Genomic DNA, 72,089 nt, shown 5'->3' on the forward strand with positions numbered 1-72,089 from the left:
TGATATTCTTGCATATCAATGGTGATAATTACTACTTAGGTTTATTCTTGTGTAAATATGTAATACAGCCTACTGGAAACTACTGGAAAAAGTTATGAAACAAGACTTATGTAAGAAGGCCTTATTTTGTTCTACAAAGAGGGTAGGGCACAGCCGGTATAGAATGATAATATTAACATTATTATCTTAATATTAACATTACCGACCCGTAATCAAGATGTCCAGGTTTTACTTTCAGTCGCTGCATATTTCAATTTCAAATAAGTACACTACCATTTGTGTTAAACTTTTTATTTGTTTTATTCTTTGGCAGATTGGAAAACGATATTATGAAGGTTCCTGTTTGGTTGTTCGCTTGTTTTGCTCGATGGAATATTGTTATAATAGCTTTTCACAATAATTAATTATCATTGTGGGGGGGGGATGCCCTCGGCTAAATCCGTAAATGACCTCCTCATTGGTAACATCATGAACACGTCATTATATTTTACACATTTCGATATATTTTCTAAAAGATCTGCTAATTGGAGTTACAACCTCCATTACCCTTGTATGCACGAAACTCTGTCTTCTATAATGTGTGCAATAAAATACGGTCTGGGGCCCGGATGCCGATGACCTTAAAAATATGAAAAATTATCTATAAAATGACCTAAAAATATCAATAAAATAACCTAGAAAAGTGACTTACAAATTTTGTTTTCATTTCAACGTATGACAGTTAGTATGGCAACGTTTTTACTTCTGTAACGTTAGAACTGAAATTGCATGGTGTATGTGAATTTGAGGTATAAAAGTCTGTAAAAATCTTACCTTATTGGGAATTATTGCAGTACGTAATGGCGAGCGGCATGTAGCTTTGTTCCTACAATCGCGTGGCGATAGGATTCTTGTTTTCATTGTTACAGACATCAAAGCGATCAATGTCAGTTCTTGGTTAAAAATTAGTGAGTAAAACGTAATGCAATTACATTACGTTTTTCTGCAATTACGCAAAAATGACCAGGAAAAGAGTTAAAACTGAAAATATGACGAAGAATTTCAAAATAAGATTTAAATTTTTGTTTGTATTCAGAATTTTAATACTTAAGAGCAATGCATACTACATAAGGAAAAGGAGATGATATGTCCTCAAAATCCGGCCCCTGGATGCATATTATGCAGTTGTATTTTCTTGTTAACTTACGGTGATATATGGGGTGTTTATGTTTCCCTATTTTTGGTTCCATTAATAACAGGTTGATACGGAGGGTGATATCCCCAGCAGTAAGATACAATTGCAAAAACTGGGGGAATTCTGGCATAAGCTTCAGTTGGTTTATTTTCCTATTAGCAAAAGTTGAACTTCAAAAAATATTTTTTATAAACTCCAAAACTCAATGGCGCAGTAGGCATCTGAGGGCCAGGGCCTGTCAGAGCGGCTATTTTATTGGGTGATGCGTGGTCAGTGCATCGAGTCCCATCGCCGCTCTTATCTGGTTTTCGAAACCTGAGCCCGCTACTTCGTTTCCAGTAGCTCCCCAATTGTCCTCACGACACTGGGTCAACGCCGAAATTTCATTGGCTCTAACCAGAAATCCAACCCATGACCGCTCGTACCAAAGGCAAGAGCGCTAACCATTTGGTTACGCTGAGTACCCATATGATATTTTGTTACTAACGACGTAAATTATCCATAACTCATGGATGGTCGATATCGATGGAACTAAAGAATGCATTCTGGGTAAGGAATAATCTACTAACAAGTGCTGTTGTAGGGCAATGTACTTACATGTCGATTTGTAAATTCACATATCCGTGGCTGAGGTCCTGCAGGAAACAACTCAACAACAACCAGCAACAACAACGACGACCTCTGATGATACTGGCTGCTTAACTTTTCAGTAATAGGTCCTAGGGTACAAAAATGAAACACTAGAATGTAACTACAAACCATGAAAACGAACCATTTGATATTCATAACTGAGAATATATATGATAAATTTACAAAATAAATCATCAAATATCCTACAAAACACTAGAAAAGGACGGCTAAATTAGAAAAAGTGAATGTTGTCTCATGGAACAATAGTTTTACCAAAAAATGTGTAAAACTGTTCTTTTGATGGAATTGACTCACATGGCAATACTATCCATAGTGATTTTTCCGAAAGGAAGATAGGAGGGGGGAGATTCATATGATTTTGTTACAGACAAACACTCAAATATATAAATTCGCACTGTTTTGAAGTCAGTATGAGACGTTGGACATCCTCAGTCAAAATTCTTCTTCTCTTTTCAAATTCCTATTTTGCCTTAGGACTTTCATGTATGCTAACGTTTGGTAGATTCTGATTTCAATGTAAACTAGGAGTACAATATTTTCAGAAATGAAAAGCAGGACATTATGCACTGAAGCCCCAGTCTCCATGTTTTAAAGAAAATTGTTTTCTGGTCCCCCGTTCCAAATACAAGTATACATACTTGTACATAAAAGCAAGATTGTCCATTCCTTTAAAAGACTACTCAAAGTGGAGAAAGTGCTGGGAGGCATGTATGCAAACCTTCACTTAATGTATTGGCTCCATGTTGAATCAAACAAACATACCCCCAACCTGTGAACTTCCACTTCCAGCTCTGTTTAAAGTAACATGTGAAATTTTTCCCACTTTCTCAAAAAAGTAATGAATTCTGTTCCACACTAATTCATGATATTAAGCATGACATGGTTAAAATAACTTTGATTTAAATCGGCCAGCCGTGCATAACATAAATATGAAAATATGAAAAAAAAAAAATGATAATTTGGCAACTATCAATAAAATCGTACTTTTCTACACACTTATGAACACCTGTAAAGGAAAGAAAGGCTTCCTATTGACAAATCAAATGAGTCATGTTTATTTGTCTAAGAAACAAACAATGAACTAATAATGCAATACACAAGTTCTATCCCACTTCTAAACTTTTTGAAACATGCATACTTTGCGCGAGAATGAAGTGCTTGCAACCAATTAGGCCTACGGTTTTTCAGAATCGACTCAGGAAATTCGGAACATGTTGAAGTTAGGTTACATCATTTAGTAATTAACTACTTTCTTATTGTTTCAACTTTAAGTTTCGACTTGTCAGCTGTTCATATATTGTTCATATTGAAATAGGAAACTTTCTGTTGGTGCATTTATGTCTGGTTAACATAAACTAAATTTAGCAATTTTGCGCACATTATCCAAAAGAACACTTCCTTGGAACGTCCACCAGTCTCATGCCTAACCTTGTTTCGCTCTAAAAAAACTTCGAATATTGTATTTCTACATATTCACAGAATTCGCATACAGTAGTTTCACGAACAATGTGTATATGAAAATATGAATAAATGCACACCACACTTTCAATAAAACTTACAAATACACTTCCTATTGAATTGAAGGTATTTTTTAAACTGCAAACCGATGATTCATGTTATGCAAGACATTTCGCACCACATTTTTGAAAGAAAGGCGCCATATTTAACTTTTTGGAGTAGGGTCGCGAACTGCAGGACAAGAATCTAAAAGAGACGATTGTTCTGTGAAAATCAGGACCATATACCTGCGCAAAAAGTTGATTTTGAACAATGTTTTTTAGGCTACGGCCAGACGAGCGATATTTACTGCCAGAATTCTGCCGTAAATGTCGCAACTACAATTATCGCAAGTGGGTGGTCACACGGTAGCTGTAAATGTCGCTCTACTCTGCGTTAAATATAGCAACAAAATTTCTGCCCCGGCCAGACGAGCGACATTTACTACGAAAAGCATTGTGTTCAAAAAGTGTCTTGAGTTTGCTGAAAGAAATTGCTCCATTCATAGTGGCATGTAACAATGAATTGCCAGTCGAAAGCAGCTCTGTGCTTGCTTCTGATTCGTCGTCGTCGGCAAAAGCGTAAGAGACAGTGGTGGATTCATCCTATTATTAGTGAAAGATCGTACAAAGGAAAGTTTGTGCTTCTTCATAGGAAACTGAAAGACTATCCAGATAAGTTTTTTGAATATTATAGAATGTCTACAAGCTCCTTTGAACTGCTACTTGTAACTGTGAGTGGTAGCCTGAAAAGAGAAGGTACAGTTATGAGGGACTGCATAAGTGTGGAAGAGAAACTCGCAGTTACATTACGGTAAGTTTAGTTTAATATTACTGAAAGTAAAAAGATAATACATACTACACAGACATTGATAAAACTAGAACATAACAAGATAAAATGTTCTCTACAAATCAAAGAAAGATAACACTGACTCTGATTCAACATCTGATTCAACGGTAGTTCTGGATGATGATGATGTGCATGAAGTTTGGGGAAGCAAATTTGTAGGGGAAACTGCTTGAAATGAACCCCTGCGTTCAGCAGCATCATCGTAAGACTTGAGCAACTGCATGACCTTTATCTGAAATTCTAATTTATCTGAAGGATGTAGTGTTTTCACAGTTGGTAGCAATGATAATAGAAACATTTTGTCAGGATCATTTTCATGTGGGTCGGGCCAGTTTTTTCCAAGAACGTCCAACAATTCCCTCTCAAATGAATCTCCAGATCTCCTCTTTCGTTTGGCAGGTACAGCTTTAAAGTGTTCCGTCGAAGAGGTGGCATTGCTGGTATTGGTCTGCGAGAGTTCTTCCTCTGTTCTGTGGTCAATTTGGTCATCAGTTTGATCCATGTTTCCGGACGTCCTGCAGAACAATATTGAAAAGAAAAACATTCATGTTACAAAAGCATAATACAGAGGAACAGATCAAGAGACAGGCGGGGCATAAGTGTCCAGTCATCAATTTCATCATATCATCACTCATTCCCATCATCGATAATGCAGTGTAATGCAAGGAGTGAAAATATAAACCCAGTCCATCAGGTTCGTTCCCAAACAACATTAAATAAAGGAACGTAACGTGGACCGAGTATTATTCCATGTCGTGAACACGAGACATTACTTCCGACAATCTTCATCTCGTATTTTTCTTTAGCATCACTGCTCAATTTACAGAGATGTATACTCGTGACTGGCATACAAGCCGAAAAATTGCAATGTTGGTTGGGTTGTCTAGTCACACGGCGCATGATGGTCAGACATGGAGGGCTTGCTTCAGTGCTTCTTCAATAGGATCGTTACAACCCAGCAGTGTCCGTGACTGTACATACATACAACTTTGTTAGGTCCAGAACCTCCACCCCATCCCCCCGCTCTCCAACAAGTTTCAGATCAGCTGCGTCTCTGATTTTCACATATGAAATATAGCAACCCTAATCATACCAAAAGTTAACTCCCCCCCTTACGTGAACTATATATACGCCCATGCTTCAAGGAAACAAACGCAAACTACTGATTTGAAATTTATATATTAATGTACTGGAATGTGAAACAAAATCTATGTCCAACAACAGTTTAGTGTAGTAATTAAATAAGGTAGTACTTACTGCCTAGATTGCAAAGTCGGAAGAAGAAAACACATTTGTTTGTGGTAAACGTAAGGTTTCCTTGTAGTCGCACCACTGCCACTACGTCCATCTTGTGATTTCACAGATCTTGTAACTGCATCTTTCAAGCTTTTCCAACGTTTTTGAACCTCCTTACCTAAATTAATCATAACATTCATGAGGAAAATTCGAACTCTGTTCACACAATTGTTACAAGCAAAATGCTATGTCACAAATGTAACTTTAAAGGTACAAACATTTCAAAACTAGTGGCGTCTCCTGTGTACGTAACTAAATAAACAATTAAACCTGTAAATGATCAGTCATGTCATGTCATGTCACGCTTCTCAAATCACTAGTTTCTACAGTTGGCATGTGGCGAAAGTACAATAACAAAGCTATTTGGATTTTAGTTTGAACATGTATTTTATATTGCGTTAACCTAATAAAATCGCCACTAGCTTTGAGATGGTTATAGCTACAATATACCACATGACAGTGTCTGAAAACAATTTATGCATAATTGTAACTGAAAGCAACTCTGTAAACACAACGAACATACTCATCTCAGTTTAAATCACAGGACATCAACTAGATGGTACTTACACATTTGTTTTTACAATTAAATTATTCTATATTTAAGATCACTTCCTGCTTTTTTTCAGATACCTGGGTTCTGGATGCTCTTTCCGGACATTGCATTTCGATTTTCTAATTGGTCGTGCCACAATTGCTGACATTGTCAGAGAAACCTGTGTGGCCATATGGCATGGTCTTCATGCTGAATACATGAAACAACCGTCTGTGGAGGACTGGCTTCAGATTAGCCACAAGTTCGAAAGCAGAGCTAATTTTCCGCATTGTGTTGGCGCTATTGACGGCAAACACATCAGGGTTATTAAACCCTGGAACAGTGGGAGCGAGTTCTTCAATTACAAGAAGTTTTTCTCCATAGTACTAATGGCAGTAGCTGATTCTGAGTATTGCTTCACGCACATAAATGTTGGAGCTTATGGAAAAGAAAGTGATTCAAATGTATTAAAGGCTACAGATTTGGGGGGAACAAATCTATTCTAACACATTATCTTTACCAGAGCCCAAGACATTTTCAAGTGAACATGCAGGTGATCCAATTCCATATGTGTTTGTAGCTGATGAGGCCTTCGCACTCTGCTCAAGTTTGCTGAGGCCATATCCTAACAAAAACCTAACACCTGAAAAGAAGATATTCAATTATCGACTTACCAGAGCAAGAAGATTTGTTGAATGTGCATTTGGCATATTAGCAAATAAATGGCGGCTGTTCCATCGCCCCATTGATGTTAGTCCGGAGTTTGCCGATTGTATTATCAAAGCATGCTGTGTACTACACAATTTTGTTAGGAAGAGAGATGGGTACAACTTTGAGGATACACTTTCATGTCCACTAGAGAGTATACCTGCTCAGGGAACAAGAGGAAATAAAAGTGGTGTTCGGATGAGAGATGCTTTCACTACCTATTTTTGTCCTGATCGAGGATCACTTCCCTGGCAAAACGATTGCTTGTAAAGCTGTTCTCAAAATGTTCAAAACTTTTTCTATACTATGCTCCCCCACCCCTGCATGGAACACACCATTGGCATTGGCTGTAATTATTTACTTTCGTTTAACCCACTTATGAGCATAGTAATACATTATACTATGTTTTCATTTACTATCAATATCATGTCATTTCGTCTTGTTCATTGCAATGTTTGTAGTAAACAAAAATCCTAACCTGCTAATTGACGTAATAGTGTAAAAAATAATAACTATGTACTTTGTATTTTCAATACATTTTGATTCGTTTCAAGTACTTACCTATGTCGTTTCTTTCTTCAGAGGTCATATCTCCCCAACCACATCCATTGTCACTTTCATCCACGCATCCATCTTCATGTTTCTGTTCTTGTAGTCTTCACAATTCGTGTCAAACAAACAGGGATTCTTTTGGATTTCAATTATTACATGTTCACTGTCAATATAATCCATAGTTGTACAGTTCGACAGTTAAATTACCGCAGTAAATGTGGCAGCTACAAATATCGCTACGCGTGGCCACGCTCACGCGGCAAATACTGCGGAAAAAATGGGTCCAGGCGCATTCCTTCGCGACACGACCTTGAAGACGCGCCAAACTGGCTACAATTACTGCTGCTTCTGGCCACTCCCATTTACGACCTAAGGGTGCATTTCTTCAGCTACATTTACGGCAGAATTCTGGCAGTAAATATCGCTCGTCTGGCCGTAGCCTTAAGGCTAACTTCACCGTAAGTCAATGTAATGCAAATAGTTTACAGAATGAATAGGAGTAGCGCGTAAGTAATTTACACTCTTACCTCTTATTATCATAATAATTCCTATGTGCTGTCATCGGTCTGCGAGTTCCGAAGTTGCAGCTTAAACACATATTTCGATATTATTGTAACTTAATGTTTTCCATTTCAGGAGGTTTTTCGTCATCCTCATATATGATTTGTATAACTATGGTGATATGAATACATGGTTATTGTTCGAAGAGTCACTTATTAACTGTTCATTGTTGCTAACAATAATTGCCTCACAAGCTGGTGCAACGTATTATCGCCAGAAAAGTGTTCATGTGTGCATATCCTCACGGAAGAAAGTGTTGCCTACATTCTGTCCCTTTATCTCGAACGAAAACTGTCTCTGCACAAGTAGTAACGCGAGACGAGCCCATGAACACGCGAGAGCATGGTTCTAAGACTAGTAGGTTGGCTCATCCGGCGGGCGACTTTCGTCCCTTCCAGCGCATTACGTCATCTGGTGAGCAAATGTCGCAGCCAGCGGGTAGAAAACACATAGCAGGGGTTCTTTTTCATTGAATGAAGTTTTCCGGGGAAGGTTTAAAACCTTATTTACTGCTTAAAAGGACTGGTATTTCTTTGTGCACAAAGTGAGTTAAAGTAGGAATGAATAGAGCGTAGAGGAGGAGCATACGGAAGAAAACCTGTAGCTAATTTAGTCGCTTTTTCCTCTGTACCTCAAATTAACACATGTTGCATTGATCCTTGTAAGTGTTTGGACAATGTGATAATATTTTCGCATTTTCACCATGGCTGTTGCTTTTTTCTTCTATATTTCGCAAAGGCAAGTAACAGAAATGCTTTACCTGGTATTCGAACTTTTGTAACTTACTACACACTACTTGCGTTTACTAAATGATATATTGTCTGATGATACGTAAATTTAAAATGAAGCCTACGTATTTAAATTCCTAAAATGTAACGTGTTAAAACACATTCTAAGATCCTTCAGTGTCATTGTACTAATTTCAGTTAGTTTAATATACCATATCAGTGTTTGTGAAAAGTAGTAAAGTTCACTTTTTGATATAAAGGAGGAATTAACATGTGACCATAAAACACACATATGTATCTGCATTTCATACGACTACACCAGAAAATAAACCTACCTTTTTAAACCGACTCTTCATAATGTCCACCAACCATTGAAAAAATTATTTCGAGCGTAAGGTTTTCCTCTAACTTTGCTTACTCTGAGATGTGAAGGATTTCGGTTTAGCATATGCAATGATAGTACTTTCAGCGTTTGAAGAACAACATAAGGTACAGTTAATTACATTACAAATAATTACTATGTCAAATGTTTTACAAATACGTCAAAGTTAGATCTGTTGCGAGTTGATCGGGAATCATCTCGATTCAGTATTTTTTTTAAAAAAAGGCAAGACAACGCTATAGCTGTCAACAAGCGTTCGAAATTTGCTGTTAACATACGTCAAAGTTTTCGTATTTGATAGAAAAGTACATGTAAAACACCTTCTAGAAGTCTGAGAAAATACCGAATACATGGCTTCTAAAGGGCACTGCATACGGTACATATCTGTCAAAAATTTCGAAAGTAACCCCTCTCTCGCCGCGGCCTTTGTGTGCGACTTTTACATTTTTGCACTTATTTCAGAAAAAACATATCTCTGAGACTATTTGAGCAATCTACTTCGGATAACTTTTGTTTGAAAGCAAAAACACGCGACCATGTACACTTCAGAAAGCTCAAGTGAGAAAAACGGGGTTGGGAGGGGCCAAGTCCCGAAATTTCAATGAAAAAAATCTGGCGTTCGCCCCCTCTTCTCCCGTTATTTTGGAAAAAGGGCGCAAACTTTTGCATTGCTTTCAAGGAATAGACCTTTTGCAACAAAGTGAAACTTGTTTCAAGTGCCTAGTCCTCATAGAGGCTGAAATATGACGCAATATGTACAATCCTGCATTTTGGCAAAAAAATAACTAATTTGCATATTAGAGAAAGGGAGGGAGGGGGTGGGCTTTCTTCCACATGACATTTCAAAGTCTTATCTCAGCATCTGTCAGCGTTTATAACCTCACATACAAGTATGAAGGTCCTAAAAGCACGTGAATGTTGTAATCGGCACCATGGGTCATATATGACCCATTGGCTGTTTTCGCCTATACTTTCCATGGGTCATATATGACCCATTGGCTGTTTAAAGGTTAATGATATTTTATATATAGCTATGGGGTTCTAAAAGTACGATATATTTAAAATTATGATTTTCATATTCAGTTGGTGGTAAATGATTATTCCGGATTTGGAATGAATCAAGTTAGAGGAAGGGGAATGCTCCTCACCCCTTTTACTATATAGCAACCTGCATTAAAATAAATACATGTAACTTTGCTCGCAATTTTCATATTACAAACTCCTGATTTTCCATTCCATTAAATTCAAAATGAGCTCAAAATAAGCTCCAGAACTTTATATGTTTTGGAATTGTTATCTGGTCTTGAAACCTGTTTTGAAATAGTCATGAATTGTAAAAGCTAAATAATAATAAATAAAAATTATTTAGGCAAATTTTGCATTAAGAACTATATATTCGCGTCTAAAATGGAATTCCCCATGCTCGACATTTTACTTAGGTATACATAGATGTGTGAAGTACACACGCTTCTACAAAGCCAAATCCACTGTTTTAGTACATTTTCATCTCTCGGAAATCTAAAATACCTAACAGCTCCTTCTTTAGTCTTACGGTTGTAGTTATTACATCCGAACACAGCACAAGCCATTTTGAAGAAAACTCGCAGTAAAGAAAGACACGTCTATTTGTTAGCGAGAGACAAAGATTCACTGCCAGATGTAGCGGGCGAAATCTCGAGTTGCTCACCAGTTGACGTCACAGCGGTCCCGGGGAACCCCCGGCGATGCGCATGAGCCTACCATGTCTCTTAGTATCATGACGCGAGAGGAAAGGCATTTCGCGCGAGCGTGCGTGCGTGCGCGCGCGCGCGTGTGTGTGTGTGTAAATATATCTACATAACAGCAAGCTCCATGGCGGAGTTGACACCTTTAAGCGCTGCGAAGCCAGATGTCCCAACTTCAAACTATAGTCAAGGCATGGATGCATCATCGTTTTAGCCGACTCATCCTTTCATCGTCATCGCCGAGATTAAACCATGAGGTAGAAAAGGGACGTAAAAGTAAACAAAACAGAACATAAATGCATAGAAATATTTGGATAAACAATAGGATACTTTCGATGTCAAAAAACAAATATAAGTTTCATGGTGTGATATTTTCTGATACAGTCCTACCACTTTTAAAGCTTTTTTTTAGTATGTGTAGGAAGTTGATTATTGACGTTCTTCTAGTTGCGGGAATTTCTGATGCTCCTTTACAATAGCATATGTAATCAAAACTTTCACATCTCCGATTTTTTACCTCCCAGGTACCTATTTATTTTAGTCTGGGTGAACTCCAGAGCCGCTTTATGCAAAGACAAGATCGGACAAAATTCCGAGCTTAGTCCAGCCACCCTCGGAATCAAACCAAATCAAATCTCGCGTGGCAGTCAGACGCCCTTCAGAATAGAGCACCACAGCTCCAAAATATAGATAATTTTGCAGTATATTGTGGAGAAACCGGAAAAATATTTGAGATGCTAAAGAGGGACCAAGATGGGTCTGCCCCACAGAAGAACTGGCTTCCAGTTTTCAGGGGGGAAAAAATTCTCAATATATAATGACATAACTGAAACTGAACACTTCGCACTTTCCCCATATTTCAAATGACTTCGATACATCATAGTGTCATACGCACAGTAGTTTCCACAAATCTCACCAGATGGCATGTGGGATAATTTGAATCGCAAATTGCTTTTGTCAAATTTTATAAAAGTGGTAACAGTGAGCATACAATTCCTTACCTTTTTTAGTTTTACACACCGCTGTGTGCGATTTATTGTTTTTTGGGCAAGTAGTGAAGTAGAAAAAAAATGATATTAATTGGACTCAGTACTTAATACACCTTGAGAGTTCTACTGTTTCGCTGCAAATGTTTAACCTGCGTCGGCAAGCCTGTACAAGGCCCGACAAAGAAAACCAAATTTCTCTATCCTATAGCTTGTGTTTTCCAGACCTAGTATTCAATTTCAATAAACCAAAGTAACACGTTGCATGAACCAGAAATGCCGTTAAGAACTAACACAATCGTTTTAAAGATATAGTAGCATAGATATAATAATTTATTTTGCAATATATTATAAAATGCAAACAATAGTACAAATTAATAAATATGTTTATTGTAAAAGTTTGATAGTACAAGAAAAATACAAATCGAAATAGGTTTATTCTGATGGAAAATGTAGTTTACAACTTTCACTCAAATAAATAACGAAGATGACATCTTGGAGTGGTGAATATTTATTTAATGACCATGTTCACTTCAGACATTGTTCCTGAAAAGATAAGGAAATATTATCAAAATTAAATGTAAATGTGGTGTGAAAGAGGATCATAAATTAAGAATATTTCAAAATAAAATCCTTAGGAAAATATTTGGACCTAAAAGGGATGAGGTGAGTGGAGAAGGTTACATAATGTAGAATTACACATTTTTAAAATTTCTGTACAGATATTATTAGAATAGAAAAATCAAGAAGACTTAGATGGGCAGGCCATGTGGCACGAATGGGAGAGGAAAGAAGAGTTTGCAGGATTCTTGTTGGGAAACCTGATGGTAAGAGACCTGTAGGAACGCCTAGGCTAAAAGAAATCGGTAAGGATAGAAATGATTGGATTGATCTTTCCCAGGGATAGGGACAGATGAAAGGCTTGTGTTGCTGCAACCATAAACTTTCGGGTTTAAGAAAGCTAGAGAGTTAGATAGTGTGTTATACTATGGTTTTATAAATATACTAAGCTTGTAGGCTTCTTTTTATAATTCAATAACGCTAATTTTTCGTGGTTACATGCATATGGTTTGTTAGCTTTGAATTTTTGAGAAAACATGGTATTATAATAGACCAATATACTGTAACGAATGTTGTTGGGGTATTTGTGGGCCTGTCCCCCTTCGCCTCATTTCTGCGATAATGCACCTTTTTCTCTTAGCAACTCTCTTCCCTCAGGTGTTGAAAATAACTGGTGTAAAAGATACCCGAACTACGTTACGCCCAATGCACGTCATGACAATTTGTTCTGCGAGGAAGGTCAATTTCCAATGGAATAACTACCATGTGCAACTTACGACCTGGCTGTGGTTACTACTGTAACGTAACGACATTATAGCTCTTCGCACTATCCTGTAATATCCTTAATAAAGCAGCCACAGGCTGAACTTCGCCCATGAATAAAGAATTTCTAAATTTAGTAACAGAATGGCATGGGGTAATTTTTATCCATAAATGTGTTCAGGTTTAAGGACGTATTTGTAATGCATCTGGTGTTCTGTGAACTCCATGATTTATATTTTGCATACAAATGAGTAACAGCAATGCAAATTAAGATTAAAAATAACTTCAACGTTGCTTTCCAGTGGTTAAATTGACAATACCACTTCCTAATTTTCGAAAAGGAAATGAGCATAGCTTGTAAAGGCGAAATAAATATATTGATGCATAACTAGAGTCAGATGCGATTCTTGGGAGGGGCAACTCGGGCACATAATATGATTTATTCATTGAGGATAATGGGATGGCGGAAGGGCCCCCTAGCCAGAAAAATAAATTGTTTTCGTGCGGTCTATTATGAGTATAGAGGACGCTGGTGCTTCCAGTTAAGCAAATAATCTAATAGTTTTTTCTAACTTTGTGTATTGTTTTGACACAAAATTAATGAATTCACATTCTTAACAAAGTTCCATATAAAAATCGTGTTCAAATATGTTCATCAATAACGTTAATGTACAACATTTGTTTAGAATGAAATCGTGAAGTGAAAATATAATTTTACATGAAACAATGTAAATTCCTTCACTATTGTGTCAAAATTCAATGAAAAGTAAACAAAAGGGAATTATGATTGAAAACGTTATTGGACATTAAAATTTCTACTTTCCTAGACATTGAACATGCCTAGTTTTGCAACTAATATAAATATATTGAACGTCACACCAGTGGCACATCGGATGTGAAAAGGAACAGCAATTTAGAAACTTCTATCAGCTTCCCATAATTTTTAGTTTTAGCCTTCAACGTGTTCTGCTTATTGCTATTAGGTAATAATACGAAATATATAAAATAATTGTTTTAATTATAATAATGTGATTATGTAGGACATCTATACTTGAGACTAAGGAACAAAAATCTGTTTTTTTTTATAGGCCCATTTAAGGAGGGAAATATGTGTACGCAATTTTGTACTACTAATTGAAAGTAAGACCTGAATATTTAAGTTATTTATTTCTACCAATAGAACCGACATAATTGCAGTGTTATGTATACGGTACGTCACAATTAGGGGTGGTATCGAGACGAGACGAGACTTGGTAGAATCGCGTATTGCATTTTTCGTGACGAGATCTCGCTCGTTCTCGGTCTTGTCTGTAGTAAGAGCCCGTCTCATCTTCGATATCGTCTCGATTTATAAAAACTCGTCTCATTCTGAACAGCAAGTAACGTCATCGTCTGAAGTCTCGAAATATACATTACGAGAAACAAGGTGACAGAAAGAATGAGCGAGCGTCGTGGAGAAGGAAAGGAAGAAAGATATATGGTAGAAGAAATATCACAGAAGGACACGCAACCTTTCTCGATCGCGGACACAAAAATACTACTATTACTGTATGCAGACGACCTGGTGGTAAGTTCTAGTACAATAAAAGGGCTACAGGAAGGGTTAGACGGGCTGCATATGTACTGCAAGAAATGGGCTCTCCGAGTTAATATTACGAAAACGAAAGTCATGGTGTTTAAGACTGGGTACGTACTCTGTAGATACGGCCAATGGGAATATGGGGATGGGGACAACTATACGACGCACGCTTTTAGAAGCGATATCGGGCGGGGCCACGCAGATGGTGTGCGTGGCGATCAGCCAATGGCAGGAGTGCAACGTTGTACGGTTAGGAGACTGCGGCGCGGAAGTTAAAAGTCGTGTTCTGTATTTTTATTCCGCGCAAGAAGTTTTCAAAAACTCGCCACTTTAAGGTTCATCATAAGATGGGGAAAGACATTTTGAACCTGACTGTCCAAGTCCCATGAATTTCCGTCGCCTACAGCCGGAGTAATCGTTCCTTGAAGAAACAAGGGAAACATCACCTTTCATTTTCTTCCGCCTGTTTTCTTTGTTGCCACCGTGTTGACGCAGCTGAGTTGTTGTGTCGAGGGAAAACTGTGGGTGTTAAGGCTCCTTCATACCGCGACGAAAACGCGCAGTGCAGACGTTCCGTTGTGGGCAGATTTTTCAGTTACGAGCAAAGATAGGATCTCGGGGTTTGTTTTCTATCCTTCAGAAAATATGGCTGCGTAATTCCTACAAAGCAGAAATTTAAAAAAAGACCCTACTTAATAAGTAAATTGGGCATAAAAATGGGGAAAACCGTAATTTTCACATGCAATTATCTCGTTAACCACACAAGCTTATGGAAAACTGTTTTGTTGGGGAAATGCAATGTTCATTGTACTTCACATTAACATCATCACTGTAAAAGTCAATTTTCCTATTTTAAGACTGTCTGAGGAAAACGAAACCCTTGCAATACGTAAAAGTGTCCCTGCACTGTAGCGACACCTCGTGCAGATAGTGAGAAGCGTTCTAAACCCCGCCCACAGTAGAACGCGGAGGGATACAACAAAATAGCTCGTGAAGACAAAACACGATCGCAAGTGACAGGGAAGTGTGCATGCGTCAACTGGACGTGTTCAATTGCAAAATATGGGTGACGGCAACAAGCAAAGAGGTTTGGTGCAAGAAGTGGGTTCCGAGAAAATCGTCTTGTGGAAGGTTCACGTATTGTGGAAGGTTTCAGAATGAAATATAAATAATACCTATCCGTTTACTACATCATCAAATGGGGAAGTATTTATAGCTTTCCATTAGACGTTTACATTGTACGTACGTAAGCCAGTAACGTTATTTTGAGTAATTGAATTAAACCGGTCTCCTTGGCAAATATTACGCTATAATACGTAGAACACGTTTGCTGGGGGTCCGTACTACCCCGAAGGATTATTAAGTACTAAAATTAAATAATGTAAATATACTCCTTTAGCAATTTTTGCATCTTAGATGGATAATTTCCTCTGAACGCGTATTGGAAGGAAGGATTATAGCTATAAATATAGGGTAAAGACCCCGAATATGAGGATAGGCACCTAAAATGAGACCCCCATGTATCTCGTAAACAAAGAGCTGCACCATAGCGGAAAGAAGCTGAAACACAAGGAGGAATCGCGTCATAGCACTGAAAGTCACTTGAGCTCTTTATGTGTAAAGTTGGTGACGCTGCGAATGTGAAAAAGAAAACGTGCTCGTGAAAATTTTGCTGCCGTTTGGAAACCAGCTGCTGAAAATGGTTAAGGTAAGTTGTTACTGATCCCCTTTTTACTGTATTTCGTAGTGGTGAGTGTGTGTGTTGTACCATGTAATTAGTTGCTAGTTTTCGTCCACTTGTAAGAGAGACAGCGTTGTTCATTTGTTTACCCTGCGAAGGTCCTATTATGAGACCTGGAAGAGGTTCAATATATGAGACCGGTCTCATAATAGGACTACCATAATAATGAAGGGTCTCATATTAGTAGTCACAAAATATATCTAATATTTTACGTTGATTTTCATCATTGCTTTTCCTAATTTGGGAGTTAAGTTGCAATTATGTTACAAATGAAATGGTTATTAATCTTTACCTTTTGTTATATGTAATGAATAGAATATTCTTGTAGTTTTTACACAAAATAACGAACTACATCGGACGATATTTTTGGGAAGGAAACTTGAAGGCAAAGTATTGCAATTTTTAATAAATTCAATGACGTATTTTTTTCTAACGAAAGAAAACACAAAACCATAAAGTACTTCAATTGTTGGATGAATGTTTTGGACCCACTCATTTTTAAATTTAACCCAATTTACTCATAATTAGATTAATAAAATGTGAACAAGTATTTTAGAAATGTGTAGGCCTATAGCCCTATAGCCTAGGATTTATTATGAAAATGTTCATTTCTTTGTTTCAGGGAGCGGCCTCATCCCAAAGGAAGAAGTGGAGCCCAGAAAGCATGATAAGGGCTGTAGATTATGTTCGAAGTGGCGAATTGAGTTATAAGAAAGCTGCACGTTATTTCTGAGTCCCCAAAGGAACACTAGAACGTTACGTGAAAGACAAAGGGAAGACACCTGAGACATTAGTGAGTGTTCGCTTAGGGCAAGAAATGGCTGCGAGGTTTTCTGAAGCGTTACCCCGAACTGTCTATGCGGAGTCCAGAACCAACGGCATTTGCCCATATTAAAGGATTCAATCCCGATAGTGTGAGTGCCTTCTTTGATATTTTTGAAGGGGAACTGGAGAAGATTCAAAACAAACCACACAGACTTTTTAATGTGGACGACTCAGGAATATCAGTGTTACAGTGATATGTTTCCCTTCAAAACATTTTAGCCGCAAGAAGTTGAAACATGGTTGCGTCAGAATAGAGGAAAACCACTAAAAATAACTAAAATTGCCAGAATATTGTCAGGTGCATACAACAGAGCTGCTACTATGGAAACATCCGTTAATGCATTTCGAAAGACTGTTTTTTTTCCCTTGCAATTGATGCATTTTTTGTGATGAAGATTTTGCAATACACTCTGTCAGCTCTAAAAAAGGAAAGCGGAATGTGACAGGTCAGTCAGTTGAACTACCCAAAAGTGAAGTGGAACCCCAACCAAGCTGCAGCAGGTTAGGCCAACTTGAACAGGAACAGGAGCCTGAATGCAGTCCTATTCAGGTTACGCAGTCTTCAAACAGTACCACCTCTGATGACGATGCCATTGTAATTCCAGAAGACATTGAGCCACTACCCACACTAGACAGCCCATCTCAAACCAACTCCGGGAAATCTCGCGTAGTGATTCAACCAGTAGTTATAACAACAACACCATACAAAAGAAGACTTGCAGACAATTCGATGAAATGTAAGAAGGAAGTGAAGAAGAACCTGTTTGGTAGGGGTGTTACAGGCACTCACAGTAGGAAGCCTACTGAGGTCCAGAAAAAGCAGCAATCAGATTACTCGCGTTCTACTTCACGTAAGAAGAGGAAGGTTGTATAAAGAAATATGAAGAATCCACAGATGAGTCGGAAGAATATTTCTCATTATCAGAATCGCCTGACAGTTTAGAATTAGATGAAGATGAATATGATACAGAATGTGTATTTTGTAGTTCATCGTATTCCAAAGATCAATGTGGTTAAGAGTGGGTAAAGTGCACACGTTGTTACAAGTGGGCTCATGCTGATTGTGGTGCAGATGACACATTTGTGTGTCCGATGTGCAAAAATCGAAAGTAAACACATGATGAACTTCGTTTCTACCAGGTAGCTACTTCATGTGTAACACAATGTAGGTCTTTTCACAGTTTCATTTGAAGTGAACCAATTTTGGTGACAACAGGACAGCTACTAGGATAGCATACAAGGAACATTTTGTTTTGTATTTTTAACATGGTAAAAATAGTCAGTTTCTTCTTTACAAAAGTTTAATCTTTTTAAACATGGTGTAAAAATTATTTTGTTTCAATTATAGTTGGGTAAGAAAATAATTTAGTTCATTTAGTTCAAGAATAATTTAGTTCAAAGATTCAAATGATTTATATAACCCAAACAAGGTCGGGGTCTCTTATTCGGTACCCCCTATAAAAATAGCTCAGTAGCACTTGTGTTCACTTTTTTGTTTATAATTTATGATTGTTACTTTTTTATATATTCCAATACATTGTATCATAAAATAGACTCCCTACAAAATATATTTTTAAAAAAGCATTAATCGTTTATGCTTTAATTAACAAGTAAATCGAATTCTACCAAAAGGGTCTCATATTCGGGGTCTTTACCCTAATACGGCTTTGAAGTATAGCACCCGAAATACTTATCAAGTACTACTATTTTTACTCTGAATATTTTGGAAGGCAATGATTAGGATTGAGATCATAAGGCTTTGAAAGACATAAAGGAATTATTTAGGGCGTCTGGACACCCTCCCCCAAACGAAAAGATTACCAAGTAATAAAATAATAACAATACTCGTTTAGCATTTGTTGTATATGATGGTTGTTAGCTTTATCTGAAGAGACTGAACTTATTGGAAGGCAGGGATTATATTGGGATAGCACGGCTTTGAATGATATTACAAAGAAGGTTTATGGATACTACAACTCATAAATATGTATACAATATCTATCAGAAACTTCACTGTATCTAACATTTATTTCGTTATGCAATTATCGAAATTAAGTGTCCCTTTTCTGTCAAACATGTAACACCTGCACATGCCGTCAAGACGAAGAAAGTAACTTTCTGGAAATTTGACGAAGAGCTTAACGCCAAGATCGTGAACACCACACATAATTACTATTACCACGTGTAGGGTAATAGTAATTATTACACGGAGAAGGTACTGTATCTTTGGTCTGTGGACACAGAAAGGTGTTAAAATAGAATACATCCAGAGATATGATCAATTCTGGAAGAAGAATATGGAAACGCAGCTACAACAATTCTATGTTGAGTGTCTACTACGAAAACTTGTCTATCCACGGCACACATGTTCAATGCAGATCCGAAATCCCACGAGAATAATCCAAGCCCAAAATAGAAGGGAAGAAAAAAAACACCGGCAAACTGATCAAGAAGGAGAATCTTTCTAAACGAGGTAACCTTTGTAGGTAACGTATGCACTGTTTGTGGCATAATTGGAAGTAGTTATTTCTGGGAGGCCTACACATAACATACAGCAACAGATTTTACTATAGTAAGTATTTAGAGGCTAATTTCTTCATGAATTTGATCTTATTTATGTATTGCAGTGCACAGGAGGCGTTTTGTATAGCAACAGCGAATATGTTTACCTTTGAGACTGATTTTGTCATATAAATTGTTCGCAAAGTATTAATAGCTTATGTAACGTAATGTACAGAAACACAGGGCGCTTTCCAATTATTGTGAGAATTTCGTTGTCATGTATGTATTTGTTCTTATTGTATTACATAGTGTATCTACGTGCACTGCTGTTCATGAATATTTAAGAAGCTCATTGTTTGTGTCCGTGTATGATTTTTCTATTTTTTGTAGCCCAGTAATTTTTTACCTGTTTGTCAGAATTTTTTTCTTTCCTTGTTATTTGTACTTCAAATAAGCAAAAATTGGAATAGTATACAGGGTGGGCCAGATTCAATTGGGCAGTTTTCGAACATTAGTAACCAATAAATCCAACAGCATACGGAAAAATTGGAAAGTACATTTTGTTGTCGATAGATGGCTGCATCATACGGTATGCTGTGAACGAGGTTGATCGCTGGATTGGCCATCGAGGGCCTGTGGACTGGCCAGCCCGATCACCCGACATCAACCCACCAGACTTTTTCCATTGGGGTTACCTCAAACACAAGGTGTACGCTAATCCCATTGACAGTGAGCAACATATGCGTGAGGTAATTGTTCAGGAGTTCAAGAATGTTCGGGTTAACATGTGTAGGAAGGCGTGTGAAAATGTTGCTTTGCGTCTACAAGCCTGTGTTGACTTAGATGGTGCCCAGGTCGACCACTATCTTAAAAATCAATTACTTATATGTGTGTGATTCCATTTTTGTAACAATTTTGTAGCCGTTGGAATTGTTAACATTTGTCAATAAAAATAAAATGAAGAAAAATAAAAATAACATCTAATCAAAAGCTGCCTAATTGAGTCTGGCCCACCCGGTATATCTACATAAGAAACTGTTACTTAAGCAAGAAAAATAAATGTACCTCGAGAAAAACCAGTCTACTCCGTTCCCTGCGATGTAGATGGCAATGTCTGTTCTCATCATCCCATTCATTACTCTTCACCACGAAATAAACTTTATCTGCAGAAAATAATACAGAAAGACTACTAATTTAGTAACGCACAACTTTGCTCTTCCAGTGTGAGCGTTGTTCGTTGTAAAAACAAAGTTGTAAAACTACAATTTTAGCACACGTGTAGTTAATTGTACATGATCAGAACGATATGTGTATATCTTATGGAACACTGTCCATTCAATGAACCTGTTGTGATCACTGACTGGGCAAACTGAAGAAATGTTTAATTCGTGCTCTGTTTTAAACTAACTAGTGTCACACGAAAATATAAACAGTTCATATTATTAGATTACTATTGTTAATAAATGTTATAATAAAAAGAATGTATTGCCGGCTCCCGTGGCGGAGTGATTAGCACATCGCGGTACGACGTCAGGGGTCCCGGGTTCGAATCCTAGCCTGGGCATCGTTGTATATGAGCAGTGGCGCAGGAACGTTTTGCATTTGGGGGGTACAAAATTCACCCTCCCCCATATATATATATATATATATATATATATACACACACACACACACAGATACTACTTCAAACCAAGTGTCACAACAATAATTACTATTATTATATTTAATTAAATTAAAATATTAATTAAATATGTAAATTAATAAATAATGAATTATTATTATTACATGAATAGGTAAAATATAGTAAAATAATATAGATATAACAGCACGTATTCATTATCTAGCTTACGTGTAGTTAAGATCGCCAAGATTTGTATAAAAACAACTGCCCTGGCAAGGAATTTAATGTCAAATAGAAAAATAATTGAATATTTATTAAATAACAAAAAGGAGTTGGATCCAATTAATGAAAAGTAAAGTTCCTGATTAATATTTTATGGATGATATTAGTAGTGTCCATAAATATTTGGAACCCTTCAAAGCTGTATGCGTCAAATTCCTTGCGTTCCAATAAGTTCAGCGGAAATAATCATCGAACAAAAGCTAAACAATATTTTGATTATTTACTTTTACTACTTGGTAAGTCTTTCGGGGAGGGGGATCAGGAAGCCCCCCTTAAATACGTCCTTGATATCTAAGTAGAATGTGAAATTAGTGTTGCCCACGGGACGAGACGGGACAGGCTTTTAAAAATTCGAGACGAGACGAGATTGATCATGTGTCATAAGACAAACGAATATTTTCGAGACGAGACAGCATTTCCACGAGACTCCACGAGACGAGACAGGCCAAAGTCTCGTCTCGTGGGCAACACTATGTGAAATATTATATTTTAGAACAACACACACGAATGTCCTGTTATTTAATGCATATTTTGCATAAATATTTTTTTCTTGTTTTGTTTTTTTTAATTCTAAGAAAAACAAACAGATTTTAAAACCAGATAAAAATTCTGAAACATATAAAGCTCTGGACCTCGTTCGGGGTTTGTTTTAATTTAACGGAACGGAAAATCAGGAGTTTTAAATGTGAAAATTGCGAACAAAGATACATCTATTCATTTTAATGCAGGTTGAGATTAAAGGGGATGAGGAGGATCTTGAGCCACCCCAACCAGGAATAATCATCTCCCACCCAATGGATATAGAAATTACATTATTAAATATATAATACTTATGGAGTTCCACTTCAGTTCTTTTCATTCTAATTTTAAAGTGCCATAGCTACGCATAAAAATATCTTAAACAGTTTATGGCAGATGTGTACCACATCCAATGCCTTTGAGAAGCCATGTATTTGGTATTTTCTCAGACACCTACAGGGCGTTGTATTAAAAAAGAAAATAAAACTCGAGTTGAGATGGTTCCCGATCAACTCGTAAGAAGTCTAAGTTTGAAATATTTGTGAAACATTTGACAAAGCATTTATTTCTTATATAATTACAATTAGCTGTACCTAATGACACTCTACAAGCACTTTATCATTACATATACAAAACCGAAATCCTTCAGATCTCGGAGGAAACAAGGAAAGTTATATGCTCAAGACTTTTTTTCTTCTTTTCAATCGTTGGTGGACAATATGAAGAGCCGGCCAAGGTTTATTTTCATATGTAATGGTATTAAATGCAGGTGCATGCGTGTGTTTTTGGGTGACATGTCAATTTCTCGTTTATGTGAAAAGGTAAACTTTAATGTAAGCAAAAGCATGTGCGCGTCACAGTTAAAGATTTTCGCATCTGCAGAGAAAATCCAAAACGCATTCCCAGCTCGCCGGCCTCCGTGACGATGGGGGTTAGCATAGCGCGATATGACGTCAGAGGACCTAGGTTTGAATCCCGGCCTGGGCATGGGTGTTATTTGTGAGTGTATATCAATTTCATCATATCATCACTCATCCTCATCTTCGCGATTAGCCAAAAGTGGCAGATATGCGAAGTAAAATAAATAAAATAAATGAATCAAACACCTTGTGAATCCACCCAATCCAAAATATACCAATAGAACCTGCAGTGAATCTCAATTATGTCGTTCATTCATCTGACTAATGTAATGTACAGTTTGACTTCAGGGTTTAACTTAAAATGGCGTTGTGTTTGTGTTGCATTCGATATCACAATTAGATTATAAGCAATTAATATCCAATTATAAGTATACCCTAATACATAGGTAAAAATAAGTCCCCCTGATAAAGTCGCAAATTGAATCCTGTTTAAATGTCTAGGAAAAAAATATCGCTATGCGATGAGTCGAGAATTGTCACAGCCTCATCTCATCTCATCTCCTGTGTGGCGAGGTCCTTCTCGTTCTTGTTTGTGCTTATTTTTGTTTCGGTTTACACTCTGAAGTTATTAAAACTTATTCTAGATTCACTTCATGCTCAAATTGGCTAATCGGAACTCTATTTCCAAAAAAATATCTTAAAATATACGTTTAAGTATAGTTTTCCGTACACCATCTTACAAAGTTATGAAAAATATGGGTGAGGTACAGGAGTACATTGTACCCCCAAGTTGGTCTGTCGTGTCTCGTCTCGTTTGTGTAAATATTTCGTTTCGAAAAATTACATTTTAAACATTCAAAAGAAAATGGAGTCAGTCATATACTCTTCTGATGAAGATTTGTATCTTATCTTCGAATCGACGAGACCACTTCTTTAGCATTCGTCTGCAGCATGATTTTCTGAGAGCAAATATGGTTCCATCGTTCCACACAAATTTTAAACAATTTTCATCTCCTTAAGGAGGTTACCAAGAACACAGGTCAATGAACTAACTAGTAGCAAGCACAATGTAGTAGAATAAGTTTGCAATGGATTGAATTTCTGTGGTAAGAAAGATAATGCTCATAAATTATAAACAATATAGGATACACTTTTTTTATTGGGAGAATTGAAAATAGGTTCTTTTAACAGTAGCACCTTCCGTCTGCTGTAAAATCACCAAAGGGGGTTACAACTCGATTTACGGGGGTACAGTACCCCCTTTAAAAATTTGGGGGTATAATGTACCCCTGTACCCCCCCCCCCCGTTCCTGCGCCACTGTATGTGAGTGTTCATTCATCATATCATCACCATCTTCGCAAATTAGCCGAAAGTGGCACAAAAGGCGAAGTAAAATAAAGCAAATCAATCAATCAATCAAAAAACAATGTATTGTTATTATTACTATAAATACTAAAACTAAACAAACTTGAAACACCTCGCGACAAAATTCTGCGCAAGCCAATTATAGTTACAAAAATTGTAATTTCTATTTAGGAACTGTAGGTACAAAACAGGAACAGTTTTCGATTTTTCTTTCATTGCTCTTTATGGAAGATTAAAGAGAGAGAGAGAGAGAGAGAAAGTACCTTTTCCCCTTCCTGCCTCTCCCACATAATGATATATCCAAGATTCAAGACATGAAAGCGCGGCTGTGTTTACTATCTTCCATTTCATGAATGTTTGAGAATCTTTTGTCATCAAATTACGGATTTACTATCCATGAAAAATTCGTTACGTGTTAAAAGAACGATAATTCATGTTTGCTTTCTTTGCTCGCCTGCGCGCCAGATGGTCGGTCAACTGCTTCACAACAAACAAATTTTCGTCCTCCTCCCTTGCAAGCGATTGTGTTTCTTTCTCCTCAGGTACTCCCCCACCCCAACTGCCCTCCCGTCAGCCGTGAACAGTAAACAGCAAATGCCTACCTTCAACGATCTCATATGAAGATCTGTTTCCATGTGTAGGTAATATTTTATACTTTTTTAAAATCATTTCGCTGTTTCTCTAACATAACTTGTGTAGGTTCGTTAGGGACTATTTACTGTGTCGGAGCTCTACGAGGAAGTAGAAGCTGAGACCCAAGCAAACTGTGAAGACTGCCAATCTCGTGACGTACTCGGTTACGTCCGAGATACGTTACAGAGTAAGCCACGCAAAAACCAACCCACATGACCCTCCTTTTTTCTTCTTCTTTCTCAGATTCGACTTTCGTCAAATGTATGAAGGAGCCTTAAATTCGTCTCGATATAAACAATAACCCTTCATTGTTCTGGGCGTTCTCGAACATTGAAAGTCTGGGTCACTTTGAGTTCAGCGTTTTCGTAGCAAGGCCGGTGTAAAATTATTCGCTTATCGTTCACTCGTGCGCCACAAAGAACAGTTTGTGAAAAGATTAAATACAGCTCTTTCGTGCAATAGTGTGTGTTCCGTGTTTTTTTTAAATTTTTTTATTTTATTTTAAATAATGTCACTCTCGAAACCTGGCACCAGGAGTACAGGAACCAAGAGTACAGGCACCAAGAGTACAGTCACGGACAGTGCTGGGTTGTAATGATTCCATTAAAAGTCAATGTATTCATTACAATCCAGAACTGTCCGTGACTGTACAATAATACATTCACAAGTGAGACATATTATTTTTAAAGTGTATTCGTACTTCAAGGAATTGGCGTCGGAAGAAGTGCGTGCTGAAACAGTGTTTTCACATAGTAGAGAACTTAACGGCTAAAGCGTATGGTGTAAGTGTTCATACTGTGTCGCGTATTGTAAAACAGGGTAGGGTAAAACATCTACAACAGAAATCGGTGAACCCCTATTTAAATCTCCTGGGAAACATGTCAGAAAACAGAAAAGTGTTACTAGCTTAGATGACTTCGAAAAAGATGTACTCCGTCGTACAATATTTGAAATGTATTACAACGGCGAATATCCCTCTATCAATAAACTTGTGCGTCATGAGGGAAAGAATTAATTACACTGGTTCCTCTACTTCTATGGGGTTAATACTAAAACGCTTGGGCTTCAAATATAAGAAAATACAACGATGGGCGTAAATTTCTGTTAGAAAGGGTTGATATAGTTGCCGCGAGAATTAATTTTTTGAGAACAATGCACAACCTTAGAGCGGCTGGTGATAAATCTTCGCACGTCGAAAAGCTTCAGGAAGAGGATTTTCACAATGAAGTGGCCCGAGACAGCATAGTGTAAAATCTAATCATTAACTTCTAGGAGAGTGACTCGGAAAGGAGTGAAATCAGTGACACGGAGACCGAGGAAGACGACGAGAGCTTCTTTCAGGTATGGGTTTCTCGTATATGCTACAGTGATATGATATTATAATCCTGTGTAGAAATATTCACTATATTATTTCACTGTACTCATAGTCATATATAGTGTGCATGCATTATCAAAATAATGGACACATCGCGAATTTTCTGTCCTACCATTGCGCTAGCAGTTAGTTTGGCAACAGCGCAGTAGCACTGGCTGGGTATTGGCCGAACTCATGTTCCTTCTAAAAGCGTACGCCGTATAGAGAGGGTAAAACAGTACGATTACTTGGGTATGGTCATGACAATGTCGGGTAAATGGACAAGACAGGCACAAAGAAGCAAAGCACAAGCTATATACGCGCTGGGTAAAACTAAAAAATTAAAGTACAAAGTTCCTAATACACCAACCAGAACACTCGAGGGAGTATACGAGGCTACAATCAAGGCCACATTATTCTATTGTGTCGAACTGTGGGTCTGGGGAGCAACAGAAATTGTAAACTGCGTACAAGCAAACATTCTAAAACAAGTTCTGGGGATGAGAAGGGGTACGGCAACGTGCGGGGTTCTTGGGGAAATGGGAAAGTATAGGGAGGAAGTAGATGCAAAAATGAGAGGCTTCAAATATTGGTCAAGACTGCTAAATATGGGGGATAGAAATCTAAAAAAAAAACTCGCGATAGAAGCGCAGAACAATGACCCAAAGGAACGCCAATGGGTAACAATGATAAAGAAGGAACTGTACACCATAAGCTGGGGTGGTTTTGGGAAGAAGGAGTTGAGGGGAGGGCGGGCATGCAGGAAATGGGGATCATACGGGACAGATTGGAAAACATCAGCAAACAAAACATTTTGGCAGAATGTGGGGGTAAAGTATCTTTAACTACGGCACAAATCGTGGATGGGGATAATCAATGGGAAGGCGAAAATACGTAGACGTCTGTGGAGCGAGTGACAGGACGGGTTTGGCATGGTTCAGGCTAGGGGGGTGAGCACAATTCAAGCGCATGAGAGAGGACGGGAGTGCAGAATGTCCAATGTGTGGGGAAGACGAGATGAGATTCCACATTCTCCTCCAGTGCAAAGAAACAGCAGAGGCTAGACGGAAATACATAAGGGATATGAACGAATCTAAAATGGAAGGGTTAATGAGGGCCATTACGGGGAGGAAATGGCTGGAAGGGACGAAACTCAAATAAGGGACCTGGGAACCTTCCTACATTACGTCTGGACAAAGAGAGCGAATAAGTTGAGGGACGGGAGGGAAAGTGCCTGAGAGCGGTGTGCAGAAAGCTTATTTTTTGACAATATAATAACTAGTGCTATAAGTGTAAAATTATGAGAAAAATAAAACAGGTTGATATTTTGTAGTGACAGAAGAACCCACAATTAGTAGGAAAGGTAAAGTTTAACATGTGAGGGCATAAGGAGAGAGGTTATGGGTGGAAAAAAGAAGAAGGGAATAAACAACTTAATCGATGTATAGAAATGTGTGTACAGCCGCAAAGGTTCATATTGAAATAAACCTATATTATATTTTATTCTATTCTATTCTACAAAACACTACGTAATAGGCATAACACAATACTATTAGCCATGCTGGTTTCAGTATAGGATTTTGCTTCTCTATTGTAGAGATATGGAGACCATTAGACCGAGAAAACCTCGTCATGTTAATATTCACGCTTGTTCATTTCCTGCGCTTGTCCGACCAGCGAGCGATCTCAAGAATGCGCTAACTTGTAACTTTCGTAAACCAAGGAACTGGAAGGCAAACGCGTGGATCTAAACAAGATCTATCGTGTTCGAAAGGTTTAACAACCTTTCGACGCCTGAGATTATAAAAGCAAGCTCCGTCCCGGAGCTAGCTCTCTTTTGATTCTGACACTCATCGACGCTACATGGATAACTAGTCCGATTACAACACGTTACACTCTAACTACGACGATGGAACACGGAGTTACCGCTGCCTAGCATGCTACAAGGCGCAAGGGATCGCTTGGCTTGGTGAACTGAGGGTCGCTGGATAGAACCTTGGAACTGTCACGATTCGGTCTGCGAGAAGCATTAGGACAAGACATCACACACATCTACCAGGTATGAACAAGCGTGAATAACCTTTTACTCCAACTTTCCATATCTCTACCCTCCTACGGAGCAGGTTCAGCCATCAGACATTATTAAGCTCTACCTAAATGTTTAAATGAAACTTCCCTGTGACCTCTCTAACCCCAGGAAACGGGGTTACAACATGGTGGAGTTGCTTCAGGCCCTTTTTGCAATTGCGTACCCTCCTGTGCGAATTGCTTTACATTAAATTATTCTCTCCCCCCCCCCTCCCTCCCACTTTGGGAGCATTTTTAAAGTAAATTTTTAGTAATTCCAACTCATACTCTCACAGTACGCTTAAGATGCGTCAGACCCAGTGACAATTTTGTGTATTACCCTATGGAAAAACCCCTCTTTTTCTTTTATGCCGAGCCCCCCCCCCCTTTTTCAACAAAAATCTAGTTCTTCTGCATAACATGTATTCAAGCATCATTCACACAGGAATGAGAACATTTGCTTATACTTCTTTGACCAGCGATATATTAATGACATAAATAACTGTATACCCATACTTTCATTTGTTCTTTGGTCAGCACGACGAACCTTCGTTTATGAATACGTCACAGATAGCGTTGCACGAACACCTAGATTCCTCCCTCGACCAAATCATAGAGTTAGCAACTGCAATCACGGCAAATCCAATAAATTCACGTCCTTTATCCCCAATTCCCTCCCCTCCACTAACACGGTTAAGGTCTGCTAATAGAAATTACCCTCAATTTGTCCTTGGACTAGCAACACCCGACAGAAACCGACCCCAACCCTTAGCGAGTACCCCGGCTCCCGTTTCAACTTCCTCTAACACTGTTAATAATTCTGGTAACGTAGCTGTAGAAATTCCCACGACTAACATGGCCACCCAAATTCCAACTGCATTATACCCGGCACCATTTAGCGGAAATGACCCTAAGGACATTGACTCATTTTTCCTTAAGTTTCAAAATGTAGCACACGCCGCAGGATGGACGGAAGCTAAGCGTAAAGAGATGTTACCTTTATTTTTGACGGACACCGCTTTAACTTATTTTCATGACATACAGAAACGACCCAATTTTGTAGACTTGACATACACCCATATCAAAGACGAACTAAGTACGCTATTTAGGGGAACATACTTGTCAGCAGATCCTGTACAGATAATTCTCCAGAGAAAACAGGTGGTAAGCGAACCCATTCACACCTACGTTATTGCTAAAAAGGCATTCGTCCAGCAATACTTCCCGAACGCCACTGAAGAACAAACTCTCTCTTACATCATCACGGGACTGCGAGCCAAATACATTGGCTGTTTAACCAACAAGCATTTTGCTAGAACAGAAGAATTAATTGCCCACCTACAGAATTTCGAACGCCAGCAGTCATTAATTAATTCCCGTATGTTGGAAGAGAAAATGGAAATTGATCAGGCTATCGCTCAGGCGAGCTTGCCCCAGACATTCACCCCGTCACCACTTCACAGCTGTCCGCATGCACAGGTCTATTCCCCCCTCCCCAGTAGTGCACACAACCGAGCTCAGCACTTTGTACCATACAACCAGTGTCCATCTTTTTCTCTCCCACCATTGACACCACAAGTCCAAAGTCTACAGTCCAATCCGGCTCTCGTAAATAATAGTTCCCACACAGTGTATCAAGGAATGCATCATATACCGAGTTCTGATAGTGCCCGCTGCGCGGCGACACTAGCCGTACCCAGAGTAGAACACGCTCCAAGTGCTACCTCTGGTGACGAAATAAACAAACTTTCGTCACAAATGTCGACGTTAACTCTGCACTCGAACGAAGAGATCAACGCCAGTTCTCTCTTCAACCTTTGCTCAAATGTGCTGGAATTTGCGAAAACGGCTAATCAAAACGCACATAACAGAGGTTTCAACAAGGGGAATAATAACTCTTCCTACAGAAATAATAATAATTCTAGAGCTAATCACAGAGGTAACTTTCGATCGAACTCAAGAGGCCAGTTCAGAAGCAATGGTAACAAGAGGTTTCAACGTCGAGATCAGGCTAATCGCGACGATGCAAATACCTCAGCTTGCAAGTTTTGTGGTCGTTATAATCACGAAAGCGACAACTGCTTTTACAAGCCACAACGAGACAGTGTTTTAAACTAAAATCGTCTTCGACTTGCAGGAACGAAATCGAAGATAATACCAGATTAGATAAAGTTCCTATAATTGAGAGAAATGGCCTATACTTTATTAATAGTAGCATACAAGGAAAACAGGTAGATTTACTTATTGACGTGGGTTCCCAAATCTCAATTTATCCCTCCCATCTTCTCCCTTCTGAAAGAAAAACGTACAAAGTACAATCCACAATCCAAGGTGTGTCCGGATCGAAACTGAGTGTGTCTGAAATTGTAGTTCTTCCTATCATAATTGGAAAACGTAAATATTCGCACCCATTTAGAATAGTAGATTCAGTTAACGTCCCTCCCCTTTTAGGAAATGACTTTTTACGAACGCAAAGGTGCGAAATGTCATTAAAAGACAATACAATAACTCTTTGTCATTTAGGACGTACTCCTAATTATAGTATTTTAAGATCAAAGTACAAGACTCACCAGCTGTCGCATGACATATTTACCCAAATTGAAAATGCAAATGTGTATGAGGGAAAAGCTACCCTTTCAAACACAGTTCAGTTAAGTCCACGATCCAAGACTTATATCAATTTGAACATTACCACTACGACACCTAATACCCATAAGCCTGTACTTTTTACACCATCTGCTTCCTTTATGAGCCAACATCCAGTAGTCCTTCCCAATGCTGCAGTAAACCCGCAGTCACCTGTCATTCACATACATAACCCTACGGAAACCACAATCACTTTGGAAAGTGACACAATAGTAGGCGAAATATCGACATGTGAAATTTTAACTGATGTTACTTCCGTTTGGGAACATAAAAGTGAAGATGTTGCATTTTCATACTCTTGTAATGAAAATACTACAGTAAAGCAACAACTTAGTGAAAGTCAAAAGAAATTTGACCCCTCCCTCCTCACAGTTAACCCTGATATTCCCCGAGAAGAAAGAGAAAAAATCCTAAAGCTCGCATACACGTATGCAGATATTTTTCTCTGGCCAGGGGATAAATTGACGAAAACTAATGTTTTGGAATACGATATCAAACTGACAGATGACAACCCAGTGTATGCCAAAACCTACCCTATTCCTTTTCATTACCGAGAACCCATGAAACAGGAAGTTCAGAAGTTACTAGACCAAGGTGTTATAGAACGCTGTGAAGGGAGTCCCTATCGACACCCAGTCCTATTAGTTAAGAAACCCAATGGGACTTACCGTTTTATTTCTGATATGAGAGCGCTTAATGACATAATAGCTCCGATTTCCTTACAATCCCCAGACATAAAAACCATCATGACAGAGATGGCTGGAAAGAAATATTACTCAATTTTGGATATGTCCAGTGCATTTTTTCAGGTTGGATTAACAGAACGTTCTAAAGACATTACCGCCTTTTCTATCAACAATCTTGGTAGTTTTAGATATGCTAGGTTATGCCAGGGATTGAAAACATCCCCCGGTGTAATGAACCGAGTAAGCGAACTTGCCCTTAGTGGAATAGACAGTTCAGAACTTTCTGTTTACACTGATGATATTATTATTTACAGTTCAAATCTCCCACACATGCTTAACATACTGGACAGAGTGTTTCAAAAGTTACGAACAGCATCCCTTAAATTATCACCCTCAAAGTGTAGGCTAGCTTTTACCGAAGTTAAAGTCCTTGGTAATTTGGTATCTCAAAAGGGAGTTAAGATTTCAGAACACATTCTTAAAGCTATTTTGGAATATCCCACCCCTACCACCAAACGCAAGCTTCGAAGTTTTCTAGGACTTGTCAATTTCATTCGACGATTTGTGCAAGGTTTTGCAGGACCCACAGAATGTTTATTTAAGCTTCTTAAGAAGAATGTTAAGTTTCAATGGACTGATGAACACCAGAAAAGCTTCGAAACACTGAAAGAAATGATCACGTCCGCCCCTATCCTCCGCCCTTATGACCCTAAACGCCCCTCATATGTATACATTGACGCGAGCGGAATTGGGATTGGAGGAGCCTTGTTACAGCCTGATGAAGAAGGAAATTTACATCCATGTGCCTATTGTTCACGAGCCTTAACAGAAACAGAGAAAAGAGCTGACACATTTTCACTCGAAATTGCAGGTGCATATTACGTACTGAAAACTTTCAAATTTTTTCTTATGAATCAACATTTTGTGGTTCTCACAGACAACAAAGCCTTATCTTATCTTCGTTCAACTAAACATCATAGTTCTATTTTAGGAAGAAGAGCCCTTTATTTTCAGAATTTTGATTTCGAAATAAGGCATGTCAGCGCTAGTAAAAATGAACTTGCGGATGCACTCTCCCGTGCAAGTTTACCGCTTGACAAGACTAATCATGACAAGAAAGATGATGATGATGATGATGACTTATTTTTTCATCAAGTATTTCATGCACAAGCAGCAGATTTTGATATTAGTTCAGAACAACGTAAAGACCCCTATTTCAGAGACATTATTGATGTATTAGAAAACAAAGATAAAGCTAGTGACCCTAAACTAGAAAAGCTTTCGTATTCTTATGTACTCAAAAATGGAGTCTTATACAGGACTAATAAAATCAAAACTGGTAATAGGGATAGACTTTGTATTCCTCATGCATTAAGAAATCAAGTTTTCGATCTTATTCATGCACACAAAATGAATGGAAGTCACCAAGGTGCACAAAAGACATATAATTTAATGCTTATGCGTTACTTTTTCCCCAATATGAAGAAATTTGTGTACGATAAGGTTAGACATTGCATCCCTTGTCAGATTTCAAAGAAACCACAAGGTTCTAAACCGCATACGCTGCAAACATTTCAACCAGCCCAAATTCCGTTCCAACGAATTCATATTGACGTATGTGGTCCTTTAGTCTCTTCAAAAACGCACAAATACAAATATTTCCTATCAGTAGTTGATAGTTGTACAAGGTATGTAATTACAGCTCCTTTGGCTAATCACGATGCACAAAACATAGCAACAGCCCTAGTTGAGAAAGTCTTTTTAGTCCATGGCATCCCAGAGACGATCTATTTAGATCGTTCAACGCCCAATTCAAGTTTACTCTTACGAGAGTTAGCCAATATTACAGGTGTACAACTAAAATATGTCGATACTTGTGCCCATTTCACGAATGGATTAGTTGAGAGTTCATTTAGTTACTTAAAGAAAGCTATGAGAGTCTTTGTGTTAGAAAAGAAAGCTTCGTGGTGTGATTATTTAGCTAGCTCAGCGTTCAGCCACAACGTTACAATCCATTCTGGATCCCTCCAGAGCCCGTATTTTACTTTATTTGGTTACAACCCAAGGATCTTAGCTGACGCTGTCCTTCCTTCGAACCCCGACAATGTTTCCCAGACGAACGCACAGAGACTTGAACTCCTGACCTCCATACGTAAGACCGCACATGACAACTTGAACAAGCGTTACGAACAGCAGAAAAGGTACGTAGACAGCAATTCTAGGAAAATACAGTACTCACCAGGACAACATGTATGGATTCTAGATGCCACTCCAACTCCAGGCGTGTCAAAAGCCTTTGCGTCCTCTTATAAGTACAAAGGAACTATTCTTCGTAAAGTTAACGAGAATTCCTACGAGGTAACTTACATCGACGGGAGAAGTAAACAAAAGACTGACACTATTACTATTTCTAGACTTAAAGCCCGCTACGACTAGTGCCATGATAACCCCACTAACATTCATTAACACGCCATTCCGTTGTCACTCGCTTTAGCCTCCTCGCTCCTCGTTGCGAACATTGTACATGCATGATCCAGCATTTTCTCACGCTCATCCACCGTCCCCCCCCCCCTTCTTCCACTCCTCGTGCACGCACTGCATTTCTGCGTTAAAACGAATTCATTTTTATTTTTAATACAACATGGTCATTTTTATTTTAACAAGATCAGGATTACATAATGCTATCTCAATCGTCGGAACATTTATAATACATTTCTTGCCTAATAATAATTTTTTTTTTACAGATATTTTAATGTTATTTTATAATTTGCGTTTAAACGCATAGTAATAGTCAGAACATATCACTTAGCTGATTTGACTAATAAGTACTTAGTGTGTTTATGATTCTAACTAGCAAATATTTTTTTTTCCCCATTTGCTGGTACATATACGCTCAAATGAAGAAAAAAGTACAAAGAAATAAAGAACAAATGAACTGCGTAGAACTTACTTGAACTTTTGGCTTTTTGGCCATAGCAATTTTTTTTATTTACGCTCAGGTGTACCGCGAACTGCTTCTTTGAAAGCTGCAATGTACTAAATATGTTAATAAAGCATATAATAAATTTAGGCAAATGTTCCCAATCTCTCCTTTAATTTTATAGTTCAAATATTGATAGCATACAACATGGTATAGCTCATTTCCCATGAAATTAAAACCTACTCTATTTTTCAATGAACTATTACACAAATCTATTACTTACTCTTTTCACTTCTTTTTCAATTTTTTTTTTATTAGCAGCGAATCGAAGGCGCTTAAACCTTTGTCCACAATACACGTAAAATTCTTGCAATTGTTTTTATAAACGACATTTACACATATTACAGAAGGAAATGTCTCGTAATCACTTAGTTCGTTCTATTATCGCTGAATTCTCCCTTTCTTTTCTCATTTCAGACCCCTACAACAAGATGTCTCCGGTTCATTATGCTATTATCGCATCCATCGTAATAGCTCTTCTTGGCATACTTATTTTATTGGCATTATTAATTATATCTTGCTGTCGTTCCCCCAAATCACCTGTCACCACACCACAACTACGATTAAAGAAACTTTCCATCAGTGCCCCGATTGCTTTACCATCACTTTCACATGCCCCGGAGACACCAGTCATTCCCACACCACCCCCTCTTCCCCCGGCCCCTTTCACTAATGGTACGAAACAGATAATTACTCCCACTCAATGTACCACCATTCTTTCGAAAGGACGCCGACTTCCGGCACCTCAAGTCAAGCCACCGCCGCCCCCGGCCCCTATCCCGGCTAAGCCGACTATTCCACCTATTCCCCCCCCATTCCCCCCCGGCGAACTTCCCACAGGTAAACCTGTTAATCATAAACAGGCCCCCTTAAAAACTCTACATCATATAAGTAATAACGCCCCTAACGCCCCTTCGCCGTCATTCAAATTAGATATTACCTCCCCTCCCCCCCAAAATAATTCACCAGTTTTAACTGAAAGTCCCTTTTCAGTCGATTTCATAACCCGTCATCATTTATTGTAACTCTCCTCCACTACCTTTTGCTTTTTCCTAATTTTTCCTTTTACGCTTGTTTCATTATCTCATCGCCACGGATGCTCCTGGACCCATGACACCACTGCACTTGTCCGACCATCGAGCGACAGACCTAGGCCCATCGCAGAGACCAACAACGATTTTGTGGAGTTCCAGCACCAACAAGGACCCGTTCCCGTCTGGACCCCATGGCTGATTTTTCCATCTTCCACGCCGCGACCCAGATGTGGAGCGCTTTACCCAGGACGTTTCTTGCCCCGAAGCGCCATCGCAAATTTGACTTCCAGACTCAACTTCGCTGACGTCACGGCGATCTACATCGACAAGCCCCGCCCACTCCGTGCGTAATGCCCGTGTTTACTGACGACACATGATCCTTATTGTCATTTGTCATCGGCTACAAGTGTTCCGGTGCTCAGCTACTTCAAGTACCGTAAGGCACACGCTATTAGTACAAACATATGTCATTTACAGTGCCAAAGTTTGTGCCCATGAATGCTACCCATATTGGATTAGAGATACGTCTCTTTCTTTTGTGTTTTTTTTTTATCGTCAGCTGCACAGCACGTCCCGCCTATGGCGGCATGCAGTTTACAGAGTTGCCATAGGTAACATCCTCAAGGCTCCGCCCAGCATTGTGTATCTTCCGCCGAGTGTACTTTGAGCCCAGCACACAGTAAATACAACCGCTTGCGGTTCCCGGCGTTTTCTCACACTGTGCTGACATGTGTTGTTTTTTTTTATTATTATTGTGCTGTCATCACTCAACCAAAACTAGTTTAGTGTTACACTTATGTAATTATTTTTATCCATGCCTCAAGACTTAGTTATTGTGCTCGTACTTTTTGAGTTCATAAGAGGCTATGACCTACAATTTTATTATTTTTTTTCTCTACGTGGTTTTATATATTTTTTCTCAACGGTGTTTGGTGCCATGATATGATATGACTCTTCTGGTGATTTCAATTTTTTTTTTACGGTGATGTGATTCTTCTAGTGATTGGTTTACTGTATAGGTCTTCTACACGTTTGATTTGTTAATAAATCCTAATTTTTTTTAAATATAATCTACTCCGGACGAAATAGTCGACCATCACAGAGTGGCTCGATTATTTCAACAAGGGGAATGTAGAGATATGGAGACCATTAGACCGAGAAAACCTCGTCATGTTAATATTCACGCTTGTTCATTTCCTGCACTTGTCCGACCAGCGAGCGATCTCAAGAATGCGCTAACTTGTAACTTTCGTAAACCAAGGAACTGGAAGGCAAACGCGTGGATCTAAACAAGATCTATCGTGTTCGAAAGGTTTAACAACCTTTCGACGCCTGAGATTATAAAAGCAAGCTCCGTCCCGGAGCTAGCTCTCTTTTGATTCTGACACTCATCGACGCTACATGGATAACTAGTCCGATTACAACACGTTACACTCTAACTACGACGATGGAACACGGAGTTACCGCTGCCTAGCATGCTACAAGGCGCAAGGGATCGCTTGGCTTGGTGAACTGAGGGTCGCTGGATAGAACCTTGGAACTGTCACGATTCGGTCTGCGAGAAGCATTAGGACAAGACATCACACACATCTACCAGGTATGAACAAGCGTGAATAACCTTTTACTCCAACTTTCCATATCTCTACCCTCCTACGGAGCAGGTTCAGCCATCAGACATTATTAAGCTCTACCTAAATGTTTAAATGAAACTTCCCTGTGACCTCTCTAACCCCAGGAAACGGGGTTACAACACTATATTTGCACTTTTCAAATATAAAGGTCTCGCGAATATACGGGTGTCCGAGAAGTCTTTGTATGAAAACAAAAATTAACTGTATCCGCTATGTGCAACATAGACATGAAAAAATGGTACCAAAATGTTCGGAAACTATTCAAGTTTTTTTTGTTTCAGGTTTCTGTAACGTTGCAGTAGTGTAGCAGTGCCAGTGTCCAGCAAACCGGAAATGTACACAAATCAGGAAAAAGCTGAGTGTGTCCTGTGGTTTCACGAGAGCAGGTCACAAAAAACAGTGCAGAGACAGTTTCAAACATCGTACGGAAAGGTAACGCCCGATGGTAGGAGCATTAAGTCGTGGTATGACAAATTCAAGACCACAGGATCTGTTGCTGACGGACCGAGAAGTGGCCGACCATCAACCTCAGACGAAAGGGTGGAAGATGTCAGAGTGGCTTTGTGCGCAGTCCGAAGAAATCCGTGCGTATGGCCTCACATGAATTACAGATGCCAAAAAGTTCTGTTACAATCTCTATTCCTGTTGCAACTCTGCGATAACCCAAGTCATCACATCAATCCCTCCTGTGATGTTGGCGAGAAGTTGAATTTCGACTAGATGTACTCCGTGCTACCAAGGGTGCTCACGTGGAGATTTATTGATTTCTTTCCTATTGCCAATAAAACTTGAATAATTTCTGAACATTTTGGTACCATTTTTTCATGTCTATGTTGCATATAGCGGTTACAGTTAATTTTTGTTTTCATACAAAGACTTCTCGGACACCCGGTAGATCGCACAGGACCTCGCTTTTCCTAATATCATCCCTGAGTACAGGCACAGACACACTCCTTATGCATAGTTTAAATTTTTGCTGCTTAGGCGTTACAGTCAGAGAAAGAGAGTACAAGCCGTACTCTTTTAGAGATGAAATATTACATTGTTGTGGCTTGTCCAGTAACACTGAAAAGGGCTTATTTTGGCTTAGAATTTGTTTAAAAGGAGGTTGGGTACCGGAGGATATATAGGGTTTCATAAAGTCCCGGTACCATTACAAAAAACATAGCTCGGGAACTACATGCAATAGAACAATGCTGTTGATTGCAAAATGAGCTACAACTCTCCACGTTTATATGCTATACAACTCAATGTGCCCCCTCTAGTTGCTCTCACAACATCAAGGCGGTAATCCAATTCTGCCCATACACGCCCCAGCATATCATCAGTAACAGTTAGGATACTCTCCGTTATTCTTCTTCGAAGAGTAGCAACATCTGGAACAGGAGTGCGGTAAACACAATTTGACATAATCCCAGAAGAAGAAATCTGAGGGTGTGATATCAGGGGAGCGCGGTGGCCAGGGAATAGGTCCATTACGGCCTATCCACCTGCCAGAGAAATGCCTATCCAGAAGACTTTGGACATCCTTGAACCTATGAGAGGGTGCCCCATCTTGTTGAAAAATTATGATCGGCTGGAATTCTTCCAACTGAGAAGAAGGTACTGTTCAAGCATGTCGTGGTAAAGATTTTTTGTAATGGTACCGGAACTTTATGAACACCCTGTATTACATGGAAATATTATAAAATATAGCACATAACTTTAAAAAAAGCATACTCCTCAAAATGCACTACAACATAAATAAGTTAAAGCACCTCAAAGAAATATAATTTTGATAATGACCGTAACGTTTCCAACTCTTTCCTTGTTGGCTGTACAAAAAGCAGTTAATGTAGCTAATTATTGGCTTAAGAAAAAGAAAGAGCAAAACGTTCAAAACATTATGACATTACAAGAAACGTCTACCAGAGCTAATATGAAACTACATACAACTAATCTCCCAATAGAAGGATGTGTAGAAAAACGCAGGGAAACATTTTCAATGTCTTCCAAAATATCCAGGAACACCTAAGAATTAAATACTTCCTCACGAGCAGAGGACTTATACATTTCCTGACAGGGTACAGGTCATACGGCACACAACTCGTCAGGACGAACCAAGGAGAAGAAATCCAATGTATGAGCTACCTGAGGAGCCAGGTACATCCATCCAACAACAAATCATACAGTCTAGAGCTGAGAAGACAGTTGATTCATCATAACACCTTTGAAATCTTAAGAACATCTGATTGGATCATATTAGATAAATTGGCAAACGTCACATCGTTAGAAGAAATACCGTAAAAGTAATTAAAACCAAATGCAGCTTTGATTCTTGTTGATTGATTTCCACCAACCTGCTGACGTCTTCAGGAGCCTGCTCCTTGTATGCCATTTCGTGAGCGTCTGAAGAACTATCGTCTTCTAAGCCTCTTCCCCCGTACCCTCCGAAGCCACCGCTGTTTTGGTTTTGCTGTTCCATTATGGTCTTCAGTCCCTGGATGCCTGAGAGGACGAGGGAGATGGCGCCTATCAGGAGGGCCTTGAAGGCCAGGGCTTTAAGGGCCACGAGGGCAAGGGACAACAGAGTGGCCTTCATCATTCCGCCGATGACGAATATCCCCTGGCCCTTGTTGTGGCCTCTTCCTGAAAAGAATGGTGACCATATATTATTACATATCACCTATAGTTAGGAAGTTACTCGAAACGTAAGTAAGGTCTTGTACAAATTAGACATCCAAGAAATCTCAACTGAACTAAGCTAGCCCTTCTTACATAAGCACATATGTGTATTGTGTATTTCCTAGTGTCACGAGCCGGCATTAAATGCTAAATCAGCAAACACCAGCCAAGTGACGAGAGGCCGCCGGGACAGTAAGAAGTTAGTAGCCGAGAGAGCCGGAAGTTAGTAGCCTAAGTGGTGCGACTCGTGGAGTGTGTCCGTGCAAAGGTTGGGCAGTGCCCAAAGTACACACCGTCAACGGGCCACACGGCGCCGACGCTAACAGGCCGACGGACCAGATCAGGTACAGTGATGACACTAGTAATTTAAGTATCAGTGTTTAGTTGTTCAAACCTGGCTCAGGCGTGTTCACCCCCCTCCCTACCTGTTTGGCCTGTGCATAATAAATAGGTGAAGGACAAAGGAGCATTAATTATTAACCCCTTCTCACGTAGCAAAGCAGTTTAAGCCGGCGAACGACCTAAACGTAACACTAGGGATGAGTCGATACTACAGGGTGATCCGTTTGGGATGTCAGAAAAGTAAACTTCTCATACGTACTTTTCTGACATCTCAAACAGATCACCCTGTACATTGAACCGATACCCATACGATACCTTAGCGATTTTCTGTATTTTAAGTACTTTTGTTATGCGTGTGTTCATGCTGTACGTGCATTTTTTGCATTTCTTACAGCATATATGTGTATTTTTTGTATTTTGTCTTTTTGTGTTTTCTTCTTCTTTGAGTTTTTTCTTCTTTCTTTTTTGTGTTTTTTTATCTCTTTTTGTGTTTTTTTATTTTCTTTGGTATTTTGATCTTTTATATTTCGAAAACTGTTAGATATCTCAACTAAATTTGTCAAATGTGAAGTAGAGATGGTTAAGTGGAAGAAAAGGCTTGTGCCTTAACATCGCCATCCAAAAGAAGAAGTAAATAAATATAAATAAATAAATTTACATCGATGCCGATGCTGAAAAACTGTAACAAAAGTTACATTAGTAGATGAGTATTCCACACTCATTCTAAGCACCAATTTACAGAAGTATTGCTTTAAAATATTAAAAAATTACATCAGAATATAAAAATACCTGTTATGGAATCACAAAATATACTTTTTGCACATAATATTGGTACAAAATCCACGGAAACTTTATATTCTGCATAACTTCCAGGATAATTAGACTCAGCGAAAATATCACGTGACATTTTTGAGGACCCCGCAAATGATCGAAACGCCGGTTAAATAAAATCCAACCTATTTCCCATACATATACCACTGGTATCGGCCAATACAGGCTGCATGGTTCAAACACCATTCTTCATTTGTAACAAACCGGGGCTTTAAAGGTATTTCCCACTGATTTATTCAACCCCCAAAAACGGGCCTCCCCCATGGCGCAGTGGTAGCGTCATTGCCTTGTAATCAAGGGGTCCCGGGTTCGATACCCGGTGGAGGCACAAGTGGTTCGGATCCCACTTTAAACTGTAGGTCCAGTCCCGATTAGCCTTACTGTGCATAAAGTGGACTTAAAATTCAAACTCAACCCCCAAAAGCAATCTTCTCCACAAATTTTCCGAATACTCTCTAAATATACTGCCGGCTCGGCGACCGAGTGCGTTAAGTGGACAACTATCGATCTCACCTCTGAAGATCTGGGTTCGAATCCCAGCTTGGGCATGGGTGTTCTTTATAAGTGTCGTTTCATTAATTTGATATAATCATCACTAATCCTCGGCGTTGCAATTAGCCAAAAGTGGCAGAAATGCAAGGCTAGATAACAAACATTTTCAAATAGGCCTACTCTTTAAATGTACAAGAAATCAAGTTTCGTTGTAGAGAATAAATTGACCACTTCTGATTTCTACAAGGTAACCAAAATAGCTATCGTTAGTCTTCAAAAGTAAAATGTTAAAAATGTTACCACGTACAGATACTGATATAGTTTCGGTAACGTGAAAGTAATATTAACCAAAAAATTAACGCTTTATGTTATGCCCCAACTTGGATATCAGCTATTGTTACAAATCCTTTTATAAGGTATATGTAACGGAAATTCAGTCACATTAACAGGTGAGGTTTTAAGACAACCTAAGCTATCAACTTCTGTAATAATCATAAATATTCCTACAATTTGAAGTGGTTTTTCTTTCGAAAAGAGAGAGGGGCGAGTGATTGCATTTTTATAAAATCTTATCACAACTACTCGTATAAAACTGTGAAGTTGAACTGCAACTACTTTCGTTGAGAAGAAGAAGGTGATATTTAAAAGTTCCAGAAAACAATAATATAATTTCCAAGACAAAAATTGTGGTTTCTAATAAGTCTCCTTCTCACAATATCGCGATGTGGCCAACAAATTCTGGAATCGGTTCCCAACTTGGGAACATTTCAGTAGCCTCAATCCTAATTTGAACTGTAGACCCAGTCGTGAGAACTGTAAATTTTACCAAAGTTTTGACGAATGCACATAAGCTGAAATGTATTATGACCATAACTTTCAAAGATTGCATATAATTGTGCACAGTAAGTTTAATATCTAGGAAACCGGTCAAATAGACATATTATATGTAAATTTGTGAAGTAATTTTAATGAAATTATATATTTTGTTTAGATAAAGTAAGAAAGTAAAGTACTCCCCTGTGCTTTAAACCACGCCATGAAGGCGTATGTTTTGTATAGATAAATAATTATACTTGCTGTTTATATTGCATATAATTTTCAAATTAAGAGTAATCAGCGTCGTAGCGCGATGTGATAACCACTCTGCCACTGGAGCCGGCATCTATTTTCGAAGCTTGGGTAATATTTAAGAGCTTATTGTGTTCGTTCATTTTTTCTGGTCACTCCAACATTCGTCCTTATCGTTGAAAGTAAACAATAGGGATATAATATGGTCGTAAATATAGCAAAGTTACCACATGCCTGTTATCATGGGCGTCCGGAAGGGGGGGGCAAGGGGGGCCGTGGCCCCTCCCTGGAAACCGAATAACAACCAAAAATTACATATTTCACATATAATTTAATTTCAGCCACAATAATGTGTGCTAATTATTGCACGAACATGATAAATTCAAATTTAAGCAATGTTTTTTGAGGGATGAACACTATTATTGGGGAAAATATGCCATGTTGCCCCCCGCTGGAAAAAAAATACCTTCCTTGCCCCTCCCTGGAAAAAATCCTGTGGACGTCCATGTTTCCAGGTAATGTTTATAAGGGAAAGCATGTGTGTGTGTGTGTGTGTGCGTGTGTTTCATTATACACTATTCTTACCTTCAACCACAAGCTCTGGATCGCTGGTTTCCAGGTCGATGTTCAAGAAACTGTTGCTCTTAGAACCTCTGGACAAACTAAGGATTAAACCAGGAGCGGCATCTATCTTCACTACCCTTCCTCTGAACAGTTGAGCCAAACCGTTGAACAAGATCTGATCGATTTGATCATCCCTTTCCCCCAATGTTTTGGGAGTTTCGACATCAATCCCATCCAACAAACGCCCTTGCTCACCACTGTTCTCATCTTTCGTCATAGTGATTCCGTCGTACAGCTGAATTGATTTCATTTGAAGCATTTTGTCCAAGTTGGAGGATACTTTCACCTTGACGCACGTAATATCGAACTCTTCCAAACATCCCATCAGGCTTTTGCCTCTGTAATCATGTTGCAAACCGATGAACCAATCAGTTTTGGAATCTTCCGCTGCTAGCGTTGCGATCGCCGCTGCAAGGAACACGACGACTCGAAACATGATTTTTTGAACGCGCACTATCAATTCCACACGAGGCACTGTGGAGTGCTCTGGTACCACTGCGAAATATGAAGCGTTACTCTGAAGTTGTGCATTGCTATATATACTTTATGAAAATAGCTAGAGATTTATTAAGAACAATTAGCGCGTATCACATTAATGAACCCAACAAAGTAAGTAGATTGTGTCAACAATAAACATGAATGTGCTTTCTTGATACTCGTTAAAGCTGGGATGTTATGCTAATGAATCCATAATGCATAAAAATCTCTTTATTATCCAGTGCTTCGTACGGACTGGAACGAAATAAAAAATACATACTTTCTCGTGCATACTGTCACTGTTCTCTTGAACACTATATGAATATAGTTGAACCAACTCTTTATTGATTCAGCTCTTTCTTTGTTTTCTTATTCATGTCTGTTGTTTAATTACTGAATTGTTCATTACTGTACAAGTCATTTCCCTCGAGTCAAGAGTTCCATAACTTGATATTGTATGCAACGAATCACGATTTTGGAATTTAATCGCAAGAAAGTGAGATTGGAGCAAATAGCAGTATTAGTGAAAATTTAATACACCTGGTTGACATCCCTGATTCAGTTTTTCACGAACATGTTTTTAAATTATGAATATAGTAGCGGCCTAGGAATATATTGTAAGTGAACGGTTTGATTCCTTCTTTCAATATGCAACTATATTTTAACCATATTTCTATGCATTCAGAACTGTGTAACTCTGAATTAATAGACAATTCGTCCATTTAGTATGCTATCTCGATATTGTAAACAAATCGAGATATTTTGGCTGTGGTCTACTCAGGATGCAATTGTTTCATATCTTGTTTCGTCTGATGCCTACATACAACCAATATTGAAACCAGTTTCCTTGCACCTGCGGCAAAAAGCCGAACAAGGTATTTTTCAGAATTCATTTGTCTGTGCATGAAAGAAAGCCCCACCAGTCGGCGCGACTATCTATGCTAAATCCTAAATTTCTCATTAAAAAATTAGTTTAAGTCTCTATTAATCAATAATAATCAATTGGACGTGATTTTGTATTTTATTCCTCGCCTTTCGCTTCTTAAACATGTATAAGAAAAATTGTATTTTGTAGTCACTGTTTATTTATACATGACGTCGCATAACATCGTTGCATCATGGACGTCGCATACGAATGTGATGTCGATTGATAAATCGACGAACTTGAAATAGAAAGCTTCAAGAATTACTCGAAATAGAAAGTACAACTAAAATGTGCTATACTGTGCGTAGTTCTAATCCCAGAAGGGGAATCCAGAGCTGATCTTTATAAAGGAAATCTTAATAGGTTAGTTAGTTATGAATTGTGCTCACTCTTATGTGGGACCTGTGTATTTACAGTGTAAAAATGATTTTGTTTCTTGGGAAAAGTTGTCAAAGAGAATAATTCCGTTTTAGTATTGTTTCATTTAATTAGGACGACATATGGGATCATATCATATGTTGATTAATATATGTGAACGGGTAATGATGCAGATTGTGTAATGTAATGATATTTACAAGTTTCACAGGAGAAGGAAGGCACCGTGAATACTGGAAATCACCATTGAAATAATGGTAACAGTAGTATAAGCCGGAGACGGATTTCTTAAAATTTACAGGAGAAAAGACGAGAAAGTACTTACGGAATTGCGTTCTTGAGGACTTTCTGAAGCCGGGGAAATTGTTTTTACGAATCGTGCAACGTATTTTGCCTGTAAATAAGGTATTTTTCATCAATCATGCATCTCCGTTGTACGATAGCTCGTGCCGCCATTACCGTCGACTACGTGAATCAAATGTTCCGTGCGTTCGGTTATGTAACCACGTCACAGTGTAGCAACCACGCGGAAGTTTGACAAGATGACGTGTGAGCGGTTTTTTTTTTTTTTTCAATGTAAGGTAAGACTCTAGTTTACGTCCTTTTCCTAAGAAATACGTGTCATATATCGTTACAAAGCTTATTTTATAAGGAATTCAACAACGTAAATCCCAAAGCTAGCAAAAAATTCCTGAAGGAGTAAATCTAGAAAAACCGATGTCCGGATATGCGCAATTGAACGTACTCAGGAATTTTTTAGATGATGAAGCACATATTTAGGGGTGAAATGAGTGCTAATGGAACCTAACCTAACAGGCCTAACCTAACCTCGTAGGCATCCTCGACCCCGTGAATAGATAGTGGGGCTATCGTGAACAGAAAGTGTAAAAAGAAAAAGGTACTTACCCGAAGAGATGCCGGGTGCCGCACCACGATCGCGAACCGCGAACGCAAAGAAGCAATCGCCATGCAAATAAGGACGTAAAGTAGAGTCTAGCCTCAATTTTCGCTAAAAACCTTTTGTGAATAGTTTGTGCGGCATTTATCGGTTCATAAGTTTGGAAACACTGCACATCAGCTGACGATACTGCATATCGGCTGACGATAGACAACGTGAGTCAAAATTTGCCCGCCGAATTAGCAACGACCAATAAATGATTACAATGTTAAAAATAACGCTTTTTTTTCATGGAAAAAAGTGATCCCCAGCTTGAAAAATCTTCCGCTATGCGTATGAGGTAAGTAGCAATGATTTTTATTTGAAAACAAACAAGTTTAATGTGTCTCCGGCTTATACTACTGTTACCGAAATAATTTCAAATTTCAGAAAAACAATTTGTCCGTGTTAAAGATGCAGAAAATTGTAATGTGTGAGTACTAATGATGTATTGAAACTATGTCGTGCGATTACTCCTAGTCCTATTCGCTGCTTTCGATATTTTGTTTCCACCTTGAAAACCTTATAAACTTTTACAGATCATGGAAAGTTTGTAAATACTTAGGCGATGGAACCTACCAATATTTAGACACTTAAAACGTACGGATTGTTACAACATAATCACATAGGAGCATAATTATAATGCTAAAATCCCTCAAACCCACACCTAACACAAACATATGCATTAGAGTGATTAAAATACAGTTACCTACATAAAATTTCATCAATGTGTACTTACGTATATACCTAGATGAATAGAATTCGATTTAGCTTTAATCCAAACGTACAGTTCCCTTATTTCCTTAAGATTTATGTTGCATCTTACTATATTTAACTCTTTGGTGTAGAACCAAAGTTACGTTAGCCCCGTCTAGTTTGCTGCACTTGTTGACACTCATTGTAGTGCAGGTTTACCCCGGTGTCAGGTTTGTGCAAGGAAATGCTCTTCGACCAACTAGACATAGTGGTGTTCAAGTTTAGAAAATTCAACAAATGCCTGTCTGCTGCTTGAAACGTTCATTTGATTAGTTAGGACGCGCCACGTGATTATACACCACATGCTACACCACTCCAGAACATAATGCAAATGCTGCAGACACCAAATGTACTACTTGACACCAAATCTGTGTTGAAACCTTACGACACTTTCATCAACCGACCACAAGCGCCATCTGAGCATGATAATAACCACCCAATCTAACCTCAGTCACTTGTGGGAGATACTTAACAATGGTAGTGGGCTCCGGTTCTTACTTTTGTTGTTAACAGACAAGAATTTAGAATAATAGTGGATTCAAAGTACTTGATTGATTTCCCAAAATATTAATTATTTATATAACTTTGCTACCAAATGATAAATTTATAATGAAATTGTTTCATCTCCATGTCATTTCCAGAATGCAGTGCTCGTATATATGGTAGATAGAACATTGGCACTCTCAAATCAAAACGAGTGTTGCGTGCAATTGTTCTATCTGAAATTTCCATAATTAATCACAGCATAAATACCTACTTCTTCTTAGAGATTCTTCAATATACCAGCCTTTGCAATGATACAAACTTTCAGCGCAATTGTGTCAAAGATTCAATAAATATATCATGTCTAACTTTACAGGGCTCTCCTGAAGAAATGAAAAATTGGACATAGTACATTTATATTCTCAGTGGAAGAATTATATCACTCCTTCCAGGCCCCAAACGTAACTTCTTATCTATTCTTATGATTATAAACTTGGTTTTCAGATGTGAAGGCCTATAAAATAGCAGAAACTAGAATTTAAATAGGTTAGGAAGGTTATGCTTTGTTTATTTAAGCTATTATATCCATACGTGAATAGGTTAGGCAGGTCATATTTGGTGCTGTTAGCATGTATTTTCAAGTTCCTAAGGTAAGAATTATTTCACTTTTGTAAAGCATGTATGGTATTTAGCATTATACTAGAGCTAAGTGTGACTAACTGGGGGAACATTCCCACTCTTCCCTTTTCTTTCTTCACTTATTTTGTTATTTCTTGGATCTTTATTGGAAATCACCAGCAGAGGCAGGTGAAGGGGCGGACGGAAGGAAAAATGTGTGTGTTTGGGGGGGAGGGGGGCAGTCATTTCTTTATGAGTTTAGAATTTTGGATAAGATCACATGTAAAATGTGTACAATTGGGTCGAAGATGATTAACTGCAAAATTAATATCCTTATACTGGAGCGATACCGGGAAGAGTCTGCGTCCTGCCCTCCTCTGGCGTCATCACTATTGTATTCCCTACTTTCCAACACAATTTATAGAGATGAAGGCTTGGGCGACCGTATGGAGTATGTAATATGTCAACTTGTTTAATTAATATTATTTTCTTGATATATTTGGATTCCTTTCCATCTTAATGCTTTTCTGTCTTTCTTTCTCTAAATTTTCGCATTTCTTCTGAATTCTTAGATATTTCTTCTTGCTTACTTTCTCTCTTGTTGGTTATTTCCTTTACTGTTTCTTCTCTTCAATTTTCTGCCTCGTTTTCTTTTCTTTTCCAGTCTCTCTCTCTCCCTCTCTCTCCCTCTCTCTCTCTCTCTCTCTCTCTCTCTCTTTCTCTCTATCTAGGCTATTTAATTTCTCCTTCACAGTTATTTTTCTGTTCTCTAGTCCTTTCTCTCTTTCATTCGCTCGTGTATTTCTGATTCTTTTTGTTCTCCGTTTCATCCTCTTCCTCTCTCTCTCTCTCCTGGCCCGAACCACAATGTGCCTCCACCGAGTCTCGAACGCTGTATCCCTTAATTACCAGACGACGACAATACCACTACGACATCAGGAGCTCCATATATGTGGGGGGAGGGGCTCCCCGATGGCGTAGTGGTAACGTCGTCGCCTTGTAATAAAGGAGTCCCGAGTTTGATACCGGGTGGAGGCACATTACACAGTGGTTCGGTTCCCACTTTGAAACCGTAGGCTCAGTCCCGATTAGGCTTTCTGTGCATAAAGAGGATTTAAAACAACAATTCATTTCATATATGTGAATATGTATGTGCGGGCGCGTGTGTGTATGCGTGTACCTTAAAACATGTCCAAGTAGTTATACCACAATTCAAATCACATTTTTTTATGCGTCTCACATCGCACTCAACTCAAAAGCATTATTGATCAAGCGCCGTATTTCGTCTTTTGACGTCAGGCTAAATACTTTCGTAGTTAGGGTTAATGTAGTGTATTTGTGCTAAGAGATTTAAACCTAACACGCCTGACCTAACCACGAAAACATTCCCCACTTATGTTAGAGACAAAAAACGGCGCTTGATTAAGAAGCCCTTTGAGCTGAGTGCAATGAGTGATACCCGTTCTTTATTTGATCTTCCCTCTCCTCTCCACTGTTTAGAAAATTTTCTGAAGGGCCATTGTTTGAAAAAGTCATGGTCATGGCCCAACATGGTTACTATGTGGAAATGACAATTTTTTTTAGAACTTTCCGTTGCGCTCGATTCACAGTGGAGACAATTTTCAGTGGCCAATCCCGATTTTCCCATCTGCAGTGAGCTTAAAAAACTGGAAAACTCTTTTACTAATATTTACTTGGTAATTTTGAGCCAAATACATTTATTACATAGAGAGAGGGTGACAATTAATTGAGTTCGTGTTTTCAGTCCACTTTATGCACAGTAAGGTTAATTGGAACTGGACCTACAGTTTGAAGTGAGATCACAACCACTATGTGCCTCCATCGGGTATCGAACCCGGAAACCATTGATTGCAAGGCAATGGCGGTACCACTGCGCCATTGGGGAGGCTCGATAAATGTTTCTAGATTAGTGATAAATTCTCATCTTCATTGATTTTGTTTACACAATGTGAGATTCGCTAATTGAAACAAAACGAGAACGCAGTTTGCAACCTCTGCATCTAGGGATTGTAACGAGACTTAGCAGCAGTTATGTCTCCACACACCCTCAACCCCCCTCCTCACACACACACACTCCCACGACAGTCATTAAAATGTGGTAATTTTATATATAAATTTACCCTTACACCACCAAAATCGGCTTGGTATGTTTAAAGAACTCGCATAGTAAAGTGAATTAGATTTAGGTAAATTTTTCAAAAGTCTAAAACGAAACCGAGAGTCCAGGACACTAAAATTTTGTTTTTTGAAACACACAAGAAATTATATAAAAGTGAATTAGAATAGCGATTAATTTTATGATACTTTTGTGTGTCCCACTCTGCCATTTTGGAAATAAAACGTTTTAAGTTTAAGTTTAGCATCTTGTGTAGGCCCGATTTTTTTTTAAAAAAAGATCAAAATTATGAATAGAAAAAAAGAACAAATTAATACTGTAAGTCCATCTGGTTCATCAAAAGTAACTCCAAAAGAGGGGGCTCTGTCCCTCTTAAGCGCCCTTTGAATAAGCCCCTGGCACAGCGGTGATGCTCAATCCGATAGAGAAGCATAAAAGGTTATTACAAAAACAAAGTAGGGAAAACTTTACAGAATAGTTACCTCGGAGACAATGTTAGGGTCAGCCAGGCTTCTATTTTGCGACTTCTATGGATGGTAAAATAGGGTATTGTACCTTCTGCCACGCTTGGCATTATGAATAGAACTTCATATCTAATGTTACGCAGGCGGTTCTTTTGCATTCAGATGATACTTCAGTACCTTCTGAACATAACCTATTGTCTCACCCCCAGTGCCGGATATATAAGCCGCAAAACCCCGCATCGCGGGGGGAAGGGGCAATGATAAACAGGGGCCCCTTACGATTTATGTAATATAGGGTTCGCAAATATGTATGCATAAAACAATAAACGTAGGAATTTGCCTAGCACTGTAAAAGTAAAAAAAAAACTAAAAAAAACTTAAAAAGGAAGGACCACTTTCTTTGATTACTTGAGTTTATTTTAAGTCCACTATAACGCTAATATGTGGTGGGCCTACAGTTCAAAGTGAGATCCAAACCATCAGGAATGCAGTTTAAAGTTTGGAAATGTTGCAGAATGAAGCATAAAAACATTTTTTCGATGCTGATTTATGCAGAACTACGAGTGTTTTTCTTAAATTAAGCATGGGGGACATAGTACACCACCTATACAAGAGCATAGTATCAAAATCTCAATTTTCAACAAATTGAATTTTTTTTTTCCAGTGTACCCTTCATTTATTACCAATTTTAAGTTGGCTAACTTCGAATAGTTTTTCGGTTTGCAACTTCTGTTTAATACTCCACACCGCAAACTAGGGCCTCCCCGATGGCGCAGTGGTAGCGTCGTCGCCTTGTAATCAAGGAGTCCCGGGTTCGATACCCGGTGGAAGCACATAGTGGTTCGGATCCAACTTTAATCTGTAGGTCCAGCCCAGATTAGCCTTACTGTGCATAAAGTGGACTCATAACACCAACTCAATCAATCAATCAATCAGAGACTAATTTACATGTAAGCACGGTTTCGTACAGAAGCTTCAAAACAACTACACCTATTTTTTTCATTTCCCATGTATTTCGACTTTATTCTGCTGGCACGTAGGCATAACACAAGTAATGGATAAAGTATGTGGGAGTCTTATTAACAAGAACTTTGCTATATAACAAAATGGGATAGTTCAACTACATGCGAAATAATGCTCCCCCTTTTCATAGTTGCTTGGAACCTTTATCCACTTGAAAATACTATTTTTTTTTTATTGAAGAGAATAATATTGTTTATAATATACGAGGTGATTAGATTAGTTTATACTAAATTACTAAATAAGACCATTAGGAAGGGTAACTGCCCCTCTTGCCACCCTGTGCGCACGCCTATGTTGCACAGATATATGCAACTTTCCAATATGATTGAATCAAAAGTTGTAGCCGATTCGGTGGCCATGTGCGTTCAAGTGGACAATTATCGATCTTTCCACTGAAGTTCATGGGTTCGAGTCCTTGCCTGAACATGAATGTTCTTCCTAAATGGCCCTTATTAGTTTCGTATGATAATGATAATCCCTATCGTCTTCATTATATAAAAGTAGACGAAAATAAGTACTAGTATACGAATCAAAAGTTGTGAATCTCACCATAACATTAACTGAAAATAGCTATAGTTTGAGTTGTGCCACTTTTCTATGTGATGTTCTAGTATGTATAGAACTTTTAATATGTATTTTAACGATTGTTGCAAGTAGCGTTTCACTTTTCTTCTTGCTTATTGCTTCTTATTCCAAGTAAACGTGATCATATATCTGAAATAGTATAAAGCACTACATTTCTCAATTTACATTATATTTAGGCCTCAGAATTTAGGTTTCAACCTATTTTTTCCTTTACAGGAATGTAAGAAATAATAAGTTATGTCAACTGATGAAGTTTTATAGTGTCTAAAAAACCTATTTTGGTTGTTAGAATATATTTTAGGTTAATGCGCGTAAATCAGGTCTTTTTTTTAGGATTATTATATATTTTTAAAAGTTTTACAGGATTTTTATGTCACACAGAGGCATTTGCTTTGGTTCAATGACGAACGTGTTTGAAACTTACTAACTCTCTGTCGATTTCCCTTCCTCCAAGTCCATGGTGATTTTTCAAAGCTCTAAACAAAGCGAAATGTCTGGTGCCACTGTTACCTGTACAGTCCAAAGTGCAAACTTCTGATCTGTGCGATTTTGTTCACTTTCGCGTCACTTCGGTGCTTTGTGGCATCCACGCCTTGCATTGAAGCACTGACTATGTTTTTGTTGAAAGATATTTTCAGCATATAAGATGATCCTCACAGACAAAATTGCGGAGTTTGACTGTGGATAACATAAAAAAAATATTGTTACCTAACTATTCGGCGAAGAGTGGATTTTAATAGCAAATTTCCAATGGTAAGTTCTGCCATCGCCGTAGGGTTAGGCAACACATATAACGTTATGTAAGATACTGCGTATTTCATAGGTGTCCCATTTTTATTGCCGTTGACTATACCTAATCAGCATTCTTCAGGAATTTTGAACTATTTTAAGTTTTTCTGAACCTACTTTAGGATTTTTCGAGCCTAACTTAAAATTTTCAGAACCTATTTTAGGATATTTAGAGCCTATTATAGGATCCGAAAAGCACACTTTTTAGAACCGAAAAATTCGAGGTCTAATTATATTATATACAAACTCCTTATAGTATAATTTAAAAATTGGGAAAAATGATATGCGCTTTAAGATTTTTAGATTTAGAATGTTTACTGTGACTTCATACATCAGCATCCAAGAGGTTTCCGTTGTTCCATTGGCCTGTAGCATTGACTGCTGTTTTAGGCACCTGCAGAGATTCTATCTTGACCCTGAAAGAAATTTTAAGAAAGTTAGTCAGAAATGCAAGCAGAAAGAAGTACGTTCACTAGGGCAGGAATAAGACCTAAGACCTAAGACCTTTATGATATATACCCGAAAACGTACCAAAATATGATCTCAAAATATATATCTCAAAGTATGAACTAAATATACTGCTAAAATACAAAATAGCTATTCATTTTGTTAATCATTTCACAAAATTGTTATTTTCTTTTTCAGTGAAATGTTGCACAAAACCCTTTGTTGACCTTATATAAATATCATCAGAGTTAAAATATTTTTGGGGTGGTAAACAACTAACGATATATTTTTAATAAAAATTAGTTACATATGAAAAAGTTATATCTTAAATTGGACTTCACTTAATTAGTTATGCTGGATGACGACATGTATTTTCAATTTCATGCCGGTGCAAACATTATATTATTATCATCAATATTTGTTGATTTTTTAAAATACTTTTTACGCTTATCCTTTTTATATGTTTAGGACAAAATATGACTTGAAGCTAAAATATGGTTTCAAAATAGTTGGGCATCTACTGCACAGGACCAAAAGAATCACTTAAGCACGGGGAAACAGAACAAGCTAGAAATACGAGGTCATAAATATCCGAACATTCGTAATTTTCTTCTAGTGTACAATGGCTAATGTTATCTATATCTCTAACCTTGTATAGTCGGTAACTATTGTATTCCTAGCTTTTCTGGCTGGGGATGATGCAAGTGACAAAACGTTCTGCTCTGTTTACACAGAACCATACACTACTTGCCTCGTGCGCAGATTAAAACTTGAGAATATATATGCATTTTACTGTGTCAAAGAGATTTAGAATTCGGCGAGTCGATTTTTTCAGCGATTCAACTCTTGCACGCATGTTAAACTGAATATGAATGCAACGTTTCTGTACAATGCGACTGAAACGTACATTTGCGTGTGCGTGTCTGTAGTCTCTCGTATGCGGTATTGTTCCCCAGATTTTTTTATTATTTGAATTTTGTTTTCAGAAAAATTTTCTCAACGTGTTGTGATAAAGTTCAATTTTTTAAATGCAACTTTCCCACTACTCAATCATCGTAAATGATTGTTACTTGTAGACAAGCATTTAACTTATTTGCCCAACGTACACATCATAATAATTTGTTGACGGTATATTTGCTGGACCTAACTGCCTAGCTTAAGGACCATTGCAAAAAGAAATATGTTCTACGCAGTAAACGTTGTCAAGAGAGAAAATATCACCACATTTTGAGAAATCGGTGTAGGACCTATGATCCACAAGGGGCAATAGTTATAAAAAACTACGTGAGGCTTAACATTTTTAAAAGGAAAATTCAGAAAATTAACACATAAGCACTTCATATGGTAGCATTTCTCTCTCTCTCTCTCTCTCTCTCTCTCTATATATATATATATATATATATATTTGCGCGCGTCTGGGTTATTGTGTGTGCGTGTGTGTATGTGCTTGTTTGTGTGCGTGTGCAGGTACGTTTTGTAATTCTAATGAACTTACTTATGTTTCTACCTTCTAAATGTTTTATCTTTTTCAAGTTATGCTTACTTTATACTTTGCTTACTTGTACATGCTGCATCCTTGAACTGGACTTCAAAATAATTTGTTGCAGATCCTTGCCTTTCCCTTTTCTTCCTTTCACGCTGCCTCGAACTGGAGTTCCACTTTGTGATAGGTTCTCAACTTTAGATACTTTGGTGAGTTTTTCACTCACAAGTAGCCCACCTCCCTCCCTGGGCTCTGAGAGCTTCATGGACCCTTTAAGGCCCAACTTGGCTCTTTGGGCTCTCTTTAACCCTTTCAGGGCTCCTTAGGGTCCCTTTGAGGACCCCTTGGAACTCCCTTGAGCCCCCACTTTTCCCCTAGGGGGAACATAACACTGCAGAGGAGATCCTGGACAATGGGGGAGCCCAGGTCGGAGGGGGACGTGGGGTACCTCCATGCCTTCCGCCCTCCTTCCCACCGAATCCCCCCCTCCCCGTGGGAATGAGCCCCCCAGCGTTCCCGGACGCCGTAGTGATGGTGCAGCAGAAGAAGGTCTATGGGATCAACCCTCCGTAGTAAGTGCCGAAAGGGACGAGAGAGGCCCACGCACACACATACGTGTAAACGTGGTCTTATAAGGCCCGAGTGAGTGTACATATGTTGTTGGAACCACTATAATTTGATAAATTAGCAAAATCAAAATCATTTTAAAATGTCGAGACCATGCATGTGATTACAAATACCACCGTGGTTTTTGAAAATTATCATTTATGCAGTTTTCCTGACGAAAAAATGGTTACTATTCTTGGTGGAACCTGGTACCAATATCACCTGTCTAATTTACGTGTTGTAATTTTAATACAATTGCATCCGTTGTGGGTACCAATCAATATTGCAAAACCCGTCCAACCAATCACAATTCTTGTAGGTCACATGATTTCTTCCTGTGTGTAAGCAGCTACGTGCCATACCGAATTGAGCAAAAAGTTGTGAAACGCGCTTTACAGCGTCAATTGAGAGCGCGTAGCTTGTCTGTCTCGACGCAGAGCATTCGGAAGGGGAGGGGGAAAAAAAAAAGAAGAGTTCCTCTCGCGGCGGAGTTAGGAAGGGATTAACTGCGGCGCAGTCTGTGGCGTACTTAAGGAGTTTATGCCCCACTGTAGAATTGAGAAAATAATCACATTTACCCTAATCGCTGACTCTTAATTTTTACTTTGCATACTTTTATGTGTTGTTTGAAGATTTCAGAAATCAAAGCAGGCTTGTGTGGCCTATCATGCCGCAACTGTGTGAAACGAAGCTCTTTATTAGAACGCTACCAAGCGAAACGCAATATGTAAGAAGCGACAAGAGATACGTATCGCTTGGAATTGAACCCTCAGTAATCAATTCGACCTTTCGCATTTATGCGACAGGGCAAGCTGCACATGTCGCTTTCGGCTCGGTGCATTAGGATTTTCGCGCATGAGCGGTGAATTTCTTGCTTTAGATCGAAGTCGCCAGTGTTCATGGGAGTCCGTAAGGGGGGGCAAGGGGGACCCGTGCCCCCTTTTGGAAAATGAAAGTCAACCAAAAATTATATATTTCACACATATAATTCCATTTCAGCCACAATAATATGTGTTAATTAATGCACGAACATGATAAATTCAAATGTAAGCAATGTTTTTTTGAAGGAACATTGGGTAAAATGTGGCTTATTTGCTCCCCCTGGAAAAAAAATACCTTCCTTGCCCTTCCCTGGAAAAAAACCCTGCTGACGTCCATGCCAGTGTTGTCTGTCGATTGTCGCCTGCCACTTGTCGCTTCGATCTGAAGTCTCCTTGAAGGGGTCAGGGGAAGAATTCTGACGGAGGCGACAAGCGACAGTGTGCTTCCACATCGACAAGAGACACGGGTCCCTTTTGTCTTGTAGACTAAAACATTCACCGCCCGTGCACGACAAGTGGAGGCATCACGATGCACAACATTGATAAAGTAGCCAGTTTGAGTGACACAACCAAGCGACATGCAATATTTGCAGCTTACCGTGCTGCATCATTCGAAACGTTGCAATGATTACCGAGGCTTGTCGCTTGTCGCGTTACGCTTCGGTCTGGAATCTGCTTAAACGGCATAAACGGCAGGCGACTAGCGACATGGAGATTTTATACCAAAGCGACAAGCGACATTAGACCATTCAATATAAGGCATAGCATTCACCGCGCATGCGCGAACAAAAGTACGAAGCGACATGATGCACGGTATTAACAAAACTGGCCACGCAAGCTACAAGCCACACCTGCATCTTGTCGTGTCGCTTCTGTTCGAAAGGTTCAATTCATTACTGCTGGTTCGCTTCCAAGGGACATGTGTTGGTTGGCGCTTTCGTGTGTAATCTCCCTTACAAGGCAAGAAAGCTGCAAACGACAGACGACAAGTGACAGGCGACAAGCGACACGGAGAATTCACACAGAAGCTGCAAGCGGCAAGCGACACTAGCACAGTTAGTCTAAATCCAAACATTCACCGCGCATGAGCTAACAAGAGCACTAGGTGACAGGATGCACGGTATTGAGAAAACGGCCTAATCAGAGCTACACGTGCAGCTTGACCTGTCTTGATACGAAAGGTTGCATTTATTTCTGAATGCTGGTTTGCAAGTTAAGCGTGTCACGTGCCGCTCCCCTCTGAAAGCTACACCAAGCCATTGTTTTATTGAATTCTCCTCAGGAAAGGAAGAGAATGCTTATACAAATACAGTCTCCGTAGATCATTTGCGAAGTCACTCATTATATTTGAAACTCTACTTTATGTGCACACTCAGCGTGCACTATAATCAACTGAAGCGGCCCTAACAAATTATTCGCTGGAACTAGGATCTCACTTTCCTCATCGTTGTGAAGGGTCACTCGCAATAGAATTGTTACGATTTTATCTCTCTGGTTGAGAACAGAATTTGGAGACTATAGTCGACAAAAAAGTTATTTCTCTTGGAGTTATTAGATTGGGGGAGGAGGGTGGTGCTTCAGATGGCTGTTCCATGTAGACTGTACATTTGAACAAAAGGAGCAAAGGAAAAGTAACTTATTTAATTTCTTTGTAAAATGAATTAAGTGTTAATTTACCAGAAGTCCAGTACAGCACAACTATCCAAGTTTATAATGGTGTGAGTCTTAATGGACATTTTAATTAAACCTTTCTTAACAAACTGATTCAATATTGAATAGGGTAGTGGTTCCCTAAGGGTGCGCCGCGGCGCCCTGGGGTGCCGCGAAATGTTCCGGAATTTTAACTGAAATGCCACTTACTTGTTAGTCTACACAGGGTTTTAGATATGATTGTTCCAAACATGTGCTTATTTAGTACTTTTTACATAAACAATGTTTCTGAATTTGAAATATGTGCTTATTTTTTAACATAAGGCAAGCAACCTAACAACACTAACTTAGCGTTGCAAGTTTTAGATAGGCCTATGCCTATATTCTGACTTGGGCACCGCGGAAAACTTTTGAAACTACAAAGTTTGGGATCCCCTGAAATAGGGCATAATTGTAATAATAAATGATTGACGTATAAACTTGATGTGAATCGTAGAGAAATGTTTGTTTCGCGAATGGAGCGAACAAGAAAATGTTTTATAAATCTCATTCCTTGCAACCACCCAATCACAGTAACTGTTGATCACCTGACCTCTACTTCCACGTCACCCATGAAGCCTGCTGGTGCTTCTTTGCGTCCTAGCACCTGGATCACAAGCATTTCGTTTTCGCGCCTTTTTTACCGGACGCCCGGTCCTTTCTTATTTCGGTAGTTCTTCTCGCAGTCAAGTAGGAGGGGTACGAGTTCCGCTTAAAGCCTCCCCGATGGCCCTGTCGACCTCCGTGACGGTGTGGTTATCACAGAGCGCTACGACGTCAGGGGTTCCGGGTGCGAGTCCCGGTTAAGGCACGGGTTTGTCCAAATGAGAAAAACTGAAAATTGAGAATAACCGAGAAATGAAAATCTTGATAATATAGTGAAAAACGGGGGATACTTCCGGTTAGGGGTATTCCTTTAAAAAAATGGCGTATTGGTTGCTTCGTCGCCTTGTAATCAAAGGGTCCCGGGTTCGATACCGGTGGAGGCACTTTGTGGTTTGGATTCCACTTTAAACTGTAGATCCATTCCCAATAAGCCTTACTGTGCATAAAGCGGACTTAACCAAGCACAATATGTACTATTTTGCGAATGTGGGAGTTGTTGAAAGGTTCCCAATATAGCTATTTTGTTCTTTGATTATTGGGCTGGTTTAAATAGAATTAGTGAAGGCAACGAGAGCAAGTGAAATATTCATTCGAGAATTAGACTGCAAGAATCACTAGCAGAGTTGTCTGTTTCCATCCGAATCGTGGCGCGCCAAAAGCAAGTTCCGAGTGACCCAGCTGGCCGCTGGCGCCAAAGTGTCTGGAATCGTCTCAAGCAGACCGACCTGCAGTGAGCACACAGGCAATGAATTCGGTTTCTGGTGAAGTGACACTTATATATATACAAGACCAGGAACGTGACCGGGGATGGAGGGTTGGGACAAGATATACTTTGTTAAATTTGGACCAAGTTATCTGTTTTTACCATGTATTTAGTAACTCTATAGTCCAACAGCCTTTTGAAGACCAGAGCTTATCAAATGGGTTCTTCGTTGATCGCATTCAGTCCCATCGACGCTGTTATCAGACTTTCTCAATAGGAGCCAGATCGTCCTTATTAAAAAAAAAAGTGAAGGGAAAGTGCTCCCCTGTGCAATGCACCACGCCATGAAGGCGTATAGGGAGCGTGGGGTTAGGGCCTCACACTTTCTTGATTACGGCCGAAGGTGGGGGTGACGTGATCAACACCACGTCCCTTGCCGCCTTTACCCCCAGAGTTTCCTCCAGGTACCCACTTTATACGACGATGGGTGGACGCCGGAGCTGCCTGAACAGGTGGAAAAATTTCCGGTTCTCCCCCGCCTGGAGAACCTTATTAAGTCTTTGAATTATATTAATTGTGTTGCGTCATCACCCAAATTTTGGAGCTCTCATCTAAGTTCGAACCCGGGACCGCAGATAATACGCAGGAGACCTTTTCATGGTAAGAGTATGATAATTACAATGGAATGAGAACCCAGGAGCTAGATATTTTGGCGCCCTAGTAGTAGGGTGACCATAATATTTTGGCCCAAAAACGGGACATCCCAAGGAGATCAGTGTACCTCCTCCCCTCCTGAAAAATCAGTTAGGCCTAATTATAAATTTATTGTTATAATTAAAGTATTATTATTGTTTTATTATTTGAAATATGATCTCTCGTTGTCAAAAGCTATTATTTATTATAATCTCGGTGTGACTTACACAGTATTTCTGGTTCCTTCTGATCAACCTTTGATGTTAGCCCTACGCAGAAGTTGGGGAGTGCCAGAAGTATGTATCAGAACAATCAATCTTCTTGAGAGCGGCTTTATTTTTCACCAACCGTTTGTAAATCTCCTCAAAAACCTTACCCAACACATCTGACGCGTGATTTCCCACTTCAGTTTGTGGTTTGTCCCAAGTTCATATTGAAACTGCATATACGTTTCTTGGGCATGCTTATGCACTCTCTACAAATAACGGAACACACGCAAAACAATACAACTTTTTTTTTTAGCATGAAATGTCTCAACTTTATACTTGGTTTTCAAGCTAACCCCTAGGCTTTTCTAAAACGGTACAAATAGTGTTTTTAAATAATATCGAAGGGACGACCGGGACACGCCTCTCAAACGGGACTGTCTCGTCACCCTATATAAATGACAACATAACTAAGGACCTAATGAGTGAACTGTTAGAAGGCTCTCCAATATCAGCGTTTCCACTTCCATGTAACACGCCTCAGAAACTACGTTCTTGAAGGACATTGATGCTAAGTCCATAGTTAGTACATATTCTGCTAGGTTGTTAGTTATTCTGCGATTTGTCCATTAAGTACCGACGCTCCTCCACAGCCAGTTCTTACTGTTGCCTTAAAACTATAGTAGCTATTATTTTCTTCCTCTGTAACTGAATCATCACGTTATTGTATTTACGGCTGGAACAGAAGGGGGAGGTCTAAATCATTCGCTCGCTCCTTCTGAATTCCAGAGATTTCAAACCATCAACATGCGCATGTAATTTGATATGATCGAACAGTGGCGTGAAGAAGAAGGGTGGCCAATATTCCGACTGTGCTGCAGCGTTTCTATGTGGAAAGACTCGCGCACTTTTGGCGTGGCCATTGGCCACGACTTGTACGCTCGCATGCTTGACCTTCGGCCACGTTGTGGGTCCAATCATGTTATAGCTGGGGTTCCTCAATGATCTTAATGATTTTGAAGATGCGTTCATGTTGTATTGGATGAAGGGAAACAAGTGTATAAGTTCGCTTGCGTGTGTATATGCTCTAATATTTTACAAATATTTAACACATATTATTGTCTAGTTTCATTATAATAAACTGGGTACATATGGTCCGTTTCAAAATATTTAGATATTTCATATAAACGAATTAAATAGCGACATGTCTCGTGCGCTCGCCGACGTGGCTCCCTTATTTGAAAAGTTCTGAACATAAAGTTATGTGTGTTCGGCCTCTTGTTTACTTTCTTAATAATAAGCTGGGTAAGTAAAAACAGTTTCAAGATAGTTAGTTGGATGTTTTCCGTAAACGGATTCAATAGGGACACTAAATTGGAAAAGCAATATTTACGTATTTTGTGATTTTCACAAATTAAAACGTAATTGAAAAATAATTGTTTTCCGTCATTCCCCTCGAATTCCTCTGTAATAAATTATGAGGCTCATATTTTGAAATTCGAACAGTCTAGCATAATTCACTTAGTAGTTTCTGGGGTGAAAATGAAGTTCCCTAGCAACGTCTGTTGCCATGGTCAACAACAAGCAAGTTAAGCTCTGATATCATAGTAAAAAGCCTGGAATATGAGCAACTTCAAAAGAATTCCATTTCAACAACAACACAACTAAACACCTGGCTAAACAACAACAAGCTTTCCCTGAATGTTAATAAAACAGTTCTAATAAATTTTAATCCAGCAAAACAAATAAAAAACTTAAGAAGTCGTCAAAGAATGCAATGCAATAAAATTCTTAGGAGTATTGACAGACACAAACCTGTCTTGGGACATGCAAATTACTAATTTAACTCAAAAGTTAAGCAGGCTCTGCTACATGATGAGAATTTTGAGAAATGTTTTAACTTTGAATGTTTTAAGAACAGTATATTTTTGGACAGATTCAAACTGTGCTTACATATGGTATCTCTTTCTGGGGCAGCTCACCCAAAATGCAGAAAATTTTTATTTGCAAAAACGCAAAACGCAAAACGCAAAAGTCAACATCTTCTAAAGTCCAAAATTTAGCACTAAAATATTTCTCTAGAGGATGGTTTACTTTAGTTAGTCGTTAAAGTCACACCTTGGAGTAAAAAGTATTCTTTGACAATTAGGCTATTATCAGTCCTTCTGATTTTTATCAGCCTGGCGTGTAGCATTTTTCATTGCATTGTATGGGTCATAAGTAGATAGCTCGGTGGTCGAGCGTGTTCTGTGGTATACTGGCGACCTAGGTGCCAATGGATCCGGGTTTGATTCCCTGTGTGAGGTGTAAGGCGTGACGTTTGTGAAGAGTACGAATTCCACGCAGTAAAACCCTGGACCGCATTCTGCAGAATAATGAGGATCTGGAGCCCAGATGCACGGACAGTATAATCCTCTGCGGTTGCGTGTTGGCGCCCTGCATGCTAAGTTGCCCTTCGCAACATCTGTTTTTAACTAGGGTGTACAGACTTGAGTCTTCAGACGACGGCAGTTCTAGTATTTGCCTCGACTGTACGTAATCACTGCCGTAGGCCGAGGGGGGATGGTTGAAGGGGCTACGGTCCACTCCGAAATTTTAAGAAAACCAACATTTTCAAATGAAGGCAGTGAAGAACTGGGAAACTGGGGACCAGAGTGAGTGTTAAATGTGCTGACGTGTCCATAATTTAAATAAATCAATCAAGTATTTTTAAGTTCCGGCCTGCATGAGTCTACCTTTGTAAGTGTAACTCTCAATTCATCTTCGTCGTCGCCAATAGTGGCTGAAAAGCGATGTAAATATTAATGAATGCAAACATAAATTCTAGCTCTACGCTGTAGCAATTCTGACCACCTCTCGTACATAAATCAATTTTGTATACTTTTTCTCCTTGTCGATGCTTCTCAACAATATCTGGTTAGTAAAGGTAGAATGAGAATGAGAGAAAGGGAGATGTTTCCAGCTTTGGCTGCAAATCGCTTCTCCTATCTGGCTAGAACTCGAGAAAAACCAAACTGTTAAAATTCCAATTTGGAGGCATTACGGGAAATATAACTTTCATTATTGTAGTGGTTGTTTCTACATATTTTATTTTTTGAGTACACATTCGAGGGTGGTCAGGTACCATTGGCGCCCCCCGTGCTCAAGACTATGCCCTCACATATCAATTTTCATTTGCTTCATCTGTAGAAGAAAGTATTGACGGTAACCAAAATTAGCGATGTTGTTTGAAAGTGTGTTAATATCGGGTGTGTTGTAGAAGAAAAGAAAGCATTATTTACACTGTTACTCTTCCTTGCACAAGTATTGTGTTTCGTTTGTTAACTGGGACCTCCCCGTTGGTGTAGTGGTAACGTCGTCGCCTTGTAATCAAGGGGTCCCAGGTTCGATAGCGGATGAAGGCATAGGAATATAGTGTTTCGGGTTCCACCTTCAACTGTAGGTCTAGTCCCAATTAGCCACACTGTGCATAAAGTGTACTTAAAACACAAAGTCAATCAATGAATCGTTTGTTTACTGAACGGTGCTATTCGAATATGAGCAAAGCGCTTTCGTTACTTACGAAAAATACTTCTACTTTAACAGAATTATAATCGAACCTTTTTATATCTTTCAGCTATGATTGCTTGGAAAAGTTAAAGGACGTTAGTATTGTAAAATCTCGGTGGACTCATTATCTTAGCACCAAAAATTCTGGGTTGGAATTCCTATGTCAGTTTCGTATCTCTAATGAGGCAAATAGGAAATAATTTGGAAATATGCTCTGCCCCAGGTTTCTCTGCAGCGGCCGAACGAAAGCAAGTCTCTGCGCAATCAGTCAATATGGAGGACTGACTAATGAACGCGTGCGAGGGAACGGGATTGTGGTAAAGGTGAACAACGACCACCCTTTCCAGCAGCGCTCCGCTTACTCACTCTTCCCCTTTCTTGCGCAGCCTTGCTCCATAGATACCCGGGGCAGAGTATAGAGAGAATTGGAAGAGACAGCAAACGTGCCATTTTGGTGGCAGAAGTCCTCACTGCATCTACGCACAGTATCGGCTGTTTTAAAAAACACAATGGCATCTATTTGCGTTGGTAATACATCAAAAGGTGAAGAAAAGCAAATGCTGTTATTCACTTTGTTGATGTCTGGTTAAGTATTTTCCTATCTCGTTGTATGTACAGTAAAGTCGTTGAGGACGGACGTGTTTTTGTTGAGCTCCGCTGGTTGAAGTGTCCGGGGACAATGGGTGTGTGCACCGTTCAGTGGCGCCTGGCTATAGGCACGTATTTCACCCGAGCGCGCCCGAAAGTGTCGAAAGCAAAACAGAACTGCGGTCTTCAGAAAGTGTATCTTGCGTATGGTGTTGTGGTGCTAACCCTACTCATTGTGGGAGGTGTCGAGCAAAATCCAGGGCCTGGAGATGATCAACAAGAGCTCAAAGGTTTGATTCAGGATCTTAAGTCTGAATTTCAAGAGAGCAACAAGAGTTTGAGCAACGAAGTTCGCCAACTTGGGGACACTTTAAATAAGATATTGCTGAGGGTGGACAACATGCAAAACCGTGTGAATGTTCTAGAAAAGCGTGTGAACGACCTGAGCGATTACACAAGTTGGTTGGAACACAGAATCGACGATCAGGAGAACAGAGGACGGAGAGAGAACCTCGTGTTTTTTGGTGTGGAGGAAGATGCCGGAGAGGACTGGAACGCTTCGGAACGTAAGGTGAAAGATATCGTCGAAAGCAAACTCAAAGTGACCCTCCATGATGATGATATCCAGAGAGCGCATCGTGTGAACGTTCAGCGATCACGTGGCCCCCGTCCCATAGTGTGTCGTTTTTTACGATACAAGAAGAAAGAGGAAATAATCAGAAATAGGTCAACCTTGAAAGGAACTAAAATATTTATTGACAATGATTACTCTTCATCGGTTCGGCGGGAAAGAGAAAGGTTGCTGCCGTACATGCACGACGCACGGAGACAAGGACACAGGGCACATCTGAGCTTTCGCCATTTAGTAGTGAACAACAAGAAGTACGCCTTACGCGATCTGGAGGACAATTCACCTGCTCCCCCCCAAGAACCAAATGGGCCATCCCCAAGTGCATCCGCTGAAGGTCATCGGCCTTCTTTCCACCCCCTTTCTCCGTGGAACACCCGCCAGAACCATGGAACTTCGCAGAATTCGGAGACCTTCCCCTCCACCCGCTGAGATGGTCAACGTAGCCATGCCCAGGAGGTACAACCCGGTAAGTTATTATCAGTGAGTGACAGTTCAGAACCTCGATTCAACTCCTGTGTCAAAAATAAACCGAACAGAAATATACACTCTCTAAACCCTGTTGACGGCCAGAATAATGACACACGTCGTGAAAAACACTTGTTGGATATTGTCTACCAGAACGTTCGTGGCTTACGTACTAAAATTAAAGATTTTTACGTGGCTATAAACGCCAATAACTATGATGTAGTCATTTGTACCGAAACGTGGGTGAATTCAACACATAACAGTTCTGAACTTTTTGATGACCGGTACAATGTATTCAGAGCCGATCGTAAATCGTTGCAAACTAACAAAAACCTGGGAGGGGGTGTAATGATTGGAATCAAAAGCGAACTTATTGCATTTCAAGTAGAATGTTTAATAGATGATCCAAATATTGATATTATAATAGTTAAAGTTCGAACAATTCCTGGTAGTTATATATATATGTGTGCAATTTATATACCTCCTAATTCTGATATTGCCCTGTATGATGCTCTTTTCCACTGCATAACTATGCATTGCCCGCCGGGGAGTCCGATTCTGATAATTGGTGATTTTAACATTCCGGAAATTCGCGATACAGATTGCAAAGCATTAAACAACAATAAAACCTGTCAATCATTATGTAACTTTCTCCAACTAACTGGTCTACAAAACAAAAATAATATTAGGAATAATTATGGAAAAATGCTTGACCTAGTACTAACAAATCTGAACCACATAAAATTGTCCAGAGAAGAACCTCTGTCCGTTCCTGAGGATAAGCATCACCCTACTTTATATTTGAAAGTAAGTCATGTACGTTGTAAAACAAGAAATCCGGAACCAAACGAGAAACGCTACAATTTTAGGAAAGCTGATTTTAACAGTATGTATAAAAAATTTACTTCGGTAGATTGGGAAGAATTAAAATTGTGCTCAGACGTTAATATTGCCGTTGAAAAATTTTATCAGATCGTCACCTCCGTGTTTGATGATTGCATTCCTCTTTCAACCCCCTCCTCCCGCCACTACCCTTGTTGGTTCACGCGACAGATTATAAGGGATCTGGCATCCAAAGCAAAACATCATCGTAAAATGAAGTATAACGTAGGGAATACTCAAATGCATGTAGCAAAATTCAAAAATATACGAACCAGACTAAAAAAGAATATTCAGGATGCGTACTCAAACTACTTGAAAAGCATTGAAGCTAGTGTTAAAACAGGGGACATGAAGCAATTCTGGTCCTTCATAAGAAATAAAAAACGACCATCATACGCACAACTTATCTGTAATGAAAATCAAGAACTCGACAGCAACAACTCAATTGCGGAAGCGTTTGCGAAACACTTTCACTCTGTTTACGTACAGGAACCATCTTATTACGAACCACCAACCCCTCTGTCTGAAACCGACGCCCTTCTATCTTCTCTAAATTTACAGGATATATCAATCGCTGAAGTAGAAGCAGCAATAAAGAACCTTAAACCTAAAAAAACGGCAGGGCCTGATCTCATCCCCCCCTACGTAATCAAGGGGTGTGGTGAAAGTCTAAAATATCCGCTACATATACTCTTCAACCTTGTAATACAAACATCGAGATTTCCAGATAAATGGAAATTATCCCAAATTTGTCCCATACCAAAAACATCAGATAAATCTCAAATTTCAAACTACAGACCAATTGCGATACTCTCTGCACCAGCTAAACTATTAGAACAGATTCTTTATAAACACTTTTTTGCTCACGTAAAACCAATTCTCTCCTCGCACCAGCACGGATTCGTACCAAAGAGATCTGTCGTGACGAACCTTGTAGAAATTTCAAACTTCATTTCCACTGAACTTGACAACAGAGGTCAGGTAGACGTTATATACACAGATTTCTGCAAAGCGTTCGACACTGTAAACCATGATATTCTCTTGAAGAAATTAGCATTTTGTAACTTCTCCTCTTCCCTCGTAGATTTAATGTGTTCCTATCTCAAAAACAGAAAACAATACGTGAATTATCAAGGTTGCTGCTCCGATGAATTTGTAGCTGGCTCAGGCGTACCTCAAGGTTCTAATCTTGGTCCCTTGTTGTATTTAATATTAATTAATGACCTACCAAAACAGCTTAGAAATTCCGAGAAACTCTTATTCGCTGACGATTTAAAATTCTATAGGAGCATCCACAATGAAGTAGATTCCATTAAATTACAAGAGGATATCGAAAATCTCAACGCATGGTGTAAAGCAAATAAAGTTAATCTAAACCATAAGAAATGCAGGGCCGTAACATTTACCCGATTGAAATCCCCTATACACTATAACTACGAAATAGCAAACACACAAATAGACCGGGCAAACTCAATAACAGATCTTGGTGTAGTGTTCGATGATAAATTATCGTTTCAGTTACATATCACAAAGACTGTTAATGACGCTCATAGAAAACTGGGGTTCATTATGAGAACTGCAAAAGAATTCAATGAAAATAAAACGTTGTTATCATTATTTAACCTATATGTTAGGCCCAAATTAGAATACGCATCTATAGTGTGGAGTCCACAAACCAGTAAACAAATAGATCTTATTGAAAAAGTTCAAAATAAGTTCACCCGCTACATAGTTTTTAGGATAGATGGTGCATATCCAAAGATGACACCTTATAACGAATTACTAATTAAATTACACATTACCTCCCTTGCAAACAGAAGAACCATACATCAGCTCCTTTTTCTTTTCAAACTTCTTAACGACAAATTAGATTCTTCCTCTCTGCTTTCAAAAATAGCTTTCTATGTCCCCCATCCAAAGTTGCGATCAAGAAAACAACTCTTTGCAATTTCCCGCACCCGTACAAAATCCGCAGAAATGGCTCCCCTGCGAAGAATGTGTAGCTTGTATAATGAATGGTTAGAGAGGGCCATACACTTGGACATATTTGCTAAATTTTCTGAGTATAAGCGCTATTTAATGGACAACATTCTTGCTTAATTTTTTATTATTTTTTTTATTATTATTATTACTATTATTATTTTTACCTTCTTTATGTGTATATAAGTAGTACAGGTGCACCGGTTCAGAAACCGAAAATGAGGCTCGGTGAGGCTCGCCTTAATGGATTTCTCTCGTAAGGCATGAGCCTCATTTTCTTGCAGTGTTGCCAGCTCACCCCAAGAATATTTCACCATGTGATATTTTACAGGCGAAGCTAACCTACAAATGGGAGTTGGCAACACTGGCAACATCAATTGCGGTTTAATATTGCCAACTCACCTCAAGAATATTTCACCATGTGATATTTTACAGGCGAAGCTAACTTACAGAGTAGTAGGATCAGCCCGGTTCACAAACCGAAAATGGCGCTCGGTGGCGCTCGCAGTGTTGCTAACTCCTCACTTGAAAAAATCACCAAGGTTTTTGTTTTTTGGTCTAACCTAACCTCAAGCAAGGAGCTGGCAACACTGCTTGAGACTTTTCTCGCAGTGTGGCCAACTCACCCCAAGAATATTTCACCATGTGATATTTTACAAGCGAAGCTAACCTACAAATGGGAGTTGGCAACACTGATTAGTGGAGGTAGCCGGGTTCACCAGCATCAATTGGCGATCAGTGTTGCCAACTCACCCCAAGAATATTTCACCATGTGATATTTTACAAGCGAAGCTAACCTACGAATGGGAGTTGGCAACACTGATTAGTGGAGGTAGCCGGGTTCACCAGCATCAATTGGCGATCAGTGTTGCCAACTCACCCCAAGAATATTTCACCATGTGATATTTTACAAGCGAAGCTAACCTACAAATGGGAGTTGGCAACATCAATTGTGGTTCAATGTTGCCAACTCACCTGAAGAATATTTCACCATGTGATATTTTACAGGCGAAGCTAACCAACAAATAGAAGTTGACAACACTGGTAACATCAATTGCGGTTCAATGTTGCCAACTTACCTGAAGAATATTTCATCATGTGATATTTTACAGGCGAAGCTAACCTACGAATGGGAGTTGGCAACACTGACTAATAGAAGTGGCCAGGGCTGCGTCCGAATCAGCAGCAGATGTCACCTACACTGTTCCATCCGGGACTCAGCCAATCTCTGTTGTCCGAATTTGCGGTAGACGTGGAGTCGGAGGGAAGAGCAGAGAGGCGCGACAGATGCACGCTTGAACTCGCTGTGACGCTGTGCTTGGCAGCCATATTCTAACTTTCATTTTGTACAGGCAACATTTACTGATTAGAGGATGTAAAACTCAGTTATATTTTAATATTTTATCGATAATACTGAATGCAGAAAACGTAAATGATGAAATAGCGTGTTATATTTTTAATGTGAGTAGTTAGGTGGAAATTATTGTCATGTTTGTTTGCGCCCCAGAGCGCGGTGGGTGAAGTTCGGGCTGACACCTGGCGGGAAAAGTGACAGCCGTACTACAAGGGGACATGCAGATTCGGACGACTTGGACGTGACTTCGAGTGCACGCGAGAGCAACGGGGGAGAACGGGATGGAGCGCTTGCCAATCCGGACACGGCTTTTGTAAACCTCTCTCGGGAACGATGTGCCACACACGCGCGCGCTGGCGCCTCTTATTATTTATGCAAGAAAAAGATGTTAAACCTGTTAAAACTGCTCTGTAACCCTCTCGTTCTTCACGTCGTGGACGAAAGACTTCTCTGCAATCAGGATAACGCTGCACACGGTGTCCTCGGGCAGCGCGTCGTGGAACTCGCAGACGACCTTGATGTTGGTTCGATCGTTGACCACCACCTGCTTCCTTTTTGTCGTATTGATGACGAACATCGGCCTGCGGATTTTGAATTCGCTGGGCGTGTAGTACACGTCCACGTTTCCCTCGGTCACGCGCTTGTAAGCCGTGTAAGCTTCGTAAAGTTTGAGGTAATCGTTTTTGGTCATGTCGAGGTTGTAATTCTCGCGCGGGAACACTTCGTTCCTTCCGTTCTTCAGGTAAACATTTTTGATCTTGCAGTCGTCGAACTTACTGGAATTTTTTTCCTGGTTGTTATCGCGACCGGTTTGAAAGAGCACCACGACGAAATCTGGCATGTCGAATTGTATGTTGTTGAACTGCGTTGTCACGTCGAATTCCATGTGACTTCCCGACGCCACCTTCTGCACGCACTGGTAACCGTGAAAGCGAATTGGCACCTGCGGACTCTTCAAGATCTCCGCTTTGTACTTGAGGGCGTAGTTTGTTTCGTATTCCACGATCGGCATTCTCAACTCCATGCTCCGGATGACGCACTTGGCCGCTTCGGGTAATGTGTTGGCTATCGGCGTGCCGTCGGCGTTCAAGTTGGTGTATCGCATCAGTGCGTCGTTGTCGTTGGCTGCTCTTCGAAATGTGACCCTCAGTCCTCCCTTCCACATGATGTCCTTGTAGTCCGAGAAGAATCCCGGCAGCAGACGCATGGGAAAGAGCACCGTGTGACTTCTAGTCGATATTTTGGTTCCCGCTTCGAATCCTCCTGCTTGATAGTATGCCGCGTCTGTTTTGGATAATTTCAATGTTCCCACTGCCGTCGACGTGATGCCTGGATAATCTATTCTGTCGATGACGGTGTTGTGTTTCCTCACCTCCACCTGCGAGAACAGATGAGGCACGAAGTTGTCCACGAGTATCAAATTTGCATTGGGCGGAAACGCGTCTCCGCTTTCCTTCTTCACCACGTCGAATTGAAGGTAGAGGTCCGCTCTGTGAGGATGAACGAACCCGTCGCCTACGTCCACGTCGTATTCGATCTCCCTGTTCGCTTCGTTGAGATTGGCGAACGTGCGACGGTTGGGAGGAAAAGATTGCAATTCGTAACTTTCGATTTGTTCCATTTTCACTATGCGTGTTATTTATTATACGTTGATCTCCACGATGGCCGTCGTAGTGGCACCTGCGAAATCCACCACCTCTCCTTTCTCGTTTGTCACCACCAACTCTATGTCGTCTATGCGGTTGCGACATACTGGAAAATAGATCGGCGAAGAGGGCGTGTAGATGATCGGTTCCATGAATTCGGAATTGGGTTTGAAAGTGGCTATGATTCCCGTCTGCTTGTGACTTCCTAGCAACTCCCCGTCCGAGGATTTTGTGATCATGCCTTCCGCCACGTTGCAGTGAACGTTTAGAGTCTCTATGGCTAGAAATTTAGGAATGTTGGTTGCCGTATGTTTGATGCCAGCTTCGAGTTTGGTGTCGTTCTCGAAACCTAAAAGTTCTCCCATGGTGCCCAGGTTTATGGTCTCCGTCGCCGATAGGATTTCCACTCTGTGCGTGACTGAATTTTGAGAAAGGTACGTGCCTTTGGGTAATTGAGCTTGCAAAGTGGAAAGATTGTATTGGCCTGGCGTAACGACAATGTGTTCGCTTCCGACGCTAATTTTGTTGTTGTGCTGCGTGACGTTAGGTATGAGGTACATGCTGTAGAATGCGCGCAGAGCTACGGATTTAGGATAGACGATGTCATCGTGCAGCGTGAGTTTCAAGATCGAAGATTCGCTTGTGAGATGGAACACGCCCATCGTATTTAAGATTCCACAATGCTTTTTGAAAATGTTCCACCGACGGGTTATTTATTTTAGACATGTATGCGAGAACAGAAAGGCATAGGTGGCCGCAGTTAACATCGGTGAAACCCTGGATGCGTTTGTCATTGTAGTAGAGGTTGGCAACACTGAGATACTTCACCAACCTGGCAGGTGGTGTGCCACCGAACGAATC

At 39.4% G+C, this 72,089-nt stretch overlaps 2 protein-coding genes across 2 annotated transcripts; both read right to left on the reverse strand.

Moving 5' to 3' along the window:
- Nucleotides 1-4,226: 4,226 nt before the first annotated feature.
- LOC146004147 (uncharacterized) lies at nt 4,227-7,296 on the reverse strand. The gene is made up of 4 exons (XM_083142812.1): nt 7,269-7,296; nt 6,520-6,642; nt 5,429-5,585; nt 4,227-4,686 (listed from the first exon to the last, which is right to left on the reverse strand). The coding sequence occupies exons 1-4, from the start codon at nt 7,294-7,296 to the stop codon at nt 4,227-4,229; spliced, it is 768 nt and encodes a 255-aa protein (XP_082998938.1).
- A 4,714-nt stretch (nt 7,297-12,010) lies between these two features.
- Nucleotides 12,011-43,809, reverse strand: LOC146004222 (uncharacterized). Its single transcript, XM_083142895.1, has 3 exons — nt 43,272-43,809; nt 39,629-39,917; nt 12,011-12,186 (listed from the first exon to the last, which is right to left on the reverse strand). Exons 1-3 carry the CDS (start codon nt 43,744-43,746, stop codon nt 12,174-12,176), a joined length of 777 nt encoding a protein of 258 aa, XP_082999021.1. The 5' UTR covers nt 43,747-43,809; the 3' UTR covers nt 12,011-12,173.
- Between the last annotated feature and the right edge of the window lie 28,280 nt (nt 43,810-72,089).

The sequence above is a fragment of the Lepisma saccharinum genome, chromosome 21 (genome assembly GCF_977018435.1).
Source record: "Lepisma saccharinum chromosome 21, izLepSacc3.1, whole genome shotgun sequence".
Classification (NCBI taxonomy): Eukaryota; Metazoa; Arthropoda; class Insecta; order Zygentoma; family Lepismatidae; genus Lepisma; species Lepisma saccharinum.

Excerpts from the sequence above, each read along its gene's own strand:
- LOC146004147 (XM_083142812.1), bottom strand. The coding sequence starts at position 7,296 with ATGACCTCTGAAGAAAGAAACGACATAG. Across the intron at positions 6,643-7,268 it reads TGAAGAAAGAAACGACATAG|GTGTTAGGTTTTTGTTAGGA; the intron begins GTAAGTACTTGA and ends TCTTCTTTTCAG. Across the intron at positions 5,586-6,519 it reads TGAAAATGTCTTGGGCTCTG|GTAAGGAGGTTCAAAAACGT; the intron begins GTAAAGATAATG and ends TGATTAATTTAG.
- LOC146004222 (XM_083142895.1), bottom strand. The coding sequence starts at position 43,746 with ATGTTTCGAGTCGTCGTGTTCCTTGCAGCGGCGATCGCAACGCTAGCA. Across the intron at positions 39,918-43,271 it reads TCCAGAGCTTGTGGTTGAAG|GAAGAGGCCACAACAAGGGC; the intron begins GTAAGAATAGTG and ends CATTCTTTTCAG.